The 59,814-nt window shown below is 39.0% G+C and overlaps 5 protein-coding genes across 5 annotated transcripts; 3 read left to right on the top strand and 2 right to left on the bottom strand.

Moving 5' to 3' along the window:
- The first annotated feature begins 1,505 nt into the window (after nucleotides 1-1,505).
- On the top strand, nucleotides 1,506-4,162 carry LOC143881026 (uncharacterized). The gene is made up of 2 exons (XM_077384012.1): nucleotides 1,506-1,649; nucleotides 1,950-4,162. The coding sequence occupies exon 2, from the start codon at nucleotides 1,995-1,997 to the stop codon at nucleotides 3,768-3,770; it is 1,776 nt and encodes a 591-aa protein (XP_077240127.1). The 5' UTR covers nucleotides 1,506-1,649; nucleotides 1,950-1,994; the 3' UTR covers nucleotides 3,771-4,162.
- A 9,151-nt stretch (nucleotides 4,163-13,313) lies between these two features.
- Nucleotides 13,314-13,730, top strand: LOC143880605 (uncharacterized). The gene has a single exon (XM_077383591.1). The coding sequence runs from the start codon at nucleotides 13,314-13,316 to the stop codon at nucleotides 13,728-13,730; it is 417 nt and encodes a 138-aa protein (XP_077239706.1).
- A 2,522-nt stretch (nucleotides 13,731-16,252) lies between these two features.
- Nucleotides 16,253-18,569, bottom strand: LOC143881024 (transcription factor MYB60-like). Its single transcript, XM_077384011.1, has 3 exons — nucleotides 18,391-18,569; nucleotides 17,860-17,989; nucleotides 16,253-17,090 (listed from the first exon to the last, which is right to left on the bottom strand). Exons 1-3 carry the CDS (start codon nucleotides 18,521-18,523, stop codon nucleotides 16,472-16,474), a joined length of 882 nt encoding a protein of 293 aa, XP_077240126.1. The 5' UTR covers nucleotides 18,524-18,569; the 3' UTR covers nucleotides 16,253-16,471.
- Nucleotides 18,570-32,320: 13,751 nt separating this feature from the next.
- LOC143882004 (protein ETHYLENE-INSENSITIVE 3-like 1a) lies at nucleotides 32,321-36,548 on the bottom strand. Its single transcript, XM_077385379.1, has 2 exons — nucleotides 36,389-36,548; nucleotides 32,321-34,658 (listed from the first exon to the last, which is right to left on the bottom strand). The coding sequence occupies exon 2, from the start codon at nucleotides 34,566-34,568 to the stop codon at nucleotides 32,730-32,732; it is 1,839 nt and encodes a 612-aa protein (XP_077241494.1). The 5' UTR covers nucleotides 34,569-34,658; nucleotides 36,389-36,548; the 3' UTR covers nucleotides 32,321-32,729.
- A 10,459-nt stretch (nucleotides 36,549-47,007) lies between these two features.
- Nucleotides 47,008-57,023, top strand: LOC143881023 (short-chain dehydrogenase/reductase 1-like). The gene is made up of 5 exons (XM_077384010.1): nucleotides 47,008-47,281; nucleotides 47,470-47,713; nucleotides 55,435-55,512; nucleotides 55,597-55,782; nucleotides 56,499-57,023. The coding sequence occupies exons 1-5, from the start codon at nucleotides 47,262-47,264 to the stop codon at nucleotides 56,874-56,876; spliced, it is 906 nt and encodes a 301-aa protein (XP_077240125.1). The 5' UTR covers nucleotides 47,008-47,261; the 3' UTR covers nucleotides 56,877-57,023.
- The last annotated feature ends 2,791 nt before the right edge of the window (nucleotides 57,024-59,814 follow it).

Below are 59,814 nucleotides of genomic sequence, written 5' to 3'. Positions count from 1 at the left end.
CATCGACCCGACCTGAAAATAGCCTGGGTTGGGTTCATGTTTCATAGGTTTCAGGTCGAGCCGGGTTGAGCATTCAAAAGCCCGCATGAATCTCGGGTCGAGCCGGGTTTGAAGGGGCCGACCCGACCCGACGCGAGTTACATAAGTTATAGTATGTACATTTTTTTCTATTGTATGTGAGTGTAATTTCTACTTCTATGAGTTGAGTTGATTCAAGTGTTTGATTCAACATTGTTTGATTGTAATTACAACATTGTTTGATTCAAGTGTAATGTGAGTGTAATTACATCATTGTTTCATTCAAGTGTAATGTGAGTGTAATTTCTGCTTCTATGAGTTGAGTTGCCTTGCCAAACAAGATTTTTTCTTAAAAAATTGCGTCAACGTGAGAAAACCCGACCTGACCCAAGATTTATCATGGGTAGGGTCGGGTTTGGGAATCGTGGGTTTTCCGAAAAAAAAACCCGACCCGACCCAACCCGAGATATTTCTCGGGTAGGGTTGGGTTCTCCAAAACCCGACCCGCCCGACCCGAGTTGCAGCCCTAGGGGTAAGTGAGTGATGGACAACAACTATCCAATAATTAATACTATCTAATACCTTATATAAAATATGGCCACCAACAATAATTATTAGCAATAACTTCACGACGAATCTAGTTATTATGGATTAAGGCTAATCACCAATTTCATTCACTCTTTCTACGATCTTTTTAACATGTGATTGGGAAAGCACGCTGTAAGGGTATTTTTGTCATTTAAGGAAGTTGTTGCTCTGTTTTTTATATGATTAATGCTTACATTTTTCCTGGCCAGGGCCCAGAATGCCCCAAAATATAGCATCTTGTAACTTGAACAATAGAAAAATGTTTTAGAAACAATATATTGACATCTGATTCTCAAGCATTTCTACACCCAGTTTTGGTGAACAAAACCTATCATCCAATGGGCACTAGCGACAAGAGAAATTTTTCTAATTGGATAATCCTAGCCATCCAATAAATTGGTTGCAAAATAACAATAAATCGCGTTAATATGCAAGCCATAGATCGGAAAGTTAGGATCATTCAATAACTATTATTTCTGCAGTGGGGCTCATCCGTCCTTGGGCCCACTGAATGAACGGCCCGGATTAATCAGATCAGTATCTGAAAGCTTAGATGGCACTGATTGGCGGGACACAAATTTGCAGATTTCTTTAAAGGGACACTAGACTGAATCGATGAAGTAAGGACCTTGCGTCTTGGAACGGGGAAAGTTGGCGAAAATCGTTATTAATCCAACTAGGTAGGGAGAAAATAGTCATTTTGATCCCATAAAAAAATAGTCATTTTGATTCCACGTCATCGCTCTACATTTCTGTCTGTCTGAAAAATAGCCGCATCTTTTCGGTAGTAAAACGGAGATTAGCCGCCAAAATTTCGCGGTCGTTACAAAATTTGAATTTCGAAAAATTCAAAACGTAAAAAAGGCTTTCAAATAGTGAAACCGCTCAAAACCCTCTCTTTCTCTCCTTCTCCCCCTTCTCCCTTTCTCGATTTCCTCAATGGAGACGAACAATTACCTTTCTCCAAATCGGAGCTTAGCGTATAACCCACTTAGTTTTTAGCTTCCCAAAGCCAACTTTTCTCCACGGTCTCGTTGTTTCAGGTACATTTCATCTTCAAAATTTCAAAATCTGGATTGAAATCATAGTTAGATCTTTGTATTAAAGCTCATACTTTTCTTTCATATTCATTTGGTTTCGGCGAGATCGTGTAATTTTAGCAGAAGCATTTCTAATAGACCTTTTTATATATTTGGTTTAGACACATCTGTTCTTCAGTACTTTCTTGTTTTTCCTCCTTGAAAAAACAAAAAAAAGAAGAAAATCATAGATTATTTGAGGAACCAATTTCAATTTTAATACTGGCTGCGTGTATCCATGAAGGTTTCCATATTTTCCTGTAGAAATATATTCTCTTCTTCAAAATTACAAACCCTAGTTGAGGAATTATGGTGAGGGAATACAGAGTAGAGTCTTTCTATACTCGATTACGCGATGCGGCCTCTGCTTCAACGTCCTCACCTTTGTTGATATTCCCATCTACGTCTGATGTTGACTCTCTTTGTACCCTTAAGATCATTACCCACATCCTATCTTCCGATTCCGTTCGATATGCTTGCTACCCTGTCTCCTCCTTTAGTGAAATTGACAAATTTGCAGGCCCTAATCTCCGATCTTTGGATGAACCCATCTCAATTCTCCTCATAAATTGGGGCAGCCATCGAGACTTACGTCGGGTTTTGAATCTGGGGCCTGTTGCTTCTGTTTTTGTTATTGATAGTCACCGTCCCATTCATCTTCATAATCTTTGTGAGCAGAACGACCGGGTAGTTGTTCTTTATACTCGCGATGATGAACAACAGGCTGATTTGGCCTATGATTTTGATATCTCCACTGTGGCAAATGCGTCGGATTTGAATAGTGACGACGAGAATGATGAAAACTCTGAAAGCGATGATGAAAGTGATAGCGAAAATGAGGAGGAAAGTGATAGGGTTAGAAAGCGAAGAAGGGTTTCGGAGGACTCGGACTCGGACCCTGTTAAGCTTTATAGGAGGCTGAAAAAAGAGTACTACAAATTGGGGACTTTCCATGGTAAGCCTTCGGGTTGTATTATGTTTGATCTGTCTCACTCTCTTAGAAGAAACAATAACGAGTTGTTATGGTTAGCTTGCGTCTCTCTCACTGATCAGTTTGTCCATGAGAAACTAACCGACGAGAGGTACCAGACCGGAGTAATGGAGCTCGAACAACATATAAACAGCTCTGGCAATTTGGATGCAGTTACCTCAGTGACCCTCAAAGATGGAACAAAAATCAGGGCCCCAGATGCTTCTAGAATTGCTTATGAAGATGAACCTAGATTGATGCTCTTAAGGGAGTGGAATTTATTTGATTCTATGCTTTGTTCTTCGTATATTGCGACAAAATTGAAGACTTGGAGTGACAATGGGTTGAAGAAATTGAAACTTCTTTTGGCTCGAATGGGGTTCGCTCTCATTGACTGTCAGCAGAAATTTCAGTACATGAGCACTGAAGTGAAAAAGCAAATGAAGGATGAGTTCGAACGGTTCTTGCCCGAATATGGGCTGACGGAGTTTTACTATCGAAGCTTTTTAAGGCTACATGGTTATAGCTCGAAGGTCTCGGCTGCGGATGTAGTTTATGGGGTTACAGCGTTGCTCGAATCTTTCATAGAATCTAATGACTCGTCTGCGTCCCAACAGTTTTGGGTCGCATATTCAGCACTTAGTTTGAGCAATCTTGATAAGTTAAGAATAGGAATGCAAAATGCAATCCAGGTACAGAGGGCTATTTTGAGACAAGGGAGTTCTGCAATTATGAAAAGTGGGTTTATAAGAAGTGGCAGAAAATTCAGGTGGTTGAAGCTTGAAGATGCCGTAGACACTAAGCTTTTAGGTCATCCTCAAGCTTTAACCAAATTTTGCCATTTTTTGATGGATGCTTTGAGAGAAAAGGGAGCAAAGATGAAACCTTTGATCTGTGCTTGTGTGGCACAAGAGCCCAACAAGGTTCTGGTTGTTGGGGTGTGCGGAAAACCTCGGCTTGGGGCGGTTCAGGGGAACTCGTTTGGGGTGGCGTTTAGAGCTGCGGCTGAGGGGATTGGAGCTGAGTTTTCTCATGAGTTGTTTGAGTCTTCATGGATTATTCTTGATAAGGCTGCTGTGAATTCTTTTATGATCAGGATAACTGAGAAGCTTTGATTTTATGTCGTCTAATCTATAAGGGGTCACTGAGCCATTCGATGGGAATTCCAAATTTCGTCATATTAAACTGAGATTTCTAATCCTGGTGAGCTACATCTATCTCACTCTAACTCTCCCTGTCACACAATCACAGACACCTGTATGAATGTATGATTGTCTTTCTTCTTTTCCCTGTTATGTTACATCATTTTAAATTTGGGTCAGTTGCATTCTCTACTGTAGAAGAGCAAGAAAAGGAAAATAGTTTCATCGTTCACAATTTTTCAGAATACAGTTCTTATGTTGCATTTGGAATAACAAATGTTTGAGTTAATCCCTCCTAGCATATGGAGTAACATTGTTGTTCTTGTGAACATGTTTGTTAGTTTAATGAAAGTTTTTAGCTGTCACTGTCTCTATTGCCTATTTCTGTCAGGTTCGATCTGTTATGTTCTTATCTTCTACGATTAGAAATAAAAAGAACTGATATTTTCACCCCTTTTCCATTATTTCTACTCCTTTTTCTTTGTATTTACCTTCAAATGTCAGGGATGGAAATATTGAAAAAGGGTGGAAATATCATTTCTCAAACGACTTAGATTTTCAGAGAATGGATAAAAGTCAGAAACAAGATTTTGCTAGACACAAAAAGATCTGGCTGTTCTCTCTTGAAAAAAAATGAGTTGCTAAATGACGTTTTGGGAAATTGCCTAGCAAATCTCTTTAGATTGTATAAACATTATGTGAAATTTAAGATTTATATAAAGTGATGAATTCAGGATTGGTTGGATTCACCTAAAGTTATATGAGTTCACAACTATACATGAATTTACATCATTCTATTGCAAAGTGTAAAATGAAAATAAAGATACACTGTTCAATTGATACAAAAATATCTTTTTACAAGAAAATAAGGAGAGGAATATTTTCATTTTGACATAACATCTATTAAAAAATAGATAAAAAAGAACAGAACTCAAGGTCAATTCAATTGGAGCACTCTTGAACGTAAAGCTTTTGCAGTATTTACTGCATAGATTACTTCTCACTCCATCCTCAAAAGAATACACCAAGTTAAAGATACCTTTATCTTCTAATTTACCACTCTCAATGACAATTTGAATCCTCTCTGCCCTCACAAATTCAAAGGCCTCTTGCTCTCCTAATATTCTTTTGAGAGGATAAGTATGATTTGGAGAGACATGATTCTTGTGGACAATGTGTTCTTGTCAACTAGTAATGATTTTTCTATAATAATAATCTCATATTCTCACTTCACTAATTGCTCTTTCATAATCATCATTACCAGTAGAATGAATCATTATGATAGTCATTTTGAGAAGACAAGCTTGCTCCATAAATTCCTCCATTATTGTTTTAAGATGATCAACATTAATCCCCATCATGTCTACACACCTGGATTGAGCTTTAATATCTTTCTGCTTCTTCTTCATGTCCTTTATTGGATACCAACTAAGTCCAATATTGCATGAGCCACCTTATAAGCTAAACCAATCTTCGCCTTATTTATGTGGGTATCTTCAGAAGATGTTCGTTGTCGTCATCTGAAGCATTTATATCGTAAGGAAAGACGGATTTTTCAACACAGGAATATTTTTTCCCAAACAGTGAAGTGAAACCAAGGTTTACACTAGGCCAAGATGCACAACCAAATTAGAAGAACAATCACTGACAAGATGTAGTCCGATATATGATAGAAGAATAATACTGCAGGGATAAGAACAATAGAAAAAAGAAAATGTGGAGAAAATGGGGCACATTAGCACTTTGCTTCAACTACAAGTTTGCGTACAATGGAGTTTCAATGGAGGCCTTCCTATTTAGCAAGTTTCTGCAAAATTCCATCAAATAGAAGTAAATAGTGCTTGAGTTGATCCTTGGAAAATGAAGAATTAATGGCTTAGGGAAGATGTGATGGATATGGAAAGTGGAGACTTAATGGCTTAGAAAAGTTGTGGCAGGTTTAGAGTTTCAAGGAAGTTGAGGAATAGATGGAGCAAATACGTGTGAATCACACCTGCTAGCTAGGCTAACAAAATAATTAAAATGCCCTTTGACACAAAGGTACATTTTTACCCTCACTGCATCTCTCAAAAATAAAAATAAAAATAAAAATAAAATAAACTAAACAAAATTAGCTTTCAAATATACACTTTAAATGTAACATATATTGAGGTCATCTTGAGGTTCAGATATTGTAGCAATGCTCAAAGGCCCTGCAAGAAGAGGTACTTCTACAGTCTCCCCTCTTGAACAATTTGATCCTCAAAAGTATTAACAGGTGCTACGTTTGATTGGGCATGACTGAAGAGAAGTATGGCATTTGATGCCCAATAAGAGTTAATAAGAGTTTCTATTAACTCCTCAGGCGCATCCAATGCCACCATCATTCCCTTTAGGAACATTTCCACTTCATTGGGCCTGTAACTCAAATGGTTGAGGCTTTGTATCTTAGCATTGATGTCGTTGGTTCAATCCCAGATTACCTAAAAAAAACCCAATTTTGGTGGCATCCAAAACAGCCCTAAATCACTACCCATTTTTTATTTTATATTTATTTAATCTATTTTGTCGCTATATGGTTTTACTATTTTACCCGGTTAAGTAATAGTTTTAATCCATCGTTTAATGGACTAAGTGGGTAACCCCACTTCACAATTCTTTGAACATTTAAACTGTACATTTTGGGAAGTTTGTTTTCATTTCTACATTTAACTTTTATGATCTGTTTCCAATATGTAGATCATATGTGTTCTTGAGATGGGTGGTAACATTACGAAGTCCTTTAGGCTACCTATAAAAAAAAAGTCCTTTTGGTGTATTGGTTGGACGCATAATGTTTGATATTAGAGCCACCACATCATGTGTTTGAGTCACATAAAGGCAATTTGTGGAGAGGGCTCCAGGAAAGTACGCCTAGTAAAAAAACCCACATTAAAAGTTACCACAGAGTGGGCCGGTGCAAAAGTGTGATGGAACTACCTAAGCGGTCTTAAATGGGGGCTTGCATTGTTATGGGACTACCTAAGTGGGACCTAGCAGCCACTTATGGGACAAGTTTAAAGGGCCTAGCCAAATGTTCCATTAGTCGTGTGACTTTTGGCATATTAGTTGTTGGTTATGAATTTGGGGGAAGCATGGTTAAATTTCGACCGAAATCCGAAATTTAGGACCGAAATTTTGGATTTCGGTGGGGACCGAAACCGAAATTTCCTGAAATTTGATATTTCGCGAAATACCAAATTTCGGTCAAATTTTCAGAATTTTACTCTCAAATTTTGAAGCTTAATACCAAATTTCGGACTGAAATTTCAGATTTCGGTGAGGTCCGAAATAGGTACCGAAACCAAAATTTAAAACCTTGGGGGGAAGTAGGTCAGTTCAACAATATCAATAATATAATTGACAAATCAAATAGCTAATACGAATAATATGAAACACCATAGTTTATGCAATCTGCAAATCTTCGGTGTGCAACTGGGTTGCTTGTGACCTATCTCCAGGATACAACACCACTATTTTTGTCGTTGACGGTGTGCACGCACTGGCTCAAACCTGGCAAACACAATCGATGCCGATCAATTTGCCTACATGTAAGAAACTCACAAAGGCTTTGAAATCAAGGGAAAACTAAGAACTTCTAAAACATAAGTATGGAAGAAAAACAAGAGACGATGTCATAGCTAGTAAAGTGTACATCTCCCATAAATCCCAATAGTTGCAACAAAGAGGATAAACGTATAAAACATCAAAGAGTGCATAAAACTTACTAAGTAAATTAAAATTCAATACGTTTTATGCAATAAAATGGTGCAACATAACAAGCACGGCTGGACTTTGAAATTTGATTCACACAGCACTTAGACAAAAGCTTTTAAAGCTTTAAAAGAGTATAAAATTCCAACAATTGTCGAGTACCTAACACCATCATTTATTAAATCCCATTTTTAACTATTACCATTGTTACATAGCTACTGGCCTTTTGTCAATTTCTCTACATTTTATCTACTTTGAATGCCACTGTCACTACTGTTGCTTTTTTTTCAATAAACAACTTATCCCTAATAACCCAAGTTAATTTGTAAGGTATTTAAACATAGTTTTGTTTTGTTTTTTTTTTTATTGATAAGAGGTATTTAGACATAGTTGTGAGATACACACGAGAAACGTGCAGGACCTGCCATGAGGCAATAGCTCTCATACCATGTGAAACAACCAGTTACTCCAAAAGCTTAAGTTGCTAGAGTTGGTGTTATTTAATCATTCATAATTCAACATCATACACAGTATAATTGTGCTGATGACAAATATTTATAATATGTGAAGCTGTTTCAATCCAAACCGCTCCCTTCTATGCCAAAAATCCTGTTCCAAGAAGTCCAAGAGCATTTAAAGTGGGATCACTCTTCTCACCGGCTACCATTTGTACTGTCACAGAATCACTTATATCACTCCTCACAATTCACCACCCAACATGAGATGTCAAAAAGAGAAACAGGTAGTTTATTTGGTCACAAATGCAGGCAATGGGGCTTTCGCGGCAAGGGCACGTGGGGTGTGTAATGAAACTCAGCTGTGGGGTGTGTAATGAGAGTGAGTTAATGCCAGATTTGTATGCCTCCCTGTAAAAGGCAGCACTTTTCTTTCAAACAAAATCTCCTCCCAAAAGTTCTATTCCTAAGCATTTGGCCTACGTCCATCCATGTGGTGAAGTTAAGTTTAAAGCACAAGACGAGGCCACTGTGCTGCCTAATAAAAATCATACATTTAAGAAATGAGGCCTTGCCATTATATTTTGAAGGTAAGAGAATATGGGATGTTTTTTGTTAGTACAATAGTAAGTCTATTTTTGGGATTGAACTAAATAACTAAAGAAGACCACCGCTTGACAAGGTGGAAGGATTCCTGGATTAGACTGACCTACCTAAACGCACATTTGGCATATCTATTTCTAATCAAGCAAGGCAATTAAGGTGCTTAAAAAGGAACATTATAAAGAGATCAGAAGGAACTGTACGAACCACTTCATAGGATGATCCAAACCGTTCATTTGTTAGGACACAGCGTAAATATGTTGTGCCCCAAAAATTACTTCCATAGAGGGACTGCAGATTATGGAAAACTAAATAGATATAAGGGTTAGGATCATCCTATGGAATTTCTTTTTTGGAGCAAACCTATTTACGTTTTAGCCCAACAAATGAACGGTTTGGATCGCAATAAAGTAATTTTTGAAAAAAATACTGGACTATACAGCCACACACCATATTAAAATTCCACAACGAATAGGGGACGGAAGATCTGGGGTTGAGCAGCTAAAGGTGTCCTGTATTGACAAGACTCAGGACAGAAGGAATATCAAGACACATTTTTACTTATGTTTCCAATGTGGGAAAAGGAAGAAGAAGAAGAGCACCGAAAAACATTACTCCATTATTCAATTCTAGGACTTTTAGAACTCGATATTGTAACTATTTCACATAACCCTATAATGAAATCGCCCCTGAGAGTACAAATACCTAAAATAGACAAAAATCAAAAGTACCACCCAATAATATGTCCCCACTACCTTAATTATAAGTCACTGACAGAATATAAGACATGAACCACAACCAGTGTTCTTTTGGAAACATTTTTTAAAATTAAAGCTACGACTTCCGTTTTATAATTTTCACTGCACATGATTGGTCGAAAAATATTTTGCACATACACACGCATGCACTGACTTGAAATTCTTGAGAAAGAACACACAAACATACACATAAACATGGTCATGTATGCACGTATGATAGTATTTCTTTCAGTGAACAGATACTAGCTAAGACCACGTTCACCCATGAAAGTTTTTTTCCATGGAATGTTGACTGATCAAGTTATAATTGAAGTATAAATGACTAAATAACACCAACTCTAATGTCTTAAGCTTTTGCAGTAATTGGTTGTTTCACATGGTAAATATCAGAGCTATTGCCTCACTGCATGAGTTCAAAACCCAACAACTCCTTGGTATTAAAAATCCACGTGTGCCACCAACCCAAAAAAGAGGGGTCACACGTGCGGGGGAGTGTTGAAGTATAAATGATTAAATAACACCGACTCTAATAGCTTAGGCTTTTGGAGTAATTGGCTGTTTCACATGGTATTAGAGCATTCACCTCATGAGTCACGATTGGTCCTAGATCAAAACCCAACATCTCCTTGGTATTAAAAATCCACGTGGCCATCCCAAAAAAGAGGGGCCACACATGAGCGGGAGTGTTGAAGCATAAATGATTAAATGACACAACTATAACAGCTTAAGATATTAAAAATCCACCTGTACGTCCAATCCAAAAAAGGGGGCCCACACGTGAGGGGGAGTGTTGAAGTATAAATGATTAAATAACACAAACTACTCTAACAGCTTAACCTTTTGGACTAATTGGTTGTTTCACACAAGTGTTGAAGGAGGGGCGAGGACGGTGGGAGACGAAGAGAATTGAGAGGGCACGAGTGAGGGGAGTGTGAGAGGTGGCTGAAAAATAGGGAAAAGAAAAACTCTATTCAAAATAGAGCAATCTTTCCTTATTTTTCTGCCACTCCCTATGATCTCCTCACTGGCGCCCTCTCAATTGGCTTCCTCTCCTACTCTCTCTGTCCTCTCAACATTTGTTTGCTAATATTCCATGAAGAAAATTTCATATTTGCCAAATATGGCATAAATGATTATTTATAATCTTAACCTCAAATTATAAATAGCAATATTTCATGTCTAAAGGTGATATAGATCACATATGGGGCATACCACATGAACTTGGAATCCATTTACATTATGCAAGCATGCATTATTCTTAACATACCCATGTATACATAAATTTCAACTTGCACCTACGTGTGTAGATTGCACACCCAACTAGTCCAAAAGGGAAAGTCAATAAAGCACACGTAAATATCCATTGTCAATCTAATTAGATTTCAAGTATAAAAGGGCGGCCCAGTGCACGAGGCTGTTTCCGTGACTCGAATCCGTGACCATCAGGTCACAATGGAACAACCTTACCGTTGCGCCAAGGTCACAATTAGATTTCAAGTATATGCCCTGAAAATTGGATAGTATATCCAAAGTAGCCAACATAAGTACAAGAACGTTTCACATATACATTAGTCCGTGAAGCTAAATCCAAACTTCATCTTCAGAATGTCAATCTCCTTTTGACCCAGAGTAATATCGAAGTATTGTTCGAGTACTCTGTGTCAGTTCATGCATGGTCCTACTTTAGTTCATCTCACTACAGTAAAGAGAAGTCTGCGTTCATTAAAGGTTCTCTTAGCGTAAGTCTCACTCATTAACCGGGAGTTCATTTTTATTTTAAGGAATGCTTTTAAACTAATCGGGGCAGGTTTTCCTGACGATTGGGGCAGGTTTTCCCGACGCTTGACTACCATGTTTCACATATTTCTTGGTTGTAACATGATTTCTTGTTGTTCTAAGAAGCCACAACACTACCACAATCTAGTATTGAGGTCATATATATAGGGGAAATGATTTCAGCACAACTATGTTTTGATACAAGACCTCATGTTTCTTGTCTTTTAGTATTTAATTGTCATGTAAGTGCTTTTTGGGAACCATAAAACCCTTTTACAGCTCTTTAAATACTAAAAGACAAAAAACATGAGCGTCTTGTATAAAAAATATTTGTGTTGAAATCATTTCGCCCTTATATATCATGCATTAGCAATGTAAGTTGCTGATGTCACATGTACTAGTACATTCTACGTATCTGATCTCGGCGTTTCAGTTAGATCTTTTCCAATTATTATTTTGACAATATTCCTAGGGAGATGATATTTTCACTCCCCTTGAGAATGTGCTCCCTTAATAACGTGATTTGGTGTGAAAAGTGGGCAACTTTAATGCTTTTTGATGTCAAATCACGTTCTAAGTGGGGCCCATTGATAAATTGGTGCACTCTCTTGGCCAGACCTTCTCCATGAAAGATCTTGGCCTGTTGCACTAGTTTTTGGGCATCGATGCCTCTTATGGGTTATTCTTGTCCCAATCCAAATGTGCTCAAGATCTATTGCATCAGACACTTATGGACTCGTTTAAAAGTATCTTTATGCCTATGGCTGTTAAAACAATGCGTCTCAAAGATGATGCACATTTTTATCCTGATGCAACACTGAGCTGTTGTCTTGAGATGTGTTTAACGGATTGCATATCAAACTTGGCTTGTGGTCGAGAGCCCAATCAAGTTTGAGGTGAAGTATAGAAGATCTAGGATGATCCTTCCCATAATTCATGTGCAACAATCAAGGAGTTAATGAATGGAGAGGATTCTTCATGTGCTACAGTCAAGGATTCATTGAAGCATCCAGATATGGACTATTCACAGTTGAATGAATTCTCCTAGAATCTTCTTTTATTATTCTTTCCTAGTTTGCTATCATCACCTTCATTATCTCCTTAAGTTACTCCTTTTGAAATTTGAATTTTAAATGATCTTCATAAAAAGGATAACTCAACAATCTTGTAAAATCTTAGATTAGATTATAAATAGCAATGTACATACATGTTTCCTCCCAAGCAAAAAATATCAACAGGTCTATGTCATCTTGCTATTTCAATTAGATCTCTATATATTTATTTATTGTGACAATGTTACTACTGCATATATTGGGTGTGTTATAGATTAGGCAGTTTGGATGGATTAGCAACTAAGCCAGACTTTGTAGTTTGGATTTTTATCCTTATCACTTTCCATGATTATGCTAATATCCTTCTATGTTTATCCTTTGATTATTTTATATAAACACTCATTAGGGCTGTTGTAATTAGTCTTAGAAAGCAAGAATTAGTGACAATTTTCATTATTTCACATGGTATCAGAGCTCGACAACTCCTTGATAGTAAAAATCCATGTGTACACCAGTGTGTTTATAAACAACAATACCAAATGATTGGGATGTTTAATAATTGTTGAAGAAAAAATAGCGGTCTTTATTTATTGCCACAAAAAATGGACGGTTAGAACTGTTCAACAGAAAATAAACTTTGATGCATGGCTCATCCTTAGGAATGTTGAAATGAAACCAACTAGATGTTCCGATCAACAACTTGGAGGTATGGCTGAGTGGCTTAAGGCATTGGTTTGCTAAATCGACATACAAGAAGATTGTATCATGGGTTCGAATCCCATTTAGTCCGGCACGGAAGTGGATCGGGGGTGAAATGACATGAGAGAAATGATTAAATAACACAAACTCTAATAGCTTAAGCTTTTGGAGTAATTGGTTGTTTCACAATAGAAACACAGTGGGATAGATTATTATTATTTATGTAAAAAGATAGGCCGATGATATTTTTCACTCCCCCTGTAGTACACATTTACCCCCCTTCTAACGTGAACAATGGGGAAGTTTAACGCATTTTGACGTCAAATCACGTTAAAAGTGGGGCAAATGCGTACTGCAGGGGGAGTGAAAATATCATCGCCCATCGCTAGGATATTTACGAGCATTGTAGTGCAAAAGTGGATCCCACCTACATCTGGTCGTATGAAAGTTAACTTTGATGGGTCTAGCTTCGGAAATCCGGGTCCGGCGGGTATTGGTGGCCTGTGCCACAATTCTTTCCGTACATCTCTTTGGGCTTTTTCAGGTCCTCTAGGTGTATGCGATTCCAGTGAAGCTGAGGTTCGAGCTGCTTATGAGGGTATCAAGCATTTGGATAGGGGGGTTCTGGATATATCTTATGTGGAGGGAGATTCTTTAAATGTTATAAGATGGCTTCGGGGATCTGCTAAGCCGCCATGGAGATTTTGGTCTCTGTTCGATGAGATTAATGACATAGTTGGTGGGTCATCCATTGCCTTTCAGCACGTGCGCAAATCAGCTAACGGTGAAGAGGATTGTTTCGCTAGGGAGGGGGTTGTGAGGGAGGAGCTCGAATTCTTTGATTTCCACCCTCCTTGAGGGTGCTTGTATTTTTTGCTTTTCTGTTGCTTTTTCTGTTCTCCTTGTTCTTCTCTTTGGGTGACCTCCTTGGTCCTCCCTTTTAATTTATTCGATTGCCTTTCAAAAAAAAAAAAAGGATATTTACGAGCATTTTATAACTCGGGTGTCAACCAACTTCTAGATATTTCTTCTTAAAATCTTTCTACTTCTACTTATCATGAGCTTCGTTCCAAATTATTTCACAAACCAATAGAGTAGTTAGGGCTGGCATTGTGCGAGCACCCAATCAGTAAGGCACGCATACTCTTCTTATATGTAACAAATCCTGGGATAACATGAATTGGTCTCAATCTCTGTCACGTTAAATATTAGAGTTGTGAGAGGGTGGAAATATCATTTTCAATACAATATTAGCCATGGATATTGAAGGATTTTTCCTTTGCATGGGAATCGATTGGTTCCAGGCTGTTGACATGGATTAATATTTTCCTACGGGCTCATCACTTCATCTACATTTATTGAGAATCTGAACCCATATACTGTAGAAAGTAGAAGGCCTTTGTCCAGCATATTTAGTTTAATTTGAAGGCTATAGAACAGACAGTAAAAGAAATGGACATAATTATTTTTAGGATTTCAGTGGCTCTTCCACTTCAGGAAGGTGCCCTCTTCAAGGATTTGCTGATGGCATGGCGAATCCATTTATCACAGTATTTCTTCCTAACCAAAAATAACCAGGAAAGAAAAGAAGAAATCGGTGCAATTATACATGTTGCATGCCCTAAAGATCACTGTTCACGTGACACTATGGAGAACCAATGAGTTCATCATGTTGTGTCACTTTCCTGCGGTTTCTTTGTGGTCCTGATGCCTATTTTTTTTCCTCATCCAAGACCTGTTCATGAGATTCATGACTGTAGACATAGACTTAATCTCCCATGCCAACCCATGGTTTGTTAGGTAGAAAGAGTTGGTAGTTTTGCAACATCTCCAATCCCTGAGGGATCTAGACTCTGGGTTGATTAAACTTTGAAGTGGAAATCATCTATCAATCAAGGGTTATGCATTGCGGAGCTTGAGAGAGCAAATGGCTAATGTGTATGTTTAGACTTTAGATTCTATAATGGGTTCAATGTGGAGAGAGAGAGAGAGAGAGAGAGAGAGAGAGAGAGAGAGAGAGAGAGAGAGAGAGAGAGAGAGAGAGAGAGAGAGAGAGAGAGAGGGGTTCATGATCATCATGTGATATAGTTGAGTGGTATTTGTTAGCAAGAGACTAATATGGTTATATTGAGCCTTTTAGTGAACTGTTAAGCCCATATGGATAATGTTTTAGGGGTCTCTATCAGGACCTATATGGACCGAAGGGGGGGGGGGGGGGGGGGGCGGCAGAGAGAGAGAGAGAGAGAGAGAGAGAGAGAGAGAGAGAGAGAGAGAGAGAGAGAGAGAGAGAGAGAGAGAGCAGTTCATGGGTCTATCAAAAATCACAATGGGTGCATTCATGACGTTCACCATTCATCATGGGTCATAAGTTCGGGGATCATGGACCATCCTATTTCATGGCTGGGACTGAAGATATAGTAGCCATAGAAGGACATCATGAGTGAGCCTCTAAGTTCATGGGTCATCATACCATGGGTCATCATGCATGGGAGATTACGAGTATAGTCCAGTGTCATCATGGATGGTAGAGATGAAAAGCAACATAGACATAGGCGCATACACACACTGACACACACACACACACACACCATATCCCTTGTCCCTTAGCATTCTTTTGGGTTTCCATATTTACAAGAAGCTTCCTCCAAATGAAATGAAGAGAAATTTCTTCAACTTTTTTTCCACCTTTGAGTGAGCTCACATGCCTCCCCAACGTAAAAATCCACGGGAGGTGTGCCATTACTCCTATGCCCACCTGAACTTTTTTTCCTATCTTTTGACATTATTGCATGGCAGCCGTGCAATCAGAACTTAGTTCCTCACACCTAAAGGTCAAAAGATCACATGTGCCTCCCTCTACATATTTCCTCAAGAAAAGGGACTCAAATCAACCATTTCCTTGGTTGCAAGATTTTCGTTACACAACCCTATTCCTCATATGGCTATTATTCCCTTCCAAAATCACAAGCTACACCCCTTCATTTTAACCATAAACAAACACATACATATACAGAAAAACAAAGAGATAGAAGGAGGAGTACACTCCTCATTCAATTCAATTCAATTCCAGCCTAGTTTCAGATAGTTTTGAAGGACACCCAATAGAAAATATATGAAATGTCACATAACCAATAGCTTGCAATGTTTATTTGCAGAGCTGGCAGTAGGTTATTTAGTAGTTTTGAGTTTACCCCGTGAAAGGTTGCCAATAAATGGGGCTTTTAAATTTCGTTTAATAGTGTGTCAGATTCTTTTTCTTTTGTGGGCCTGGATCTGACCCACATCCGGTTCAACAGATAAATCTAGAAAGCCACCAAGATGCTTTTGTAGAGATACACGACTACGTACATATCACAATATGAAAATTTTGATAGTAAAAATAACTAAATACAATGATTCCATGGATTATGGGATATGAAACTTTAGTACAAAACCCATGAGAATTTGAGAGCAGAAAGGTAGATTTATTTCAAATAATTAACTTCTGAAAGAACTTGTTCAAATCTTTCATTTGGCAATGAGTCACCATTTTTTACACCATTAAACTCATGCAAGATTCCTCCTTGTTGTCTTTTACAAAACATCATCAGAGGAGCTTATTAGAAAGTATCAGAACATTGAAGCTGATATTCAAGGTCTTCATCCACTAGCCACTTCTCAAGGAAAGAGAATGGAGATCTCATCTTAGTCTCAGTCATGGAATTGAGTCTCTCAGTGAGTGTGGATTGTGACCCATGAGGTGTAGAATCAGAAGAGGATTTCTCCCATGCAATGCTGTTCAAATTCTCAAATGAAAGCAGATATTCAAGCTCTTCATGTGAGATGGTGTCGCAGCTCTCCTTCTCAGCTTTAGTTTGAGTGGACTGGATATTGTTATTTTCATTGCTCAGAAGCTGCTGCTTTTCTTGGGCTGTTTGCAAAGTAGTCTCTGGAGAAGTCTTCATCCACCCTTCTAAGAGTCTTGATATATTCTCTGTGCTTGAAGCATAGGTGGAACAGCTCTGGTTCAACCTAAGAAGAGAGGAATGGCTGGTGATATCTGAATTCCTTATCTCACTGTAGTCTTTGGAAATAGGCTGACTAGTGCTTGAATCAGATGTTATATGGCTGCCGAAAGCTGTTTGGAAATTCTTGATCTTTTTCTTCAAATGGGTATTCCAGTAGTTCTTGATGTCATTGTCAGTTCTTTGAGGAATGTAAGATGCTATGGTTGCCCATCTGTGATGGAAAAGAATAGAATTAAAAAAAAATATATACAATGATTTCTGTTAGATTAGTCTGTTTGATTCCTTGTTGTCAGTGAAGCAAAACTCAGCATTTTTTTTTCTTGGGATATGGTCAAACCATATCATATCATGTCATACTATAAAATTTTTCTAGATTTTTCTAGGTGATATTAGGATCGGAACATAGATATAGTTATATATTAGGGATAATTACATTTACACCCCCTCTAGTTTCTGACATATCCACTTCCACTCCTATAGTTTAAAACGTGACAAATACACCCATGTAGTTTTAATTTGTTTAAGGTTTGCCCCCTCAGCTGAAGGTTCGTCCATAGATTGAAGGGTTAGGATTATCCGATGGAGTTGATTTTTTGAGCACACCCTATCTATGTCAGGACCCATCAAATGAACGCTTTGGATCATCCAAATAATGTGGGCCCAAACCCGAATCCAAACACTACCAAACGCTTTGGATTCGGGTATGGGCCCACATTATTTGGATGATCCAAAGTGTTCATTTGATGGGTCCTGACATAGATAGAGTGTGCCCAAAAAATCAGCTCCATCAGATCATCCTAACCCTTCAATCTATGGACGAACCTTCAGCTGAGGGGGCAAACCTTAAACAAATTGAAACTACAGGGGTGTATTTGTCACGTTTTACACTATAGGGGTGGATGTGTCAGAAACTAGAGGGGGTGTAAATGTAATTATCCCTATATATTATTGAGAACCAAACTGTAATATTAAAAAACTACCTGTTGCCTAACATGGCTTGAAGGTGGATTATCAAACCTTCTTCATGTGGGGTGAAGTTCCCACGCTTGATTCCTGGTCTGAGGTAATTAGTCCATCTGAGCCTGCAACTTTTACTGCACCTCAACAAACCTATAAATTTACAAATTAGAAACCTTGACATGATTGATCAAAATAAAGCAATGCACCTATCTCATTTCATCATGCGAGAAGATTGGCCAATCCATTCAAAAAAAGAAAAGAAAAAGATCGGCCAATAGCGAGGCCAACAGGCTAGCTAGGGAGGGTGCATCTAGGGTGAAGTTGTAAGTCTTAATTTGATTTCCTCCCTCTTTAATGTGTTTTTGGGTTTATGTTGGCATTATAATGCTGGAATCATGTTATTCAACACATAAACTATGAAAAAAAAATATGAAAAAAATTTCAGAGAGAGAGAGAGAGAGGGATTTTGATGAAATTTTTAAGTACCCACTAAAAAAATCATGATAGAAACAAACACTATAGAAGAAAATGTTGGGTCTTGTGAAGCTTACCAGTGTTAGTAGGTACAGATCTCCAATTTCCTGGTCCATGCTTCTGGATGTAAGACACCAAGATGAAATCTTCTTCAGGTGTCCAAGGCCCTTTTTTTATTCCAACCTTATGACAGCATGGAGGCCTTACCATGGCTAATCTCCACCACTTTCTTCAATACTCCTTTCTCTCTGCTGTTTTTTCTATGCTCCTAAAAAGACTCACGAGCATGTGAGTGTTTATATACAAGATGACTCGAGGAAGGGACACTTTTTCACCGTTGATCTGCCTACCTCACTCACTTTTTTATTTTTGTAATTTTTTAGTCAAACTGTACAAAAAAAAGAGTCAGCTAAGAAGCTAATTTCTCCGCTTTCTTTCATCAGTTTTTCTTCCACAATTCATCTCAGTCGTACATAAAATGTACAGTAAAAGTGAGTTTTTCATTTTGACATTCGAGCTTTTTCATGGATTTTTTTTTTAGAAATTTATTTTTCATGGAAAATAAATTTTCCGGCATTTTGTAAATTCATTTTCCATGGAAATTATTTACCAAAATCGAATAATTCCCCTTTTTCGAACAAAATTGAAATCTCGACTGTTAGTTTTTCCCATTGAACATTATTATATTTTGAATGGCAAAGAATTATATTAATAGAGAGAAACACGGGAAGACTGCAACGATCAAGATGATCGAAGAAATAAAAGAAAAAAGAAGAAGAAAACCACAACAAGAATACACCTCCCCATTTTATTTTTAGGAAAATGTTAGTGAGCTCGAGTGCCCAATCACATAGGGTCCCACATTTTTTGTAGTGATCCAAACCAGTCATTTGCAAGCCCCAATCATAGATAGGGTGTGTACTAAAAATCAGGTCCATTGAATCATCCTAACCCCTTCAAAAGTGAAGGGAAAAAATGGGCATATTTGTGGACAGGCACTTCTATTTTGACCTCTACAAATGGATGGGTTAGGATGATCCTATGGAGCTGATTTTTGGTACACACCCATCTATGTAAGAGCCTTTCAAATGAATAATTTGGATCATCCTAACAAACTGGGCCACATGTGATTGGCACTCGAGCGGACCAGCAGTTTCTTCTTTATTAATAGTGCTTTTAAGTCGCTCGTGAAAAGTTTCTCATTGTCATCAAACTTCTTTATTTTGTATAAAATTGGTAGGATTGTTAATGATGAGATACTGACTACACTGTATGAGTTGAGGTAAGTCCTAGGACATAACCTGTATTCCATTAGTAGTACGACTTACCCTTCCAGAAGAGGTACCTTACCCTCTTGAATGTCATTTACATCAGAGTGTGGTATTGTGGTAAGTCTCATACCCCTTTGAAGATGGTAATTGAAAAAAAGGTAAGCTGAACACTTTTATTTATTTATTGCAAATGCAATATTTATATAACAAAGGGTAGAATTATTTTCCATGGATTTTTTTACACCTAATGTTTTGATGGGGTGTGGCCCATAGTTTTAGAGCTGATGTCTTGATGGACTGGGCATAGGGGTGTCAATTTTGGCTCGGGCTCGGAAGCTCGCTCGAGCTCGGCTCGAATCCTTAACGAGCCGAGCCGAGCCGGCTGGCCAAGCTCGTTAAACTTAACGAGCCGAGCCCGAGTTAGGCGGCTCGGCTCGGCTCGTTTACTTTAAACTTTTTTGTTAGTATTTTCTTCGTAATTGTCATAACTTATAACTTTTTGTTGGTAATTTTTGATTTAAAACATTATAACTTACCGATTTTACTTTTTTGGTTGTAATGATTACTGTTTTTTCTTATTTTTCTGCTTTTGCTACCGCCATTTGCCTTGTGCGAAACTTTACACCGCAAGCTCGATAAGGCTCTCGAGCGGCTCGCGAGCCTGGCCGAGCCGAGCCGAGCCCAAGCCGAGCCGAGCCTGGCCAAGCTCGGCTCGGCTCGGCTCGTTTACACCCCTAACTGGGGATTACTATTTTACACCTCATGTTTTGATGGAGTGCGACCACCATCGGGCCCCACCATTTTATACTAACGTTTTGATGGCGTAGGGGCCACAGTTTACACCTAGTGTATTGAGTGGAGCTATGGTTTTACACCCATGGGTGGGCTGCACCATCTCCACCCAAACACAAGCATAGGATTGGGCCCACCATTTTGTACATCTCAATTTTCGACGCTGTGGGGACGACCATGTTTTTTTCACTATGCCCAGCATTAGCTAGGAATGCTCGTAATATCTATAAATAATACTTTTTAAGTCAAGAATGTGATCGATTCAACAAGTGAAAAGTCTCTCACTGTTAATCGTGACTAAATTTCTGTATTTTGTGTAGAATTTGTAGGTTTGTTATAGAAGAGACAGTGACTCACGTACAACGTCTGTATGAGTTAGAGATTTACATCTGTAAGTAATAAGGATATTGGAAGCTATAATAGATACATAGTAATGGGGACTGAGAAGTAAGCAAGACATTAGAAATGGTAGATTTTAAGCAGTGTTGATTACTCTTGTTGGTTATCCATCGGTCTTCAGCTCGTGCATGCATGAATTGGCACAATTTGTTTACGGCAAATACAATGTCTGAGCCAGTTACATACTGTAGGGCTCCATTTTTTTTATTTTATGATACTTGGAACTCCGGTGTTTAAAAACTCCTTGACTTGACAAGGAACTCCCCCGAGTCGACTCCTTTTTGCTTTGGCCGCGTTCCGCATTGCACCACATCCGCATTCCGCGTTTTGCCCTACATAGTCATTAAACTCCTTCGACTCTCCCAAGTTATGACCGCATCGACCGCGTCAACCGCGTTGTTGGCTGTGTCCGCGCCGAGTCGACAAGGATTTTTCCTGGCCGCGTTCCGCGTCAAATCTGCATTTTTAAACACTGCTTGGAAGGATTAGCTGACGGCCACCAATTTTAGAGAGGGTAAGTAGGGGAAGTAGCAAGGGTATATTAACAAATAATTAGGCATCATCCTTCTTGGTCCGGTGAAAAAGGTCCATGATATATTTTGGACCCAACCCAAGGTTCTTGATTATAAATTCTCAATTAAAGGCACCTTTGAGTAACATGATTGTTTTTTTTTCATGACACATAGGTGTCTCAAACTGGAAATGAGAGTGAAGTGGATTCCTAAGGATTATGATCATGGATATTAAGAAATTCCCTCATATTTTTTTAAATAACTTAAACTGTTATTTATTAAAGAAATCATATTCACTTTTTCATCCACCTCTCTCAAGTCTCGAGTCACCCTCATCGTTGCCGCTCACCTGCTGCCACTGCCACTCGTCCTCGTCCTCGTCCTCGCCCTCACCCTTGCCCTCTTCTGAGAATTTTTAACCATGTACAATGTATGCAGGAGCAACTAGGATACTTCCCGTGAACAGTCCGATTTGAATTGGATCGTGACTGGGACACGGGAAGTAGATCCAAAGAACACCAATAGAGACTTGAATGGATTGTAACCTAGACATAGGTAGATCCAATCCAAATCTTTCCAAAATAAAAAACATGGCTTTTGACTATAGAATAAAAGGAATACTGCATTAAAAAAAAATAAGATGAAAGGAATATTGCTAGTCATGTACACAAAATATGCAAACACAAATTTGGCAACCTATGCCATGGTTTTCAGGCTATCGACTGTTCAAATAATTGGACGTTAGGATTGTCCAAATGTATGGTCTTTGAGCTAGTAGGAGATCCAATGTAGGCTTTATGAAGCTTGTGTTCCTGATTAAACAAAGGTGGGGCCCACTATCTGCTTACAAGCGTTCCTCATGCTCACCCCTGTTCTTATACTGGCGTGTTTGAGGTGCATATATAGGCCATGCGTCTGCCGCTAGCATTCCTTGTAGAAGAATACATGCCCTGTAGACGCCAAAGAGAACATCGTGGTTTGGATTGCTGGAATCAGATGTTGGAATAGACATCCTATTTCGATTCCAAGTGATTACATCATTTGGTTCAAAAGCTAAACAGAATCAAGGGGATAAAAAAAATAGGGAAATGTTATCAGCACAAGCTTATTTTGATATTTGCACAAACCCAGCTGTCTTTTCTTATTTAACTGGCTCATGAGTCATGAGAGCTCTTTGGGAAATTTCGGACCGAAATTTTGAAACATTTGTTTTTTTTTTAATGCCATTTTCTCGAAATTTCCAACGACATTTTGTCCCGAAATCGAAATTTAAAACCATGCATAGAACTACTCTATTCAATTTTTAATTAGACGTCTCTTCAATTTATAATTTATGATGATATCCCTCAAAATTAACCATAAGCATATCATTCACCTCTAAATCATGAAAATAAATTTTTTCCCAAGAAACATTTTCTATCAGAAATGTTTTTCTTGCAATGGAAACAGGGCCTAAAAGACAAGATGGGTTTACAAAAATATCAAAATTTGGTTGTGCTGATATCTGTTTGGTATTCTGATTCTGCACTGGTCGGAATGAATTTCATTGGATTTTAAATTTTTTTCCCCTTCCGTTTCAAGAAGAATCAGAATGGGATGCCGATTCCGATTCCGATTCCTGATTCCGGCAATCCAAACTCAGAGCACATTACGCATTTACGCGTACTGTAGAAGCGAGCCCATGACAAATAAACACACGGCCCCGGAAAGTGATTACAACAAGCCCCATTTCTTATATCTCCACCCTCCTTCAAAACCCCAGTATTGTCTTTCTCTGCACTGCAGAGATATGCTTCCCACTGATTCGGATTTTTCGATCAATGAGGAATTCCCTCTTGTTGATGATTTGAATTTGGGGAATGAGAAAGGAGGAGCAGGGAGAGATGGTATGGTGTAGATATTGACACAAGTTATTAAACTTGGTCTTGGAGACTTTGTATTTTATAGTGTTCTTGTGGGTAGATTTGCAATGTATCATCTGATGGCTGTGTAGGCTTGCTATCTTACAAGTTTGTTTTTTATCGTGTTCTTGTGCCCACTGATTTCAAACTGAAGGTCCTGAAGTGGTGTTGGATAATTATATAGCATTGCATAATTTTTCCTTGTGTTGGATATCAAATGCTCAGGATCTTTCTGTAAACGTTTTGGCAACTAGTTCTAGGTAATTTCTTTATTAAAAATGATGGGAATATGATGGAAGATAAAGGATGGGGATCCTGACAAAAAACACAATAGAATACAAGAAATCTTCTAGAGTTGAAGATGAAATTGGCTTGCATTTTCCATATATCATTACATATCTGCAAAAGTTTAACGTCTGGTTCTTCATATTCTTTGGACTAAGAAGCCTTGTATATCAATCACCTTGTATGTTCAGATTATGACTTTGATCCTGTATATTAGGATTCTGTTTTGTTATCATGGTAATATTGCCTGGCTAGAGAATCATTCTGCCCTGTTCTTTACTTTTTTGTTCTGTTCATTTATCTCATACATAAAACAAGGTGGACATGGGAATTTCTGCTGCGGTCTAGCTACTTTGTCCGTAATTTGGAAGACTGATCTTGAGCATGTCTCTAACAAGTACATTTTGGCAATGTCATAGCAAGGTGTAGTAGGGCTATGGAACAGAGACTTAGATGCTAAAAAAAAATCTTTATCAAGTCTGTGGCAACGTCCTTCAGGATTAACTAAGGAACCTGGTGATATGATATTGAGTAATAGTCTTCGTCTCCACATGTATTTTAACAAGCTCTTGCAAGAATAGGTTAGCCACATTTGTCACGTCCATTATCTTCTTGAAAGGGATGAAACGAGCTATCTTTGGAAACTTGTCAACCACCATAAACACCAGAATCCATAACTCTTCAAGTCTGCATTGGATCTAACACAAAGTGAATGGATAGATCTTCCCATGGGGCTTTTGAAAGCCCTAATGGTATCACTAGCCGCTCACACATTCCTTGCTTATTCTTAAAGGTTATTTTCTACTCGTCCTGCTCCAATATTGACTTGGCGATACCCACTCATTAGATCAATTTTAGATAACACCTTGGATCTCTCCAATATGTCAAACATGTTGTCTTGCACATTTATAGGGAATCTATATTTCACAGTAATTTTTACGGCCCAACTGTCGATGCACATGTGCCAACTCCCATCTTTCTTTGGTGTTTTAAGGGCTGGAACATAACGTAAGCCCATACTTTCTATGATCATTCCATTTCGAATCAACTCTTCCACCTTATCCTGCAAGATTTCATTCTCTTTTGGGTTCATTCGACGATGTGAGAGGTTAGGCAAAGTAGCACATGAGTGAATGTGATGTTGGATATCAATCATAGGATGTAATCCATTATGAAGGTCTCCTAACATGATCTCATCAATGGGAGTATTTTGTTAGACATGTGGCCACCACATCCTCACTTTGTTAGTAGGGCATAAATTAGTGTGGAGTACTTAGTCAATCTTATTGCTCCTCTTTGTGGAGGTGCTTTCTCATCTATAGTCTGTGGGATGACTCTGACTGTGAGTTAAATACAATAGTACCAATGAAATATGTGTAGGGTTAGCAATTAAACCATGGTTTAAATCGGTTTAGATTAAGACACTTCCCTTAAAAGGCTTAAATGTTAAAATTGTACAGGTCAGTGAATTAAATTTATTTATATTTTTTGTTTCATATGAATGCATTAAGGAACTTAAATAGGCCAGAAGGTACTAGCAACATAAATTGTAATTTCAAACTATGAAATGGCCTCTAACTTAGGTTGTAACAATGATTGCCAATCCATCACAATCAGACTACTATGGATATGGAAGGAATACATTGACTTTCAACAAAAACTAAATAAAAATGAAAAAATACTATGGATATGGAAGTAATACATTGACTTTCAAAATATCATAGAAGAGAGAAGACAGAAAGTGTGTGCGCTAGTTTCTACGCGAACACAATCCTAGGGCTTGTGTACAAAATGGCGATAGATGCAGGCACAATTGGTGCACAACTTTAATTGCTCTAGCTACCATTTTGTTGTCATGACTCCTTGAATCTAGAAAGATCTCGAATTGCTCGACGGTGTTGAAGAAGTGGTGAAGAAGCTATGGTGACGCTGTTGAGAATTCAAATTGTGCTGGATGACGTAGAAGAACGGGCAATGAAAGAGGAGGTGGTGCAACTATGCCTGAGAGAGCTTCAAGATGCTTGGGGAGGGAAAGTAGGGACTTAGGTAGAAAAAAATGATCGGGTGCATGACGGTTGGTTTGTCCTTTTAGGAATGAGTTCTGGTCCGGGGTTAGGCTCACATTAGGAAATGTAGACGGGGTAAGGTTTTCTATGGGTCTTTGGTTAGGGGATAGTTCATTTTTCCATGCATTCCCAGACCTCTTTACTCATGTTAGAGTGAAGGACCGGGAGGTGAGGCTTTCGGAGTGTTTTTATAGTGTGCGTGCGTGCGTTGTGTGTGGGTGTGGGAAAGCATCCGGTGTGGGAAAACACGGATGCTGGTCAAAACATGGTCGAAGAAAATCCTAGTCAACTCGTTGCGACGTGGTCGAGTACTCGGTTGAGGCTGCTGAGTACTTGGCTGACGTGGTCACAAAAACTCGGTTGACGCGGTCATAACTTGAGAGAGTCTAAGGAGTTTCTATTGACTTGTAGGGCAAAACGTGAAACGCGGTGGCTAAATGGGGAACACGGAAAAGGGTTTCGACTCGGGAGAGTCTATGATGATGCGGGGGAGCTTTAAAACTATGGTGTGGTTAGGTTGGTGTTGTTTGGAAATGGGTTTTGCTTAGAAACCTGTGGAAGTTTCAGTCCACTAGTCTTCTTCAGTTGCTATGTATCCTTGAGGAGGCCTATCTGTAACTGGCTGATGAAGATTGTAGAGTCTGTTCAGCTGAAGTTCGCAGTGTCTTCCAATGCGGTCTTTCTTCTCCTTTCACATGAGAATGTGAGAGAAGGAAGCATTTTGGAGGAGAACGTGGAAGTTTGCCATCCCTCTCAGAATCTTTCTTCTCCTTTCACATGAGAATGTGGCACATGTGGCCCTTTTATTGGGTTGGCAATTACATGTGGATTTTTAATATCAAAGAGTTTTGAACCCATACCATGTGAAACTACCAAATCACTCCAAAAGCTTAAGCTACCAAGTGATTTGGTATTTTCGTAGGATGATCTGGTTGACATTCCTATAGTGTAATTTTTTCTTTTTTCTCCTTATGGGCTCTTGCCTTCAAGCTATTGTATTGGCATTTGCCCTCTGCGGGACGCCTTGTCCCTCTGTATTATTTTGATTTGAATGCATTTGTCACCTTTAAAAAAAAAAAAAAGAGCAAAGTGCAAGCTCCAAGCTAATGAGTCAAGCACTTAAAATCCTGTCTTCTTCAAGCCTACGCAAAATTGTTAATAAATTCTCAGATGGACTTAAGATAGCATTTGAGTTAAAGAAAATATTTCCTGTTTGGTTGCTCAAAGGTTGCTGGGAGATTAGTAGAAGAAGTCAAAGGGAAATAGACAAGCATGGAAGATGCATAGAAATTTAGTGGAAGAGTGATAAGTAGTGTTTGGTTGGGCGGCAATCATCTAGAAGATTAGTGGAAGATGTAGGGGTGTTATTACCAATATAGGGGCTTGTAGAGAGAGAGGCAACAGAGAGAAAGAGAGAAAAGAGAATAAGACAAGACCTTATCTCTTCTTCCACCAACAATCATAATGTCTGTCAAAATGTTATTACAGTTCCCAAAAAGCTCCCAATCAAAAAGAGAAAGGCATAGTACTTTCGCAAGGTATCAAAACATTGGAGTGCTGAAATCATTCTCCTTTCATTCTCCTTTCCTTAATAGACAAATCTTGCTGTTATTGGACGAAACCCAATGGAACAGATGTTTGCATGTCGGTACCGGAAGACAATACGTGGGCATCTTGTGGTAATGATTTTTGGTTTGGGAAGTATTTTGGGCCAAGAGTGTGGGCTTTTGTGTCCCAAGATTTTGATGTGAAGAGACTAACAGAAGCTATTATTACTTGTGGGAAGAGTACTTCGTGTTAGATGTTGTATGTAATCAGAACTTTGCTTATAGGCAGTATCTACAAGGTCCCCTTTTGGATAGGTTGAAAGGAAAATGATATTAACTAAAAGTAAAAAGAGTCTCGGAGCTCATGGGAACCAAATCTGCCTACAATTTGGTGGGTATATGAAATGATGATTGTTGGGCTTTGTTCAAACAACACTCATTTAGAGGGAGGAAAGGGGGTTGGATGCGCATTAAAATTGGTATTAATCGGTGTTAAATCGCTCCAAGGTATGGAAGTTTAAACACTTGAAACCCTATTGCAATGTAGGGTTTTCATAAGGAGTGCCCTAAGGTCCATTGGAAACGTAATTCTACAATTGCTTTGATAAATTTGTAAGACTTTTACAGATGTTTTGAGACTTTTTTTTTTTATAATCAAAACATGTGTAAAATTATATTTCCAATGCACTTTAGGCTTAGATGATGGACAAATGGGAGTGTGGGACACCATATTCAAAAGTGAAACATTGGATTTACTAGAAGACGAGAATGACCTTTTGTCGGCTTTTAACTAATCTATCATCATCTGCACACATTTCAAGGGCCATGCCTCCATTATTGCTACGCCTGTGTTTCTCTTGTTGTACACAATATTAAGCTTCCTTCCACCTAATGGGAGGAAGAAATAGAAGACATTGGTCGCGATTATTTGATGATTCAGAGTAAATGCATGATCTTGTCCATGGTCACGATCCATTTTGAATCCGATCGTCCATCGGACTGTCCTAGGTCCTACTTCGACTGTATATAGTTAGGGTTTAGGGTTAAGGGATGGACGATAAAAGAAACTCGCTTGTGAGAGGTCATTGTTGAAATGAAATGACGGAAAATGAAATGTTGTTTATCTTTCTGGGTAGGGTGTTTTAATGTTACAAAAATATCCATCATGAATAGACGTAAATGAACAGCGATATAAAGGGTATTTTCGTACATTGACACCCTTCATTCGGATCTGGGATGATCCATCGAATTTTGTGGCTAAGCCTAGGTCATGAATTCATGATCCGAAATAATTTTAGACCTTAGGAGTTAGGATATGGGTCCAATAGACAGTTCGGATCCACCAACCATTCCCAAATCTTGTCCATTAACATTCAGATCCTTTGGATCCATCGAACCATTTGGGCCCATTGATACCCTACTTATGATGAAACAAGATGGTATTGTTCCAAGATAACACGGACTGTCTCCTTCCGGATTAATGAAGGTTGACGATCAAATTTTGGGTAATGTGCCTATAATCGACACCATTGATGTCCCAGAACATTATGAGCCTACCCACATGGTCTTGGTCCCATGTCAAATAGATAGCCGGTGGGCCCTATTTGGATTGCGAGAAAAACATTTTGATGGAATATTTTTGTCTTCGCACAATTTCGAGGGAAATATTAGGATTATGTTTAATTTAGAGGGATATTATCACAAACTGAGGACCCCTACATAAAAATTGAATCTGGTTAGTTTAAGTAATCATTTTTAGTCTGCAAGGAAAGGAAGGGTACTTTTCCTTTCCAAACTTTTTTTCCAGAAAAATTTTTGCAATCAAAATAGGGGCCTAAAGGATTATAAAAATCGACGGTCAGTAGGGATGCCACGCGGGTCGAGTTTTCCCAACCCTGGTTGAATTCGGATCAGGTTCGGGCTCAGGGTTTGGGCAACCCGACTTTAGTGAAACCCGACATCTTTTATCAAATTTTTTTCTATAAGCTTAAAAACGGGAGTTGGGCCAGGTTGAAATCGGGTCGGGTTTGGATTCTGGTTGGAAAAAAGGTTCCTCGGGTCGGGTTGGCCTCAACCCGACCCAACCCGACCTGAGTTGCACCCTAGCCATGGCCCGTGGGCGTAGGTGGGTAGAGGTGCCCACGTAGAGGCGGCCACCGCTCATTTATTAGGCAGGAGATAGTAATTAGAAGGGAAATGGTATATTCGCTTCTTTCTATTTCCCGGGACAGCCTCTTATAATGCAAAAAGAGTAGTCATAAATATACTAGAAGGGGCTGTACCAGAGAAGGAAAAGGGGCTAATATACCACTACTCTAATTAGAAATTTAGAATTGATATGCAAATGGGCGACAGACATGATATAAAGCAGGTTCCCTTTGCAAAGACTTCCGTGAGAGTTCTTCCAACCCAAATCATTACATCACCTCACTTGGAAAAGGAAAAGCCTAGGAAGAGTCACGACTTCAATCGATCCATTAATAGTTTCCTTTTCTAAGGTAATATTTGAATTGCTAGAATTTTCACGTAATTAGGACGAAAATCATTTTTATTGTTCGACACGTGATCTTTGAAAAAGTAAATTAAAATAATAATAAGTGAGGTGGTAGGAAGACGAGGACTCGTCCTTGAAAAGCACCACTTCTGGAAAACGACAAGTTAGTCGGCGGCAGCATGGTCCATTTGTTGCTTTTAGTATAAAGACCATAATAACCCTACACCTATAACTCGAAGAGAAGGATTTCTAGGCTTCTCCTCCAACATCATCATTGTTTGGTTGCTTCTGGATGGCTTGGTTGCTTCTAGATGGCTGAGAGATTAGGAGGAGAAGAAGAAGTCCAAGAAAATTAGACAAGCATGGAAGATGGAGAGAAGATTAGGAGGAGGATTTGTGAGTAGTGTTTGGTTGCACGAGAAGATTAGCGGAAGATGTAGGATGTCGTTACAAAAAGAATAAGACAAGAATCTTCTCCTAGTTCCCCACACAAATTTCACCATTTTGGTGAAAAAATGGGAGAATATTAGGAGGGAAACATTGTCGCCACGTAGGCGCCACAAAGTTATCTCGTGGTTAAAGTGCAAAATGGCAACCAAACATGCTTTGGACAGATCTTCGGAAGATCATCTTCCAATGATCTCCCCAAAATAAGCAACCGGCAAAAAAATGTATCTTTTCTTTTGGGTGATGATATATCCTCTAGGATCAAGCTGAAGGATGATTTGCACCCCCTATAACATGATTCGACGTCAAAAAGCGTTAAAAGCTTGCCACAAATCACGTTTTAAGTGGTGCTTATAATCGTACAGGGGATGCGAATTTATCATCCCCCATTCTTTTATCCAGGAGTAACTTGTAACTTAGACCTCTTCTTCCATTTTTGTGTATGGTAAAGACATTGATGACCATTACTTTCAAGAAGGTGGTATTCACTGGTCTTTTGTTCTGTTCTCTTTTCCCATGATCGTCTTGGTCATGGCTTTCTTTTCTTTCTAATAAATCTCTACCAGTTGGGAAGAAAAAAAGAGTATTCTCTGGTCTTATTTTTGTTGAATTTCTTCTCTTTACACCAAGGCCATATTTGGATATCTCATGTTTTTGTATTTGGATTTGAATTTGAGTTTTGGATATAAAATACATCAATAATCCTCATGCTCATTGAGAGAGAGAGAGAGAGAGAGGAGCCGGGGGGGGGGGGGGGGGGGGGGGGGGGGGGGGGAAGAAGAAGAAGAAGAAGGGAGGACGTCTGGCTGCTGCAGCAGCAATGTTGAGGAGCAGCGAGGGTAAATATTGATTTCTGAATAATGTCTTGCAGAACAGATTTGCAAATTGGATATTTTTGCACTGTTGTAGCTGATTTGGAAATCTAAAGATTTAATCCATGTCCAAATCTCAACTGTAAATGTGAGAAATCCAAATCTAAATCTTGTGAGTATCCAAACGTAGCCCAAGTGAATTATCAAGTCCTTGTTCACAGGGCAATCAAATCAATAGACGTTTGATTGTAGTTTGCACCATACTTAAATTCATGTCACATCTTTGTTAATTGGAAAGGCATTTGAAAACCTTCAATAGAAGGAAACTCTGTTTTATACAAGCAGTGTGTAAGATTTTTGCACCAACAAAAATATATGTGGATCTTTTAGATTGATTTTCAAGTGACTGATAAACCACCTTTTGCCTTTTGGACTTTCCATTGATTTAGTGACTGGTAGACATATTGCCGTCAAACTTGATCCCCCCCCCCCCTTGCGTTTTTCGTAAGTTTTAAAGGGGCAAAGAAAAACGTTAAAGTGGGTGAATTTATCCTCAGGCAGGCAGAGGGGGATATCATTTCCCAAGTTTTAAACCTATGCGCATTTTCCTCATTTTATTTTATTAGTGGAGTTCCACTTTTGAGAAGTCCCAATCTAATCTAATGACCCATAACTCAAAAATCACATCGATTGGACAGCATCCTAACCTTTGGATTGACACTTCTGAAGGCTAAAGTAGATGGTTGAAAAGGACAAAAATGACCAATAGTCTACATCCATGTGGTAAAAGTCATCCATATGGACGGTTATGATTGTCTAACTAAAAGTATTTCCTGGTCATGGTCCAACCATTTCGGTCGGGGCCCACGAGAGCACGCGTGCATATGAACTATGAAGACTAAGAATTTTCGCATACTCAACTCTGACCATAACATTGACCATGGCGAACCCGACAAATTGAGCTCTAATGAGTCGAAACTTATTGAGGTTAAACACCCGAGTGGGCCGAGTCACTTGGCTCTACAACACTCCAACCCTAGTTGACTCGAGCAGTGTTACAGTTCTCAATACCCTCTATGGATTTCGATCAAGACAAAGGGACTCCAGAAACTATAGTATAACTCTGTCACCGCTAAATTCCAAGATCCCCCATGCTCAATAAAAGCTGTCGCTTTAGGTCCTGCCTAACCACATCCCATCTCCCTTGATAACAGAACAGCTTCTCTGAGGGCATGGCCGTCCTAAGCGGACCATTACTACCAGACCCATATTGTTTGGGTTATAGCCCCAAAAAACACGGCATAGGATCATCATGCTGCGAATGGGTGACGGCCACCACTCAAATTGAAACAAAACCCATTTACAAAAAAAAGGTGTAAAGTGACGGGATTTTCTTAACAGTTATAAGAGAGCAAATGCATCTCTCAGACTCAAGCAGCAAACATGTATAACTGGAATCTGTTCAAGTATAAGAGGAAACATTGGAACAAACATAAAACTACTGTATACTTTTAACTATAACAAATACAAAAATTTCCAACACTGAAAGTTTTTATAAGCATTTTCAAAGCAGAAATAAATTAAAACTTCCCTATTTCTTGATCAGATCCTGCACCTGCAATGAATGCGAACAACTAGCAACCCTAGATTTGAGATTCTGGAACTGCAAACAGTTCCTTTTTTTCCATTACCCTAATCAGATAAAATTCAGAGGGAAATTTTGAAGTAAAGTTCTAATCTTAAAGATCATATGTAACTTATGGCAGGCAGGAGTATACCTGATCATAGGATGACTGATGAAAAGAAGCACTTAAAAATGTACACCAACACAGATGACCACTACTTGAACTGAATAATCAACACGCCCCAAGATCATTTCCTCGACCCCTCTCAGATATACCAATATGAAGCTTCCTGCTTGGGCTGCCAATCTGCCCCTTTCTGTGTGCCTGTGATCTCTACGGGCATCAGGTTAAAAGGAGACGCAAATCTGTAGTCATTGTTGCTGCCATTGTGATTGTTATTGTCGAATGGTTGATCAAACATCTTAGATTGATCAAAGATTTCGTCTCTCAGGAGAATATTATTATTCATGGAGCTGTTGGTTTCTTCAAAGATACGATTACCCATCAGGGGTCCTTGGCCGAAAATGTTGTCATCCATTTGAATTCCCGGCTGGAGAGGGATTGGATCATCTATGAGATTTATGATTCCAAGAGTCGAGCCCTTACCCTGATGAAGATTACCGTCATAGAATGAGAAGAGATTATTGATAGATTTCTGCCCATCTGCTGGAATTCCCAATCCAGAGATATTCATAGAAGGGTGATTCATGGGCAGAGGCAGTGGGTTTGCTTGTAGTGTTGGCTTGGGCTGGCCAAAAGGCATGGTGAAAGCTGGCTGCTTGTCTTGATTGATATTGAAGCTTGGAATCCCAATCCCTTGAGAGTAATTGGGTCCAAATGGGCACTGGGATTGATGATTGTTCCTCGAAATCATATCCAGAAAGCCAAGCCCATAGTTATTATAGGGGCATTGATCGTACTCGCAGGTATAGATCCTCTGATCCAGCGTCTTCTCTGGCTCAATGGATAGCTTCCTCTTCCGGATGAAATGAGTTTCGACGGACTCAGCCTTGACAGTAGCAGATGGAACAAGAAACTTTTCATTCCCCATATTGATAAGCCCAACATCACAAGTCTTGCATCCATTCATATCAACAGTTGTGTCATCTTCAACATCATACTCATTGCCACTGCCAAAAGAGTAAGATCCACTGCTTAGGATGGAGGAAGGAGGAGGACAAGCATCTGGGTTGAGCCGGTGACAGAGTGATTCCTCTTGATTGATGACGGCCAACCAAGTGGCACTTTCCTTTGCCGTCATCTTATCTTGGAGGCATTTCGACTGCATCACCAGCTTGCGAATCTTTGCAATATCAGGGGACATATGCTTGATCACCGCTGTCAAGACGCTCACCTTCCATGCCTTCTTCAAGTCATGAGGCTTTTTGTAAGGTGGAGGACCTTGGTCTTTGGAAAGACCCAATTCTGGCCACCACTCTTCATTCCCTATTGGCCACCATGGAGGAGCAACCCCTTTCTCCAATGGAAACCTCCTCTGAGGTGGGTCACAATGCTGCATCAGAGCTGATAGAAGAGAACCCAATGTTGTGTCTTGGAGCTCCTGAAGAGTGTGAGGAGAGGCAGTCATGGAGTTACTCTCTTCATTCATACCGGGTACGGCGTTATCTGCCTGGTACTTTGCTATTGCGGCTGGACCATTTCGGTCGAACTTCACCTTCTCCTTCCACCACGCCCTCAAATTATCTGAGGCCCCACCCACTGGTTTGCCTTTTTCAGGGATAATTCCATACACGAACCCTTGGGCTTTGCACACCTCCATCATTTTCAACATGTATTTCAGAATTCCATCCTGCGCCCTTGACATCTTCTTTCGACGGGCCTGTTCTTGAGATTGCTTCCTCTTAGCAGCATCAACAATGACCTCCCTGCCTTTGTTATGATCCTTAAGGCGTCTTAGCAGCATTCGGTCTCTCCACATTCTCTTTTCTAATTCCTCTACTTCTATCTCTTCTTCACTGCTTTCATAGTCGCCCTCTTGCGAGATATCAGCTTCGTTCTCTGGCAATTGCTCACACTCCCCAGGAGGAAGAGATAGGAAATCAATATTCATAATATTCACCATTTCATCATAAATTTCCATCATCCTACAAAAGCTCCAAACCCAAGTTCTCACTTCTCAGCTCTTTCGATCTGGGAATTGCCCACTTATATCCCTCTAAATTCTTATCTCCTTCTGCAAACGGAGATGAAATTGTCTTAGATAAAATCCGATGTATTCAATCAACAAAATGAGATAATTTCAATTTATTTAGTTGAATCATCTAAAGAAATAAAACAAACTTTAGGCATAAATATAAACCCAACAACGATAGCACTCACTACTTCTAGATGATGGAAAAGCCGAAAACAGAAGAAAAAAGAATGAAGGATAAATAAAAACCCTCATAGATATATTCAAGAATGAAGAGATTCATTTTCATAGAGAACTCCTTAAATGTAATAAAAATTTATAAACGTAAAAATCATTCCAACGTGTATGCATGTATCCAACAATTAAGAAATTCAAAACACATACAAAATTCAAAACAATTGAGCGAGTCAGATAAAAATATGAAAGACGAATGAACAATCTTTTGCCGACATCTATAATCAACAATAGAGAAATTAATATCAGAAACAGAAAGTAGGCCCAGTATTACATCAAAAGAGACGTTTATAAAATTATAAATAAATACATATTAAAAGCGAACATTTTGGCAACACATGTATGTATTCAAGAACACGGAAATAGATAAAAGAAGTGAATAGCATTAATCGAACACGCAAACAAATCTCGAGAGAAAAGATCAAAGAGCTTCACCCGAGTAGATTCTAATCCCCATCAGATCTGGACGGGGAATGACAAAAGACCACAGATTCATGAAAGATCGGACCAAAACCTTCCTGATCGGACCAAAACCACGGGAAAACGAGGATTTTAGGAAAACCGGAGAGATTTTTCCAAAAAAAAAAACGGAAAGGAATTTGGAAAAAAAAAAAACGGAAAAGTCAGACGATTATAGAGCTGATTATCGGCTAGAGGAAACACAGAAAATCGGACTGATATCGGCCGATTTGCGTCAAGGTCCCGATCCGGAATAAACCTGAAATCGGAGGAAAAAAAGGAGACGATAGAGAAAAAAGAAGACAGATTTTGACATGAATCCGTCTTTAACGGCCTTTAAACCAGAAAACCGAAACCTAAGGCTCTAAAAACCAGGAATAGGTACGAATTCAGACATTTAACTTACAAAACCTTACGGCAGTAACAGATCTGCCACAGAGACAAAGACTAGGACTCCAATGAAGAAAGCTCGTACTCTGTCATGGTTCGGACATCGATTCGAGAGCAAAACGCCGTTAAAATCGGATCGGAAAAAAAGATCGCCGGAAAAAGAACTGAAAATCGAAAGAATTGGAGACTAAGATGTGTAAAAGGTAAACGCAGCTGACAATTAAAATAGTTCAAACAAGGAAAGGAAAATGAAATCTAGCAGCAGAGATCAAATAGAAGAAGAATATGTGAAATAATTAAAAAATCCTGCTTAGAAAAAGATCGCTGGAAAAAGAACATCCCTACTGAAAATCAAAAGTATCAGAGTCTAAGATCGGCAAAAGGTAAACGCAGCCGTAATTTTATTTTTATTTTTTTAAAAGAAGATCTCAAACTGAGAGATTAAACTGTAATTGAGGAGAGATAAAGACAGGGAGAACGAGCTTCAGAGATTTTACAAAAAGAAGAAAATGGAGAAATTGAGGAATTAATCATAAAAAAAATTTCATCTCTCTCAAACAAAGAGATTAAACTCTAATATAGGAGAAAGAGAGACATGGATAACGAGATTCAGATATTTTGAACATGAAGGAGAAATGGTGGAAATAATCACCAAAAACAAAAATCGAAGCTACAGAGGAGTTATATACCTTCTCTAGGTTTTCATTTCCTCCATTAAAAAGCCTTTTTCGCCGAGATCAGCTCCAGAGATAAAACCAGAAATGCTTCTGACAAGAGAGAAGAAAAATGAGAGAGAGAGAGAGAGAGAGAGATGGAGAGATAGAGCAGGGGGGGGTTTAGTTAACCTTGGTTGGGCACTTGGGCTGGTGTAAAATAGCCCTTGGTAACTAGTAAAATTGTTAACTGTGGTTAGTTTAGTTAACCGCGGTTGAGCCAATAGCGTCGAGACCGTGTTATAACCTGCGGAAAAGGCGTTCCCTCACGTGTGGCCTAGCTTCACGGGAAGGCGTTTCAGTTTAAAAGGGAAAGTTATGGTGACATTACGAAAATACCCTTCTCTTTTCCTCATGTAATTGAATTATTCTAAATAATAGGGGGTTATACCAATTAGAAAATGGCCAGAATATATCATTTCCCTAGTAATAATATGTGGATGCTTATAAGCCTGATAGAAAATGAATACTTTCTTGCATATATTGTAATTTTATAAGGAGAGATATTAGCGGCGTCTAACGGGAAATTTGTGGAAATGTTTAAATGGTAGAAAATGGAGTGTCTGTAATTTGATTACGTTAAAATTACTTTGAAATCATATTGTAATAATATTTTGATCAAAATTTTATTTTTAATTGACATAATTAAAAGAGAGGATTAGGAGGAGACGGAATATCGGGACATGGATCATGAGCTTTAGTTATTTTGTAGAAATATTGGTTGTGTCCGACGATTAATTTGTTAAAATATTTATTAGAAGAAGAATATCACTCGGCGATTCTTTGTCGGCGAAGGAATCAAGTATAAAAAGGCAAGGTGAATATACAAAAATTGCTTAAGTATTAAGTGATTATGAAAAGTCTGAAGTACAAATGTGCAGTTAGACAAATTTTAGATTTTGGGGTATCAAATATTACTTCGGAATCATGCTTCAATAATATTCTAATTGAAGGGATTTCTCAATTGCGTATTGGCGGCACAATAAAATAAGTAAGATATGGTGAGATAGAACATTGTGATAATGATTGGAATTATCAATCCTTTTTCGGCGTCATTATTTGAATATTGTGTCCACATATCATCAATAATTCCCTTCTAACAAAGGAATTGGGATAATGGCAGTTGTAATAAGCCGCATGAATATCTCCTAATTAGGGCTGATGACTCCATCAATATGTCTAAATTAAAATTTCCCATCAATGATTCATGTATATTCAGACGTGTCTTTTCTAAGTCAGTACTTCCATATTAAGCAAAAGCGGTATTCCTTCCATACACTTGCTTTTTTACTTCAATTTTAGTGAATATTGTGTCATACTAATATGAATATTGAGCCTAGTCGAAATATGCCTGACCATATTTGCCTTTCGCAATTTTTAGTATTTTTAGAATAAAAACAATAAAATTGGGTGCAATCGATTTTTTTTTTTTAAAAGAAGTGAGAAATTGTAGTTTGAGGAGGGTATTTTTGTCATTTGAAGTAACAAGGTCTTTTCCGTCAATGAGTAGTAGCTTTCGAGAATCATGTTATAACGCCAGGAAGCTTTGTAATTACTCGGCGGCTTTCGAATCCGTAGCCGCCGCATCAGTAGCGGCTCCCCCATGTGCGTCTAACTAACTCGCCACTGTACCGACGCCACGTGTCTTTCCGTGGGACCTCTTTTTGTTCAAAGTGGTTGACACGTCGTCTCTTGGATAATGGTTCTTGTGGCTTCGCCCTCTTTTCGCTCGAATCCCTTATCCCCTTACAAGATAATTCACACCCCGGTTTTCTACCCGGAACAGCTCCCTCTAGTGTATTTATGACCTATTTTGCTCTAAAGAGGGCTGTCCCGACTAAAAAAAAGGTCGAACTGTACTTTCTGAAAAATAATGGACTTCAAACTATACATTAACCGAGAAATGCAAGAATACGAATGGACGATAATTCTAAGCACAATGAAAAATGATTGTGTTTTTTAGGCAAGAGTTAGAAATGAGCATCAAAAGAATAAAAGTTCCGGAAAATAATAAGGATATAACTTTTTATTTTTATTTTTTTATATTAAACTAAATAAGTTATATTTTTCTTTTGAACAGAGATTGTATTAATGAAATTCTCAAGAGGCGGCTTATACAAATCATGTTAAAAAAAGGAAATGATATCAGCACAACCATGTTTTAATATTTGCACAAACTCGAATTGTCTTTTATTTCTAAGGGCTTGTGATTAGACCTGGCAAAAAGTGACCTGGAGCTGTGGGTCAGCCCGGCTGGCCCGTAAATTACGGGTCCGGGTCACCAATCCGTGCCCCGTTTGAAATTGACCTGTGGGTGCCCGCGGGCGCCAGTAGAGAAGTGAGAAGGTTTTATTTTGGCACCTTTTTAGCACTTTTTTCAGTAATTGTCATAACTTTTACTTTTTCTATGTATTTTTTTCCAGTCAGTGTCATAACTTTGAGTTTTTCTATGTATTTTTTTCCGAAATTGTCATATTTTAAAACATTCTTTCGGTTTTTTCCCCTTAATTTTTCTACTTTGGTTCCATTTTCCCATAATTTCTCATTTAAAACTTAGTACCCATGATTATTATTTATTGCTAGCCACCTTTTTCACACATCATACTTCTGCCAATCTGCAGTTTGCACCATGCGACAATAAGACAAATCTCTCAAACAGTCAACATAAATGGTTGGCGAATGTGGCTAGCAAATCCCTACACAAATAAAAAAAATCTTAAAAAATATGTCAAAAAATCCGGGTGACCCATAGGTTGACCCGGCCCGTGCGGACCGGGTCCGGGTCCAAGCTTAGTGACCCGTAGAATTTTGCAGGTCAAAATGACCCGGACCCGTACGGACAAGGTCAAAACCGGCCCGGCCCGCCCGTTTGCCAGGTCTACTTGTGATAGCTTTTTGGGAACTGCTTTCACCTTTGAGAGCTCTATAATAAATTATAGAAGACAAGACGAGTCAGTGCGATTATCAAAACAATGGTTGGAGTCAAGTGGGGCACAACGTGTTACCATACAGGTTGTGGTGGACCTGGTGGTCAAGAAAAAAGAATGAAAAAGACGATTTTACTTTAATTTAAAAAATCATTTTTTTGGTAAGTAAGGTGGGATTTCTTTGTTTTTTTAGGATAAACATGCTCTCACTTGTTTGTCGTGTAGTATTAAACAGGTTTTAAGAGCTTTTTAGAACCGTAACTTCCTCCGACATCCTTTTAAATACTACATGACAAACAAGTGGAGTGCATGTTTATCAAAACACTGAAACGCATAAATCATTTCCCTTTATTTTATTTTATTTCTTTACTGAGCACAACGAGATACGATATCACCGTCTATCCACAACGAATCATGACCGTCCATCTTGTCTGCTTATAACACAGTGATTAGAGTTTGGAATCTAGCGTTTCCATTGTCGTGGATAGACTTCAAAGTCCCTCAACGAGTTACCGCAGTCCATAATGTCTAACGTGCGCCTTGTGCGTAAGTAAGCAGTCCCGCGCATTATAAAGACGAAATGGATATTTTCTTGTTCCTCCTAATTAAAAGACGTCTTTAATTAATGATAACTGCCAATAAATGTAAATATCTTTGGAGATATTTTTTAAATTTTGATGCAGATTTTGTTGTCGATATATTTAGAAAACAAATTAAAAAAGAGACAGTCAGCTGCCAGCAAATCAAAAGGAGACACCTGGCAAGGTGGGGGCTTAGTTTATCAAGACGGCAGTGTTGACTCAGATGACCCACGTGGTTTTATCCTGAAATTTTAAAATGAGTTTTTATTTTTAGAATAATCTCCAAGTTGTCACACATTACGTTGTGGTTAAAGCGTCACGGTCACGTCCAAACATGTCAATCAGGTGAAAATTTTCCCAAAAATTAGGGAAAAAAATCATTTAATTTTATTTACAAGTGTTTTAAGTTAGTCAATGACCTTTGACCAACTCGAAGAGTCACCTTCTAGGAAAACTAAAGAGACATTTAGAAAAGAGGAAGTCTAAAGTGAAGGGCGCCCATGCAAAAAGTAGGTGAAAGGGTGCCCTCATTGGCTTCACAGCACCGTCCCATTTGACTTTTCAATTAACGCAGGATGGTGGATGTGCAGCCAATGGGGGGAGCCCTTTCACCTCCTTTTAATTCCCCTCCTTTTTGCAAGGGTCTAGGCTTCCTCATTAGTTACTCACAAGTTCTCCTAATGTGTGTCCATTTAAAATAGGCTTGTTTGGTCTGGTCTCTCCGCCCTGAAAAGGCTTTTCAAGAAAAACCTTTTTCTTTAGGGCACGTTTGGCTGCGAGGTATTTGTTTTCATGACAAAGTGCATTTTCAAGTAGAGATAATTATGGTGAAATCCCTAAAAATCAAAAAACAAATCCCTAATTTCTGGTGATGAGTTGCTACTAAAAATCCAAAAAAGAAAGGTCAAATCGTTTGGGAAGTGATATATCTGCAACTTTTGATTACTTGGGACATCTAGCAGCGGTGTATCAATGACTTCAAAGGGGCTGATGTGCTTCACGTCAAAAGGATCCAATGGGGTTGACTGCCACAAACACTACTGTTGGGTGTCCCAAGTAATCAAAAGGGGCGGATATATCACTTCCCTTCGGTTTTTAGTAGAGTTTTTCATTCTTGGATTTTACCAACTTGTGATCACCGGAAACACTAGTTTGCAGGCTTTTGTTTCTTGAATGTTAGGGATTTCACCTAATCACCACTCGGAGACACTGCTTTATCATGAAAGAAAAAAAGAATTCCTGGCAGCCAAACGTGCTCATTCCTTTTTTTTCTCCAAGAAAACTCTTTGCATCGTTTGGTACAATAAACGTGAATGAGAAATTTTTTTTTTCTAAAGAAAAATTTCTTTCGGATGCATGTTGTTTGAAAGATGATCTTACAAAATTTGACATCAGTGATCAATTTCTATGAAAGCAAAACAAGTGCAGATAGAGATATAAACAAAACAACTGCTCGTTGAAATGAATAGTAGTCTATCTATTAGTTTATCACAATAAACAGAACACAAGGTTACCAAAGATTTAACAAAATCATTGCTCACAATCTGTTAGGAGTGTAGGTTTGGCAACACAGAATACCGGCGTACATACCAAAAATAAAAACTACTCATTAGCTTCTTATTAGCCCTAATTATTACCAAATTAAACAGAATAAATGGACATGGGCCCACCTAATGCGGGCTTGGGGACTTGGGATTTAGGCCACTTGTGGGCCCAAGCCCCAAGGCCCCTGTGCCCCAATCAAAGATGGGCCAAGGCTAATGGATCCAACTACTAGCTATACCCTAATTTTATTTAATTAAAATCAAACAACTAATTAAGCAAATGGCAAGCTAACTGATTAAGACAATGAAATTACCCAAGAAGCACGATTGGTGGGTGCGGGCCTTAACGTAGTCAAAGCTCTCCCGATGGTCCAACGCCTTAAATGGTGCGGGCTGAAGCTCCTCTCGGTTGATCTACTAAGGGAGATATAATCTCAAACTTGGTGGGGCCTAAGAAGTGTGCCCCAAAGGAAAACTCTTCTTAATGGCTAGAAACTTCCTAGGAATCCTCTTAGGATTAGCCAAAAGTCATTCCTCGCGTGTAGAGTGGGTGAAGATTCTCCGATCTTCTTAGAAGGAGTAAATACTTGAGAAAAGTACGGAATGTGGGCCGATGTTTAGTGAAAATAAGGATTGCGGGCACCTTTTAAAACAAGAACAAAAAACAGGCTAGATTGGAAAAAGACCCTGATACCCTTCTGACATCAACTGAAACGTCATTTAGCCTCCTTTTTCATTACTGGCGTGTTTCACGAGGTTCTTTTGGTTCGTTTGGTATTTGAACCGACAGAAGTCACAGAACCTTGGGTTCGTTTCTATCTTGGCCGTCAGAAATACCTAGTGACGGATGGATGCCTGACACGTGTTGAAAAACTTCTTGGAATGCTAGCGGCTCTATACATAGTCGGTTTGGTTTGGATTGAAATCTATATGTGAACCCAGAGTCCTTGGATTCCTTTAAATCTTGGTCGTCGCCAACATGAATAGACGGTCGGATCCGCGACATGTGGACATCAATATGAAACGGTGGCGTCTTCTAATAATACCCATCTCTGTAACCATTATTCTCTTCTCTGTAACTATTATTTCCATCGGCGTACCCATTATTTCCGCCGACATACCCATTATTCTTATTCCCCTCTCTGTAACCATTATTTCCATCGGCGTACCCATTATTTCCGCCGGCGGGTATTCACCTCTCTATAACCATTATTTCCATCGGCGTACTATTCCTATTTCCCTCTCTGTAACCATTATTTCCATCGGCGTGCCCATTATTTCCGCCGGCGTACCCATTATTCCCCTCTCTGTAACAATTATTTCCATCGGCGTTCCCATTATTTCCGCCGGTGTACCCATTATTCCCCTCTATTCACCTCTCTGTAACCATTATTTCCATCGGCGTACCCATTATTTCCGCCGGCGTATTCATTATTTTCCTCTCTGTAACCATTATTCTCATCGGCGTACACATTATTTCCGCCGGCGTATCAATTATTTCCCTCTCTGTAATCATTATTTTCATTTGCGTACCAATTATTTTCCGCCGGCGTACCCATTATTTCTATCTTGGCCGTCGGAAATACCTAGAGACAGATGGATGCCTGACACGTGTTGAAAATATAAGTGAGAAAAGATAACATCTATCGTTCTAAGCCAAAAGATAAGTGAGAAAAGATAACGTCAGTATTCCAAAAAGTACAATAACGTCGTGGTTCCAAAAAGTTTTTCAACATGTGTCAAGATCCATCCGTCTCTAGTTATTTTGGACGGCCCAGATAGAAATGAACCCAAGGTTCTCTCGGTTCAAATACACATTTAAATGAACCAAAAGAAGCCTCATGAATCAGGCCAATTTAAGAAGCAATAATGAAAAATGAGGACTCTATTGATGTTAGAAGGGTATCAGGATCTTTTGACCACCCGATTTTGAAGTTTAGCCCTTTTTTTATTCTTGTTTTAAAAGGTGCCCGCAATCCGTATTTTCACTAAACATCGGCCCACAGTCCGTACTTTTCTCTAAACACTTTTATAAGATCACAAAACGAGAAGTCTTAGGTCTGATTGATGTAGGACTATTCACTCCGTGGTATTGTGAAAAAATGGGGTAGACTACACGAGGGGGCGAACGTGTGGCTGTGCATTAGTGAGACCTCGGACGGGGATGTTTTTAGATTGTTTTGTGATGAGCTCAGGGGTGGGATCTTTGGGACAAGTGTTTTGGTCCTTGAAAATAGGTATGACAGTTTCCTCAACTGGGTACTCAGACCATGGGTTTCAAAAACAAAGTTCAGTCTGAAATCCGGTATCATTCTGCAAGCATAAAAAAGGCGTCATACTTAACAACATGGTGATTCATCATCGGATTTGCCATCGCGGGCTCACATCAGTTAAGTAGAGCAAAATGGGGTGTCTACAGGGCACTACCACATAATCTGGTGGAATCTGGTGGAATCACGCGTCGCACAAAGCCATCACTGGGGTGCACGGTGTACAAAGCAATGGGTTCTCAAGATATTCTGTATTTTCGACAGGCATCTATAAATACCAAAGCCTTGTACTGGTCATAGGCCCCTCGCTAGACACACAATCATTTTACTATCTTTTATTTTACTTACATATTTTCTCAGGTTGGGATTAGCATTCCAATTGATAATTCAAATCAGTCAATCTTGGTTGTAATTATCAGCTAAATCCTGGAAATTTTTAAATTCAAATTACAGCAAAGATCCATCATCATTCAACAACACATTGAAGCCCCATAAGTTGTGTAAAATGTTGTTCACAATCTGCAAGTAAACTTTAAGAACTCAAGCGAGGTCATATTCGGCTATGTATTATGGCAGCAATTTGTGAGCAGATCTTACATAGATTTTAGGAAAAATGCAGTTACATCCCCTCAACTTTCTTACACATTCAACGATATCCCTATAGTTTCAAACTCATCAACAACACCTCCTGACTTTTCAATGTGTATAAGGTAGTCCCCCTCTTTTGAAACACTATCAATGCTAATTAAGATCTCATTTCTAGTCGATCGACTAGAGAACCTTCTCTAATCCACCGACTAAAAACATAGTGGGCCTACATTGTTTGGATGATCCAAAGCATTCATTTAATGGGCACTGACATAGATAGGGTGTGCCCAAAAAATCAGCTCCATAGGATCATCTCACCATTCGATTTGTGGACGGACCGTGAATTGAGGGGGCCTACCTTATACACATTGAAAGGTCGGGGTGTAGTTGATGAGAATGAAACAATAGGGTTATCGCTGAATGTGTCCGGAAGTTGAGGCGGGGTAACCGTATTTCTCCTTTTTTATTCGGTGAAAATCAAATTAGTGAATCTTGTATTTTTAGCGGCGAGTGATCTTATTTTCAGCTGATTCTTAGGCTGAAAATTATGGTTGCTAATTTGGAGACCAGATTATTCTTAGATTATGACAATGCCCTCGATGTTCAAATGACTGAGAGATCATTTCTAGATCAAGCATCTGAGGATAAATTTTGTCTCAGTTGTGGAACTGTTGTCGTTCCAACCTTTAATCTAAGGTTTACATTCTGAGATGGCAGTATAGTTAACATTCTTCTCCAAATATGGTCCAACTGCATATTATGGAAGCCTTTAGAGACAGGAGGATTGGAAACCTATAGGATGATCCTAGCCCTCCGATCTACAGAGGAATTGTATAATATGGAAACCTCTATAGATGGGAGGGTTGTGTCATCCTATGGAAATGATTTTTTAGGCACAACCTATTTACATTGTGGCCCATCAAATGGACGGCTTGGATCATCCTGTGGTGTAGGCCCTAGAGTACTTTTTGAAAATATTGGACTTTACGGGCTTACACCATATACAATCACAATATGTTAATATGCCCTAGCTGTGTCCTTGACTATTTTAAGTGGGTTTGTTGATAGAGCACTAAGTTGGATTTATGTTTCTTATCCATATAGTGTGTGGGCCATGATAAGCCGTTTTGGGCTGTGAGAGATGCTGATTTGGTCTGTCATAGCAAAAATATGCGAGGAATGTTCCATCTAGAGGCGAACATCCCAATGGTAATTATTCTTACATTGTATAACACAAGCGCAATAATACAAGCGCACATTGGAATCGGATTATAGAAAATTCCCCTTGGATGCGATGCCTCGTAAATGTTATGTCTTTCACATCCTCAGTCCGCTCTATAAAAGCTTCTCTTTTTACCAATCATATAGCCAGAGATTTCGAGCCTTCTCTTCTTCCACGGTGACAATTTCTCTCCATGATCTCTAAACTTCATATCTTATTTTAGGCATTTGCTAGGGACCATCCTAGAAGGCATTTCACCGACCAGCTGTTGCATGAGAGAGCAGCCCCATAGGCTCATTTTTTGTCTTATTAATTTAATTCATCCTATGTTGCTGGCTGGCTGGCTGCTCTCTCATGCAACACTCGGTCCGTGAAATGCCTTCTGCCATATCCCTAGCAAATCCCCTTATTATTTCAACCTCAATTTTGTTGGTTTATCTAATTCGTCATTTTCTTAAGAGAGAGATTTTATGTAGTGTGTGCGCCTCGTCCAGTGTTTTTCAAATAGTACAGTGGGGCCCACTTGAAAGGATGGTCCATATTGTTCATTTGTTGGGTCACAACGTAAATAGACTGTGTAAGCTAGATTATTTCCATAGGATGATGCTAACCCTCCGATCTGTATCGGGGTTAGGATCATCCTATCAAGATGATCTAACGAATACAGCCTATTTATGTTGCGGCAATGGTTTGGATCATCCTATGAAGTGGGTCCAATGCTCTCTCTACATATATCCTGTGTACAACGTACGTAGGACCCTGGACACTCCTATGGACATTCTGATCGGAAATGAATCATGACCCAAAACTAACAAATAGGATCCGAAAACTACTCCGCATCCAACCAATCAGCTATCAGAACAGAACGTGATAAAGGCACAGGTGGATCCTATGGGAGATCCGTTGTCACCATTATCGGTGACAACCCATATGCTATATGGATTTCTCTATTTCAAACTTCTCTAATTTATTGCACTGGTGATTGGGAACAGTAAGAACCAGTAAGAAAAGCAATTTGTTAAGGACTTTCGCAGAAAGGCATTTCCACTTCCAGGCTGGCTAGTATTGAAATGCCTTTCTGCGAAATTCCCTAGCAAATCCCATAAGAAAAACATAAAACAAACAAAGGGGTGGCAAAATATCAAAACAAAGGAGTGAGGATATCATCACACTTCCTATAAGAAAAATAGTTCTCTTCTTCCAATATCTTGAGTCGTGTGTCACTATAGCTCTAAGCCCATGTGGTGGTTAGAAATAAATATTTGTTTTTTAAGAGAAGGACAGCTCTTAATAAAAAAGTTTGGCTCATGTGAAACTGGTAGAATGATCCAGATCGTCGATCTGGGGAATCATTATGTAGAATCGACTAGAATCATTTCACTCTTCTGTTTTCCCATGAATCAGTAGAAATTCTCTATTTACATAACTTTTCTTTAGACAACTAGTATTTTCTTCTTTAGACTATGTCACTTGCCCGCCTTGCCATTAATCAGCAGAAATTTTCTATCTTATTTAGGATGGAAAACAGAGAAAAGAGAATGCCCATTCTATACTAAATACAAAGAAGCACAAAAGCATATCAGTCTTCCAAGATTCCCCGACTAGACCTATAGTTTATAAAGGGAAGGAAGGCAGTCTATCAATTCAGACTTCTTTCACATTCAACAAGCTCAGAGTTGGTTCGTCCTCTTCTCTTCTTTCTCCTCAAAAAACAGACATGGGTTTCACCACCAAGAGGTATATGGTGCAATTTTTTTGGTAGGTAAGCTGGGTTAGGCAGGATTACGGACAAATCGATGCGACATAGGGCTGAATTTTTGTAGTATGTGGTGCAATTTCGCATGGAAAAAGGCTAATAATTTTCACTTCATTGAAGTGATTCAAAATTTCTAACAACATTGATGGTTGTTGCATTGTTGTTTCAGGTGTGCTGTAGTTTCAGGAGCCAACAAAGGCATTGGGTTCGAGACGGTTCGCCAACTTGCAAACGAAGGTGTGGTGGTTGTATTAACGGCTAGAGATGAGAAGAGGGGGATAGAAGCGGTGGCCGAGCTCAAGAAGTCGGGATTATCGAACGTAGTTTTTCATCAGCTTGATGTGAAGGACCCTATTAGTGTTGCCTCATTAGCAAAATTCATCCAAACCCAATTTGGGAAACTTGATATCTTGGTAAGAATCATGACCACTTGCTAACAAGTATTAAAGAGATTAAATGCCCTCTCTAAACAATTCATGATCTTAAATTGGTGCCAAGAAACAATGGGAAAAACTTGGAGATGTTAGCAATTAGTCTTTAAAAAATTGGATCTGCCTCAAACAGTTATAACTAGTCCAAAATTGCTACTGAATCATCATTGAATTCTAGTTATTATTGCATAAGACGTAGGGCTGCAACTCGGGTCCGGCGGGTCGGGTTTTGGAGAACCCAACCCTACCCGAGAAATATCTCGGGTCGGGTCGGGTCGGGTTTTTTTTCGGAAAACCCACGATTCCCAAACCCGGCCCTACCCATAATAAATCTTTTTTAAGGAAAATTCTTATTTGGCAAGGCAACTCAACTCATAGAAGCAGAAATTACACTCACATTACACTTGAATCAAACAATGATGTAATTACACTCACATTATACTTGAATCAAACAATGCTGTAATCAAACAATGCTGAATCAAACACTTGAATCAACTCAACTCATAGAAGCAGAAATTACACTCACATACAATGACAGTGGGTGCGTGGGTTTTCACTTTTAACTTTTAACTACCAATAGAAAAAAATGTACATACTAGAACTTACGTAACTCGGCTCGGGTCGGGCCCCTTCAAACCCGGCTCGACCCGAGATTCATGCGGGCTTTTGAATGCTCAACCCGGCTCGACCCGAAACCCATGAAACTTGAACCCAACCCAAGCTATTTTCGGGTCGGGTCGATGTGGGTCGGGTAAAACCCGGCTCGAGTTGCAGCCCTAATAAGACGAGTAGTCTAGTAGGCCTAAAACATCATAAAAAAATGTTAAATAGAATTTTCATTCATTCTTCGAATATACATGGCATTTTGTAGGGTTGCAACTTGGACTGGGTTTTACCCAACCCGCATCAACCAAACCCGAAAAGACCATGGGCCAGGTTTTGGAATCTTGGTTTTAAAAAAAATAAACCTACCTGACCCGAGATTTCTTCTAGGGTAGGGGGCAGGGTTCTGGAAAATCCGACCCGCCTGACCCGAGTTGGAAATCCTAGTTTTGTGTCTTTTACTTCCATGAGAATGATCCTCTGAACTAATTATTATTAGTTCATGCAGCAACAATAATTTTTTGGGTCCTAGGTATTCTTAATGCAAATAGAATTAATACCTAAGATCAAACATCATTTTAATGTGGGCAACGTGTGTTAGTGATTTTCAACATGGTATTGAAAAATTAATTGAATTTTTACAAGTTATTTTTTAAATAGAAAAACAATTTTCAGACAGGGCCGGTCGACCGGGGGTTCTCAGGCGACCGCAGATTGTGGTTACTGGAAATGTGAACGATTTCCAGAAGGTGTGGGCGGTCGACCACGTGATGCAGTGCCAACATGGCAGCCATGTCATGCCTAAGTGGTTTTGGTGGAGTTCCAAGGTGCAGTCCTTCATTAATGTTGTTGGCCCATTTTGAACCTGATTTTTAAGCTTCTAAATGAAAGAATTATGGAAAGTGGTAGGCTACAAAGTTGTAGGTCTCTTTGAGATCTTTCCAACAAGTATTTGTGCTTGAAAATTGGACAAGAGGGTAGAAAGTTATGGCAGTTTTTGTGAACTGTGTTTATGGGTTCCCAAAACAGTCAAAGTTAGTGAGTTCCAATGCAATTAATGATATGTTAGTCCCTAAGCTAGCTAGTAAAGGAGCTTGAACAAATTTGCTTTGGTTTTCTTCTATTTAAAGAGTTAGAAACCATCTTTAGAGGGGATTTTAGATGTTGATAAACTTATGTAATTGATGGAATATCAATTGGGTTGAGCTTTGCTCCCATTTTCTTCTTCTTCTCTTGTTGTGTTCTTGAGTTGTAATTTTCTTCTTCTTCCCTCTTAAGCACCCGCATTATCTGGTATCAGAGCCAACGTTATTCTCTTGGGCTAGCTTCGATTTGATTTTCATGGCGGCACGAAGAGGTAGAGGAAGGCGTAGTAACCAAATGATGGAAGATTTGAGAGATGAAAGAGATGATGAACTTCAAGCACTTCGAAGACAAGTTGAGCAACTTACAATGCGACTTGAACGCCAAGAGGCTCGTAGTGAGCATGGTAGATCAAGCCGTGGAGGTTCTAGTGATGAATCCGATGTGAATCCCTTCGCCAATACTCGTGAAGAGGCTAGGTTGGGAAGGTTCTATCGTGATTTCGACACCGTCAAGATTGACTTGTCGGAGTTCCATGGTCGTCTACAACCCGAAGAGTTTCTTGAATGGCTTAGTGCCATTGGGAAGTTCTTTGATTACAAGGAGACACCCGAAAGCCAACGTGTGAAGCTTATGACTACAAGGCTTCGTGGCTACGCTTCAACATGGTGGGATAAGGTTCAAGAGGTGGAAAGCGTAAGATCTCTTCTTGGGAGAAAATGAAGTCAAGGCTTAAGGAGAAATTTCTTCCGTTGGATTTTTTCAAATTATCTTTTCTCAATTCAACAACCTACGCCAAGAATCCAAGAGTGTGTTGGACTACACCGAAGAATTCTACAAACTCATGGCTCGTAATGATATTCAAGAGGGTGAAGATCAACTTGTGGCAAGGTATGTTGATGGTTTGAAGTTTTTCATTCGTGATCAGGTGGAAATGCACCGATCATTGGGCGTCAATGATGCTTATCAACTAGCCTTAAAGGTGGAGGCTAAGCTTTCTTGTCGTGGTGCTAAAAAGTATGTGGATGTTTGTAGTCTCTATCCTTCTTCTAAAGGTGAATCTTCACATGGTGGAGGTACAAAGTCAAGGTCTGAATATTTCAACAAAAATTCTACAAAATCGGCCCAATCATCCCAACAATTCAAATGCTTGTTTCAAGTGTGGTCAAGTTGGCAATCATTTCAAAGATTGTCCAAAGAGGCAAGTAGTGGCCTTCGGTGATGAAGAAAATGATGATAATTTTGTCGATGATTCAAATCAGCCCATATATGATGAGGAAGATGACATACAACATGAAGAAATCGAACCTGAAGAAGGAGAAAGCTTGGTGATCCAAAGAGCACTTGCTACACCAAAGGTTGAATCTGATGATGATTGGCTCCGTTTCAATATTTTCAAGACTCGATGCAAATCTCATAACAAGGTTTGCACCATTGTGATCGATGGTGAGAGTTGTGAGAACATCGTATCTCATGACATGGTGAACAAGCACAAGCTCAAAACTGAACAACAACCAAAGCTGTATTGGATTGCATGGTTCAAGAAAGGGTATGGGAGTAACTTTTTTATTTCCAAGAATGAATTTGATCAAGAGACCAATGATAATGGTAAATTTAATGCTCTACTTGTTGGTGAAACTAACGAGGAGTACGAGGAACTTCAACGGCAATTCAATGAATTCATCACCAAAGAAATTGGATCCGATTGCATATTAGGTGAACCGATGGATATTGAAGTGATGGGTGAATGGAAAAATATTACATCGATTTTTTCATCCAATTACATCGATCCATTTTTTTTCTATCCTACATTGAAGCTCACAGTTGATATTTATATATTCAAACATGTTCAAAATCTAGACAAATTATCACTTCTTCATGGAAATTATGAAGCGGAGTTTGATCTTGGAAAGTTTCAATTGATGATCATTCTTCGATACTTCAAAGTTTGAGGGCGAGTTTTCTTGAACCAAGGAAGTTTAGCAAATTTCAAGATCGTGTGGATGCCCATTTTCAAGTGCTTAAGAAAATTAGGGATAATGCATTCAAGGTTGAGCTCCCTCCAAATATCACTACTCACCCAACTTCAATGTTAAAAACTTGACAACTTATCATGAAGAGCTTGATGAGAACTCGTGGGCGAGTTCTTTCTCACCCAGAGATAATGATGTAGTGCCAACATGGCAGCCATGTCAAGCTCAGGTGTTTTTTGGTGGAGTTCCAAGGTGCAATCCTGCAGTAATGTTGCTGGCCCGTTTTTGAATCTCTTTTTTGGACCTCTAAATGCTAGAATTATGGAAAGTAGTAGACTACAAAGTTGTAGGTCTCTTTGAGATCTTTCCAACAAGTATTTGTGCTTGAAAATTAGACAAGAGGGTAGAAAGTTATGACAGTTTTTGTGGACTGTGTCTATGGGTTCCCAAAACAGTCAAAGTTAGTGAGTTCCAATGCAATTAATGATATGTTAGTCCCTAAGCTAGCTAGTGGATGAGCTTGAACGAATTTGCTTTGGTTTTCTTTTATTTAAAGAGTTAAAAACCATCTTTAGAGGGGATTTTGAATGTTGATAAACTTATGTAATTGATGGAATATCAATTGGGTTGAGCTTTGCTCCCATTTTCTTCTTCTTCTCTTGTTGTGTTCTTGATTTCTATTTTTCTTCTTCTTCCCTCTTAAGCACCCGCATTACCACGGTAGCCCCGGTCGACCGCGGTTCTTTTGATCGGAAAAAATAAAAAGTCCAAAAGCATGTCGACGGGTGACCGCGGTAACCCGGTCGACCGCGCTGATTCGAAAATCTATCCGGTGGGAGAAAATAGACATGCTTTTCACTTCCGTTTTTCAAACTTCTTTTGCTTCCCAACAGTCATTGATGATTTTCTAACACAAGGGACACTTTGTGGATGATCCAAACCACTTAAATAGCAAAGAGTTGCGATCGAATGGTCATTATTCAAACCAATCCAAAGGATGTCTTGAAGAGATGCTTCTCTTAGTGAATAGACATCTAATGCTCTATAAAAAGAGCAGAAATTTGTCTTTAAAAAAAAACAGAAAACAGTTATCTTTGTACTTTTTCTTTCTATCTCTAGCAATCACCTACTCTCTTGATTTTTCAAGATATTTTGTTCATAAACAGTGCACTAAAGATTGTTTTCTGTAGAAACAATTTTAGTGTTTTTCAAGGCTTGAAGTTCAGAAAAGGCGTTTTGGTTTTGATTCCGCTTATGCAAAGCGTCATCAAACACTTTATGATCTTCCTACAAAGCTTCATTGTATCTTGGAAGCAATTCGCGGATCCCCTTTGCACACAATGGTGGGGGCAAAATTTGTCTTAAAGAGAGTGATTATGCGCCTTGAAGCAACCCTACAAAATTCTATATTCTCTAAATTCCCACCAATATCGAGCATGTACATACACGCCTCTATGAGTGTTCATTTTTATCATATTGGGAGGTCTTTTGGAAAAAAAAAAAAAAAAACTGCTTACCATGATGTCTTCCGAATATATAGGTTCAACCTTAGAAGATTGGAATAGATCAACTCAACTCAACTCAACAAAGCCTTTATCCCAAACTAGTTGGGGTCGGCTAAATGAATCCTTTAGAAAAAATTCATGAAGAAGGTAAAAGGAATCTACCCGGCTCTAATCCTGGTTCTAGTGGGGTTCTTCTACGTGGATCATTTTCTTCCATTCTATCCTATCCAAGGTCAAGTTCTCTGTTATGGAATAGATCATGAACCATAAATTCAACTAGTGGAACATAAATTATAGTAGATGTATCGAGAATGTAGAAAGACCCAACCCGAGAAACTATCTTGGGTAGGATTGGATTTAGGAATCTTGGGCCTTTTTCTAAAAGAACAAACCATGCCAGACCCGAGATAGTTTCTTGGGTAGGGTAGGGTAGGGTTCCGGAAAACCCAACCCGCCCGACCCTAGTTGCAACCCTAGAATTTTGTATGCTAAGTAGGCCACATCAGTTTGCAAGCCAGATCAGGATGGTCAGAAGAGGGCAGATAGCCAACCCGGCCAAGAAAATCCTCTGGCTTTATCCTTCTTGAAGATCAGCCTTGCTAGTATGTCGATGGGCTTCCTTTGGCTTTATCTCTTCTTGAAGATGGGCCTTTCTAGTATGTAGGTGGGCTTTTAATTCTTCTTGAAGATCGGCCTCGCTAATCGGTGGGGTTCCTTGTTTAACTTTATCCTTCTTTTGGTAGCCTGGAGGATTGGGGGGTGCTGGTGCCGAGTGTTTGGTTGCACAAATACTCGGCATCCATTGGAATTGCAAAAGTCGACGGCTACTGATTTCTTATTTGGTTACCAATATTGCATTGAAATGCTAGGAGTCTCCCCAACATGTTTGAGACGTAATTATTGCTTTTTTGCCCATTCGTGCCAATGTGGCATTCATGTCCCCTCTTCTCATTTATAAACCAAATTCTACAAAAATGGGAGAATTTTGGTAAAAAATATTGAATATTGGAAAAGGTGTTTTTCTTTATCTCTCTTCCCGATCTCTCTTCATTCTCTTTATTGGTAATGACACCCTGACTTTTCCACTACTCTTCTATACGTGCAACAAAACACTAATATACCACTATTCTCCGATAGGTAATTCTAAACAAATCAAATGCTTGTCTCCTCCATTTTACTTCTTATTCCACTAGTCCGTTCCACCCCGCGCATCCAAACATAGCCTGGCCTTGACTGGAAAGGAGAAGCAACTAGAGTTTACTTATCTGTTGGACCGACAAACCGATCAAGACCAGTTTCGAGCAATAGCGTCTTACACTTTCCCAAAGACCAATACACGAGCGATTCCCCCCAATGCTTTAAGCAAACTCGTATGCAGAGGGATCAAGCAGCTCTTGTCTTTTCAAGATTCCTGACATAACTTAATGCCTTCTTTCGCAAGACATTTGGAGGGATTTGTTAAACTTAAAGCCATTACTTTTCTCTTCAATCCTTCGCTATCGCAAGAATATAGCGATCGAAGACCCATGCTCAGCAGCCCTCGTATTACGAAAGCCGTATTGCCCAAAGGGGGCATGCTGCCATGTTTGAATTGCAAGAAAACATTTCTTAATAAAAAAATTCTTTGAATTTTTTTTTTCGTTTTCACGATTTAGAGCAAAATGATATGATTACGAGATATTATCATAAATGGAAATTCCCTCTATGTAAAAATTGAATACAATTGGTTCAAGTTATTTTTTTTGTGGGTGAAAAACGTAGGAAATTTTATAAACATTTCTTTCCAAACTTTTCTAGAAAATTCCTACAAGCTCTAAGGTTTTCACCGTGTTCTATTCTCGAGGCAAGGTGGTTTGTCCTGTTATTTATTCAGCATTCTCCATAAAATTTTGAACTCTTGCCGAGTTGCACTCATTTCCAAGTAAAAAAATTAATTAAGATACTAATATAGAGAATTTCTAGGCATAGCCTATCTACGTCAGGGCCCAACAAATGAATGGTTTTGATCACCCAAATAATGTGAGCCCACTCAATTTTGTTGGGTATATAATATAACCCATGTATGTTCTAATATAAGCCCAATAAGATAATGGACAGGTGTAGTGGGCCTATTTGGGCTAGAGCCCACTAACCTATTAAAACCCTAGTGTATCTAAGATATATAGGGGCTGGAGGCAACAAACTTGGTATTCCAAATTAGATACATTGGGTGTAATGCTTCAAGCAACCTCTTGCTTGACCTAATTACTCTAACAAATTTCTGACTGCACGTGCATGCACCACTGTCCACCATACAATTTCTCACTAATATACGACCCAGATTTTGTCTAGAGCAGTTCACTTTTCATCAGATTTTGTCTAATTGATTTTATACATCTAAGGTGGCTGCTCTCTCATGCAAAAACCAGCCAGAAAATGCCTTTCGGTGAAAGTCCCTAGCAAATCCCTTCAATGTATGATCAAATTAAAGGAACCTCTCCTGAAGTTTTTTTTTTTAAAAAAAGCACATGTAAGAAGCTCATCTGTTCAGTACTTGCAGGTAAACAATGCGGGAGCTTCCGGAGTAATAGTGGATGAAGAAGTTCTGAAGTCGTTGAACATCGATCCCGTAAATTGGGTAAGCTTAAAAATTAAAATGCATAATCTTACTGTATCTGAGAGCTAAAGAAGCTTAGCTCTGTACCCATTTCAATCCATGCAGCTCTCTGGAAAGGCGGCCAACTTGGTAGAAGGAGTGATTCGGCAAACGTACGAGAATGCCAAAGAATGTCTAGATATAAATTACTATGGCTGCAAAACAGTGACTGAAGCACTTATCCCCCTTCTACAACTTTCCACATCGGGAGCCACGATAGTGAATGTGTCTTCTCTCAGAGGAGAGCTCAAGGTGAATAACGCAACTTGACATTCTCCCAAGTTATGACATAATTCCTTAATTTTCCATCTTTTTATTGATTAACCAAGCCGAAAGGTGTTTTAGATTGACTCAATTAGGATCAAAGCTGAGTTCAATATGTCTTAGGCAGATACTTATTTAAATCTATTTTATTTGTTTTTTATGGATTTGCTTGCGACCATTGCAGAAGGCATTTCATGGATGGAAGCATGTGAGAGCAACCACCTCAGATGAATTAAATGAATAGGACAAAATTTGAGCCTGCGTGGTTGCTCTCACATGCAACAGCCCACCCACGAAATGCCTTCTGCAATGGTCGCTAGCAAATCCCTTGTTTTGTTTTATTTTAATTACTTTCCGTCTTTCCGTGACAAAGAGCTGAAGGATCTTTGTATCTTGGGAGATAAATGCCAGCAAACGCAGTCCAAAAGGGGTATATTAACTCTAAGGAGAGTGTGATTTCCGAGTGTATCAATCCATTAATTGACTATTCCTAAATCTTTTCTTCTTTATATTTTTATTATTTTGAATTATTATAAGTAGATCTATGGTAAAAATATATATTAACTAAATTTCCTATCAGATTTTTTTGACATAATCTCCAATAGAATCGACTAAGATTTTAGTTGATTAAATGAGTTTTTAAACATTGGTTGGAGATCATAGTCATGGAAGTTGCAATGACTTGTGTTGTCATTGCTTTTCAGAGGATTCCCAGTGAAAAGAAGAGAAAGGAATTGGGAGACATCGAGAGTTTGACAGAAGAAAAGATAGATGGGTTATTGCAAAGATTCCTAGAGGATTTAAGATGTGGTGAGCTTGAATCTAATGGATGGTCCATGATGCTACCAGCTTATAGCATCTCGAAGGCGACGCTCAATGCTTATACCAGAGTCCTTGCCAAGCATTATCCTAATATGCGCATAAATTGCGTGCATCCTGGCTATGTCAACACTGATATAAATTGGCATACAGGAACCATGACTGTTGAAGAGGGAGCTAAAGGCCCTGTAATGTTGGCTTTGTTACCCAAAGATGGACCATCTGGGCGCTACTTTGATCAGATAGAAATGTCAGAGTTCTAGTTTGGGGGGAGCTATGTTCTATTTCAATTGTAGCAGTAGTATATGAGTAGTAATTGGTTATCTTAGTTTCCATCACTTGCATTGTAAAGCATATTGAACTTCACTAGTAATTGCTTAGCATGATATTCCTGATTTAGTAGATTTGAATAGGTGTGTCAATGGACCCATACGGTCCGATGGACCATCTGAATCTGAAATTAAACTGATAGATCTAGAGATATTAGCAAGATCCACGGACACATTTTGGATCCCTATCATAAGGTCCGAAGTTATTTTCGATCAGATCCAAACAACTAACAAAACCCTGTGGGACAGTTATTAAACCAATTTTATAATTCTAAGTATTATCTCAGGGATATTTTGTACAAATAAGTCGTGTATTCTTTTCAACCGATTCATATTTTCAGTATTCTGTCATTCATCTCTAAAGTCTTAAGTCACCCTCTTCTCTTCATTCTCTAATCATTAGCCCCACTGTGCCGCTGCCACTATCTGCTTTCCTAAAAAAAGGGTATCCCTACCCATTTTTAGGCCGGGACTAATCCCTACTGATGTGTACAATCACCTGTAAGCCACGCGCATCGGATAAGCTCAGGGTAGTCGACTCCCATCAATAGGGAGCAAGCCCACAGCACCCACCAACGTGCCAACACCGTACGGGCTCGGAGGTGTTGAGCGTCATCGCCAACTCTCCACGGCGTCGGAGAGGCCGGGCCAGTGCGGGCCCACACACATGGATAAGTCCTAGTTTACGAAGATTATAATTTGGTAATTGAAGAAGTTTCTAGTTCTTTTAAAGTTGGTTAGACAAATAAAAGTTAGTAAGTGTCTAAAATGTTTTAGAGAACATAATTTAGTTTGGGTTTAGAAGGTGATAGAGTTAGAAAATAATCTTATATTTGTTTAGGGTAGTGATATCCTCCCGCCCCCGGTGGCCCCTAACAGATATCGTTAGGAAATACAAAGGGGTGGAGAAGTGGAATATCACTACCTTTGTTTAGCGATTTCTGTTTGGATAGGGGGCAGGCGTGGAATATCACTACCTTTGTTTAGTTTTTGGAAAGTTAGAATCGAGTGGTTCTGTGGCTGTTTTGGGAAGTGGCTATTTTAGGATATTCTAAGTTGATGGAGTTAGAATCCTACTGGAATAGTATAAGGTTTAATTTTCTTTATTTCGTGTTGCTTGTAAAAGAGAAGATGAAAAATGTGTGATTGCAGAGGAGAATACGATTTGGGAAAAATGCAAAAAACGTGAACAGAAGTGTTTGTGTACGGTTTGTGTTTTGTGAATTAAATTCTCTCTCTCTCTCTCTCTCTCTCTCTCTCTCTCGGGCAATTTGTCTATTGTGTTGTGGGTTTTTGCCTCTGCTGTGATCTTTGTTATTCTACAGGGGAGCTCGCATCAGTAAGGAGCATACCAACGTGCCAACCACGTACGGGTTACCACCACTATATTTCTTGTATGTAATTTAGATGAGTTTTCTTGTTTACAAGCATTATTTTACTTATTTAAGATTAGTCACAAATAAAAAGACTAATGGGAAAATTATTAAAAAAATGCAAAGTTTTAGTTATATTGTGAATAAAGGGTAGACATTTCAATTTTATCAAAAAATGGTTGTCAGGTGAGAGAATATGGCTTTTAGGACAAATATACCCCCCTTGCTTTTTCCTACCATCTTTTTAGGCTCTAATCCCTAAGCTATTTTCACCTACCCACTTCACCTTTTTCTTTCTTCTTCCCCAACCCATCCAACCTGAAAAACAGCCATTGCCATCCTTTGCAAGCTCCAATCCCATTGTATTTTGGAAAAAAAACACCTTTACTTGTCACAAATTTGAACTTAGGTGATAAACATAGCTCCCAGTAAGTCTATGCTCCTCTACTTGAATAGGGTTTACATCTCATTTTTATGTGTTTCATGTTATTTGTGCGTTGGTTTATTTTCATAGTCTCTGCCAGCCTCTTTGTTTGGTTATTACCATGTTTATCTTGACCCTCTCTCTCTCTATTTCTTTCCCTCTCTCTCTCCCTCTCTCTGTATAGAGAGAAGCCTGAATGGACATCGTATGTATACTTAGACTCTTGGAACCATTACTTCCTCAGGACCACAATTTAGTAATTCCGATGAGGTTAAATAGTGGTTCCAAGACTGAAAATTATTGTTTCAAAGTGATTGGTACATTGTCATACTACTTTATTAGTTGTCAAAGTAACCATAATTGTATTATTGGTGCTTTAAACATCTTGGAACCATTACATAGGCCTCAGAACCACAATTTAGTGCTTCTGAGAGGTTACATAGTGGTTCCAAGAGTGTAAAATTATGGTTCCAAGAGTCCAAGTAGTGGTTGGTACATTGTAATAGTATTTTAGTTGTTGTAAAAGTGATCATGATTGTATCATTGGTGTTTTAAACATATTGGAACCATTATGTAGGCCTCGTAACCACAATTCAGTGGTTCCGAGAGATTACATATGTAGACACCCCATTTTGACCGGACCCATGTCCGTGCTGATTGAGCAAAACCCCATCCAATCACCAAGATAGAATTCCAAATTATACCCTAAGCTAGGTTAGGGTCTCCCATAGGTCCCCGTAAAATTTCACCAAAATCCGACTCAATTCGTCAAATAAGACGAGCCGAGAAGGAGATGTGGTATAAATCTAAAGGGGGGTGAATTTATCTGCAGAAGGGAGTATCCATGCGAGAAGGGGGGTGAGTTATCCTTTGATGGGCGTGTAGACACCCCATTTTGACCGTACCCTAAACTTCTCGTGTTTGTGCGAAACCCCATCAAATCAGCTAGGTAGGATCCCAAACTTAACCATAAGCTAGGTTAGAGTCCCCTTTAGGTCCCTGTAAAATTTCGTTGGAATCCGAGCTCGTTTGATCAGCGAACGAGATAAATCAGAGTCGTAGTATAAATCTAGAA

The sequence above is a fragment of the Tasmannia lanceolata genome, unplaced genomic scaffold (genome assembly GCF_043159265.1).
Source record: "Tasmannia lanceolata isolate RefF3 unplaced genomic scaffold, GAP_Taslan_0.1 ptg000007l, whole genome shotgun sequence".
NCBI lineage: Eukaryota > Viridiplantae > Streptophyta > Magnoliopsida > Canellales > Winteraceae > Tasmannia > Tasmannia lanceolata.
The sequence above is the reverse complement of the archived record's forward strand: the minus strand, read 5'-3'. Positions and strand labels throughout refer to the sequence as shown.

What these genes read in the sequence shown, in the direction of transcription:
- LOC143881026 (XM_077384012.1), top strand. Translation starts at nt 1,995, where the DNA reads ATGGTGAGGGAATACAGAGTAGAGTCTTTCTATACTCGATTACGCGAT.
- LOC143880605 (XM_077383591.1), top strand. Translation starts at nt 13,314, where the DNA reads ATGAAAGTTAACTTTGATGGGTCTAGCTTCGGAAATCCGGGTCCGGCG.
- LOC143881024 (XM_077384011.1), bottom strand. Translation starts at nt 18,523, where the DNA reads ATGGTAAGGCCTCCATGCTGTCATAAGGTTGGAATAAAAAAAGGGCCT. An exon ending in ATCTGTACCTACTAACACTG is followed by an intron (nt 17,990 to 18,390) that starts GTAAGCTTCACA and finishes GTAAATTTATAG; the next exon opens with GTTTGTTGAGGTGCAGTAAA. An exon ending in CAAGCCATGTTAGGCAACAG is followed by an intron (nt 17,091 to 17,859) that starts GTAGTTTTTTAA and finishes TTTCCATCACAG; the next exon opens with ATGGGCAACCATAGCATCTT.
- LOC143882004 (XM_077385379.1), bottom strand. Translation starts at nt 34,568, where the DNA reads ATGATGGAAATTTATGATGAAATGGTGAATATTATGAATATTGATTTC.
- LOC143881023 (XM_077384010.1), top strand. Translation starts at nt 47,262, where the DNA reads ATGGGTTTCACCACCAAGAG. An exon ending in ATGGGTTTCACCACCAAGAG is followed by an intron (nt 47,282 to 47,469) that starts GTATATGGTGCA and finishes TTGTTGTTTCAG; the next exon opens with GTGTGCTGTAGTTTCAGGAG. An exon ending in TTGGGAAACTTGATATCTTG is followed by an intron (nt 47,714 to 55,434) that starts GTAAGAATCATG and finishes CAGTACTTGCAG; the next exon opens with GTAAACAATGCGGGAGCTTC.